Genomic DNA, 72,089 nt, shown 5'->3' on the forward strand with positions numbered 1-72,089 from the left:
TTATTAATATCACATTTATAAATTTCAGATTTACAGACATTTGTGATCCTTATCCCAGACTTTTTTTTTTTCATTTTTCTGAATGAAATTGATGTAAATCAATTTCCATGTTGAGCCAGGCGACGACAATGCAAAACTGTTTAACCTCCTCATGTTGACGTTGTACAGTGACATGCATTTTCCCTTTAAAAACGACAGGAATGTGCTTCAAAATTACTGTCAGTCTCGTAAATGTGATGGACAACCAACGTGTAGACACGAGATCAGTGCTCAACAGTAGGCAGTAGCGTAGCAACGTCCGGTGGCTGACAAATTAGCTTTCAAGCCACATGGATGCATCAGAAACCCTTGTTTTAGTTGTGCGTGCAGTGTGATAGCCAACGCGTGCTGAGACCGCACTGCTTCCCTGGGCGTTTCTCAGTGCTGCCCTGGCCTCAGATTCTCGCTCGCTGTGATTGTAATCTGTATTCAGAGCACCTGTAACGTTCTATGTTTCCTGAGCTGCCTGTAACCCTGTCACACTGGAGCCAGTGTATTCCCAGATTTTACTTATCTATGCAAATTACACAGCGCTTTTATACTGCTTACTGCACCCACGCTGCCACTGTAGGACCCAGTGTGCATTTTTGTGTGTTTACTTTTTGTTTTCCTCGTTATGCTTTTATCAGAATTTTTCATTTGAACTTAGAAGTATGACTTTGGTTTTACTTGAAATAAAAATTCTGAAACCATCCTGAAATTTTTGTGTCTTATTCATAAAAAAAAAACATCCTCAAGGAGTCTTTGAGAGTCATGTTCTGTTGGACGTTAAGTATGTGAGACAATCATCAGAGAGCTAATGAAGTTTATTTTGTTTTTCCGCCATGTGTGATAAGCACCTCTGCTGTTAAATATGCATGGTGTTATGGAGATAAGTTTGTTCCTGGGGGAGGACCGATGTGTCTTGCATTGCAGCCTCGTGTCAGTCGAGCGAGGTCGGACTGGGCAACTGATACTCAAGAGTCTGTCCAGCGGAACGGTGTGAGCGGGTGAGTCTTTATTTATTTTGCATAAAAAATAATCCTGTGAATTTTGAAGACAAATTGAAAGTACTGGGGTGTAAATATGGGGACTGAGGCATGACGTCTGCCGTTGGGGGTCAGAGTGGCGGCCAGATGAGTCACACGCATGATAGCAGGAGTTTCTCTTACCCGGCAAGTTGACGGGGGGTAATTTTATTGAAAAACTGACAAATGAACTTGTGTGCTGGATGCTTAGACGCTGTTGTGCGTGAATTAATTCGGCCAGCTGTTTCCTCAGTTGAGTGATTCCCCCCCCCCACCCCCCCACTTCACAGCGGCACAGCTTCTCAAACTCCACACTCCGACTGCTCTTGAGTAACCCAGGCAAACAATGAAAAGCAAACTAGAAGCAGAATTTCAGGTACGGGAATCAAAACAAATTCTCCTGTGTCTCAGATCAAACAACTACGTAAACCAAACTTTGTGACTATAGCCCTGGGCTATACTAGGATTTTAGCCCGGTTTTAGCCCTGGACTTTGGGGATCCCCGTGGCCTGATACTACAGTCGTGTTACTGGCGAATGCACACAAGGCTTATTTTTCCCAGCTCTTGGTAGTGAAATACATCATTTTACCACATCAATGAAATGTTACTTGCTGCTGTGGACTCCCATGAGGGACTTGATGGTAAACATGCTGTCAGATTCCCAAACATTTAGACCACAGATTAATGGGGGGGGGGGGGGGGAAATACCATTTAAAACTAATTCAGGCTAATTCCTGGCTGAAATAAGCATAAAAGTGTGATGCAGCTTTTCTCTGTGTTCTGTGGGATTTCAGAGGAATCAAATTCACACTCAAACCACGGTCCTTTTTGCTTGAAGTAATATACTTATAAATGTTACTTGATGCAACATTGTGGAATTTTTTTTACTGGCAGAAAAGTACTTATCTACGGAAAATCTCTCAGGAGATACAGAGCAAGGCCTGGATTGGCTTGTGTGCCTGTAGCGGATCTGCCATTTTACGGTGCCCTCGGAGGGGAGGGAAGAGGACAGGAGGGGAGGGGAGGGGAGAGGAATGGAGAGAAGTCATGAGGAGAGGAGGGGAGGGGAGATAAGAGAAGGGGTGAGGAGAAGAGGGGAGGGGAGAGAAGAGAAGGGGTGAGGAGGGTAGGGGAGAGAAGGGGTGAGGAGAGATGGGGAGGGGAGAGAAGGGGTGAGGAGAGGAGGGGTAAGGAGAGGAGACATTAAAAAACACACAGCTGCAGTTTTCACTTCAGAGCTCTCTGCTGCAGCTGGAATGCTCCGGAAGGGCAGAGGCTCGCTGGAGCAACAGCATGACATTTGTGCATTTTTAAAAGGCTCCGTTTCCTTCCCTTGGGAATAATATCAATATGCTAAAGGCTGCCAGTGTTGACCCACCGATTATAACCAGCAAAATCTGGTGAGCCGTCTCCCAAAGGCAGTAAAAAGTAAGGACACATTTTTACGCCCTAGTTTACAGAATAACCGATGTGTGGGTCCCTCAAGTTCTCACCAGCAATAAATATATCAACAGTGGAGGGCGAAATATATAAATATAACAAACAGCATCTCTGAACTCACTATGATGTTTAAAGAAAAGAACAAGTCCTCCATCCTGTCCATGTTTTCAAGGCACTGAAGAGATGAAGTTTTGGCTCTAGGTGGGACAGAGCAGCGAATATCCAAGTTCAGGATGTTGCCATTTTGTCGTTGTATTTATATTCACGTTTATAAAATCCTCCTGAGTTCCAGCAATTCATTTTTTCCTCCATCGAGGAAATTATGTTTTTGCTCATATCTCTCATACTTTACACTCTATTGTTGTTCCTTAAAGAGGACAGTTAGAGCTTTATGATGGCATCACATGTGACCTTGCCAAATTCCTCTTCCGGTCAAATCAAAATTTTAATCAATACTAAAGTGAACTTTGTTTCCATGAATCTCAGAAGGATAAACAGGAAACTGCTGGACCTCAAAGTCCAAACCCCACTGAAAAAAGGGGAAAAAAATATTAAAAACCACCTTCGGCTGACAGTGATGCCGGTGCTGCAATTTACACGCTAGCATACCGTCTATACAAATGTGCAGGCTCTAAGTAACTGGCAGCCAGCCAGTTACTTAGATTGGTTTAGTTTTACAACTAAACCAATCAGATGTCTTAGTCCCCACCTCCTCTAAAATCTGATTGGTTATTTCTCTGAACCATCATTTTTCGTTCTGCCCTCAGAACATTTTTGAGTAAATAATACTCCCACAAGCCCCGTTGGGGTAGTTAATGTAGTCTGAATTTCAAGTAAGCCGGAGCGGAGTAGTTGAACAGCAGGAAGTCCATTCTGTAGAGGCTGTAGAGCTTTCTCTGGTAGAGGGGGCCAATGTTGCGGAAGAAGCGGGCAGCCATGTCCTCCGAGGTCCTGGCGCTCTGGGCGGAGGCAGGGAAGCGCACCTCGTGCTCGACGCCGGCCAGCTGCAGCACGTAGCGCGAGTCCTGCTCCAGCGTCTCGTACTTTCCCACCACGTCATAGTGGATGAGGCACGGGTGGCAAAGTGAGTGCACGCGCTCCCAGTGCTCGTTCAGCGGCTCCTCCTGCTGCGTCCGCGGGTCTGCCAGGTAGCGCACAAACTCCTCGAAAGAGACGTCGTCGCCGCGCTCCAGCGCCTCAGGCCGGGGATCGGCGCGGTGCCGGCGGACGATCTTGGTACCGTAGCGCTTGTGGAAGGCCGTGTTATAGCTGCGCGTGAACTTGTTGCGGTAGGCAGAGACGAGGCGCTCGAAGGGCTCGCGCACGAATACGAACTTCAAGTAGCTGCGCAGCCGCTGGTTGATCTCGCCGGGGCTGTACTCTGACAGCGTGCGCAGGTTGCTGGGCACATGCGCCTCGTTGGCCGGGATCTGCAGCGGGTCACTGTAGCGGCCCCCACCCGTCAGCACCATCAGCACTCGCTTCCAGTTGGTGCAGGCAACCTTGGGCACATAGCAGTACAGCAGCCCGTGCTGGTCGTCCACAATCAAGTGCTTGAGGTCCTCCTGCACGAGGACGCGCCGTTTCCGGGTGTAGGAGCGGCATACCTCCTCCAGCAGCTCTCGCCGCGCCTGGTGGGTCATCTGAGGGATGGACAGCTCAGGCTATCGGGAGACGGAGAAGATAAACACGTCAGGCAAAATGCACAAAGATACACAACATACTAAGTCTAGCAGACTGCATGGGACAACTATACTGATTAGAATCAAAGTTTAGTTTAGATTTATTTTTCCCCAATGTGTCTTGATATCACTCTTACCTGCTTTTAATATTTATTCTGGGCTGCAGATTGATATTTCAGAATGATTTATCAGCCATCCATACCAGCTTGTCCTATGCAAGGTTGCGTGGCTCCAGAACCTATCCCAGAAGCTATGGGCACAAGGCAGGGAACAACCCAGGACGAGGTGTTTGGACTGTGAGGGGGAATGAGAGAACCTGGAGGAAACCACACCATGACATGGGGAGAACGTGCAAACTCCAATGTAGCGCTAGGCCAGAGGCATGAGTCCTGGTCCCAGGGGTAGTGCCAACCGCTGTGCCACCATGCCACCCCATTTCAACATAACCAAGAATGAAAATGTGAATGCTGTATATATTCATGCAGTGTTTCCACATGATGTGTTTCCTACATTCCTGTGGTTGGGAACCATAAGCTTGGTCTGTATCGAAAGCTGTCCCGGACTAGGCAGCCTCCACAACACTGCCACCCTATCATCTGCGCTTCCTTGCTTTTAATGATTATTTGCTTGAAGAACATAAGGTCACAAACATACAGAGAGCGTCAAGTCACCTGTGACTTTTAGAAACCTGCCTATGGGCTGAGAAAGCGGCTGTTCCTTCAGCCTCCCAGCAGGAGGAGCCAGCAGCTGTTCCATCACCCCCCCCCCCCCCCCCCCCCCCCCGGGCGATGAGGCAGTGCCTTGTCCATCACAGTCCCTTCTACCTCCTTTCCCTTACACGGTTACATGATCGTCTTTCATGTACAGCACAAATCAGAAAATACCCACAAGTGAAACAACCACTAATTTATGACTGGTATAAATTTCAAGTGAATCCTGGAAACCAACCACAAGCGCCATCTGCCGTTTCTGGTATTATCTTTCCCCAGAGATTTAACACTCCGGGAATCTTCCGGATACGGTACATTTAAGTCTTGTGTGGGGCTTGTGGTCTGCTGGCTGTTTATTAGTCGTTACATGGATATGACAGACACGCTTTGTTTCTCTTTTGGGAAGAGGGACTGGATGGAAAACACACTGTCAGATTTCCATACCTTTAAACCACAGATTAATGGATGAAGAAAAAACACCATTTAAAACTAATTCAGATGGCTTGGCTAAGGAACATAAGAGTGTAATGCAGTTTTTCTCTGTGCATAGTCAGAGCTCAGGGGAAATACACTAGTGGCCAGAATGGTTGAAACACTCCCAATTTTTAGACACTGTAGAACTTTATTCCAGTTACTTATTCAACCTTTCAGTGTGTGACATTTTTAACATTCTTTGTTTATAAACATTACCAGCAGTATTTGTGTAGTAATGAGAAAAATGCTCCGTGTTTTCACAATTTTGGCCACTAGTGTAAATTCGAACCATTGGTCCACCTTCTTTTTCTAACAGACTCCATACAGGCCCTCAGCTTTTCCTAAACACATTTCAGTATGATTTCATTCACAAACTCGCTTCCCCAATAGAGGAACTGCATGGAATTCATGCAGTCACCATATCCGAGCTGCGGCAGTAACCCTTACCGCTGCCTTGCTGGCTTCCCTGTTTTTTCCACACTTCATTGACCATTTCAGAGCTCGAAAAGGGAATGTCAGTGAGCCGTCTGATAAATGTCAATGAGCTGCCTGGTAAAAGCAGCCACACTATAGTGCTGGACTAACTGTGGGGCTTAACTGACTAGAATGTAAATAAGTCTTATTGATTATATACACTGATATTCTTACAGCTATACACCTACTTGGGGGGGCCCATGGTTTGTATTTTTCATACTTTGTGTTGTAACCATTTGCCGTCTATGTTCAGCGTTTCCATGTTTTATGGAAATTAAGCCAGACAAGCCGTGTAGCTTATGATGAATCACAGGTGAAGGGGGGGGGGGGGGACTTGCCTGATCACCGTGGTATAACATCTGGAGGGGGCTTCTCCCGGACTTCCAGTGCCAGCCAGCCCAACGGGTGCCCTGCTCTGCTGTGAACGAGACACACACATCAGACAGACAAACTTCATCTGGCGGCCACCCACAACTACCCCTCCACATCACACACACACACACACACACACACACACACACATATATTTGTCTTCATATCTTTGTGGGGACCGTCCATTAATTTCTATGGGAAAAACCCTAATCCCAACTACGACAACTTTAACCCCTACCCAGCCCTAACGTTAAACATTAGTAACCAAAAAAAATACATTTGGTCCTCACAATGTAATATACATGACACGCGCACACACACACACATATGCCCATGTCACACGCACATACACACACTCATAGATCAGAGCCTGTTTCCATAAGTTTAAATTTAAAACATAAAGACCAGTTTCCTCACTTCGATGTCTCATGTTTCCCAGTTATTAGAAGGTTATGGTTGCAGAGATGAATGGGTGATTGTGCATTTAGCTCTGGGCTCTGCCCATTAAAAAGAATGCATGATGTGATGCTGTAGTGCACTGCATGTTCTCCAGAAAAGGCCTGGGTTAGGGTAGGTTTGCATGGAGGGGGGAGCGATGTGCGGGTTAGTACTGTCCACCGTGCCTGCACTCGGTCTAGTGGGAACATTTTCCACGTAAACTTCCAAGTAAAGTTAATGTGGGAGTCAGAAGTGTTGGTGTGTCCCTATACTGGGAGGCGGTGTGTGTGTCTGTGTGAGATGTATATATCACATTGTGGGGTCCAAATGTCCCCACAATGTGATAAAAACCTATTATTTTGACATTTTGGGGACCATTCTTTTGGACCCCAAGGGGAAACTCAATTTTATTATAAAAAAAATGTGAATGCAATCAAAAAACGAAAAATGCCAAAAGTCTTGTATTTTGTTGCTTATGTTTAATTTTAAGCTTGTCATTGTTAGGGTCAAGGTTTTTCCCTGTAGAAATGGACAGGTTTGTGTAAATGGGCTCATTTTGGTTAAACTTTGGCAACTCTGCAGGAACCATAACCAAAAGGCTACATCTTAAAAGGAGGATGTCAATTAGGTTAACTTTAAAAAGACAAACTCTGTATTTTTAACGTTAAATGTAACACAACACTGTCTTCCATGTATATTCAAGTTCCCGGACTAGTGGGGGGTATTCCATGAAAGTAGCTAAAAAAAGGCAGACTTTCCCGAAAAAGTCAGACTCAACCTAGCTCCATCTCTAAACTTAGCCTCATGTCGTTCCACGAACGCAGTTCAGTTTTAATTAATCAAGGTTCATTCAAGACAGACTTTGCATAGTCTCACTTAGTGCGCACACCCGCGATATTTAAGAAGCCCAAATAAATGGATGAACGATAGATAGACCAAATGAGTCGGAAAGCCTGTAAAACGAGAGCAGTGTTTTTTTCTGCCGCAGAATAAACGCTGCTGATGGACCTGTATGAAAAATACAAAGATGTAATCATTAAAAAAAGGCAATACAGTGGAACCTCAGATTACGAGTAACGCGGTTTACGAGTGTTCTGAAAGACGAGCAAAGATTTTTAATAAATTTTGACTTTGAAACCGAGCAAGTCCTGGTTTACGAGCACCAAGTATCATCAAAAATCATATGGCACACATGCGCTCTTTGTTTTTCTTGTTTTTACGTGCGATCGGCTTCAAAACAGGAAGAGCATGCGTGCGCTTCTTGTTTTGACGCCGAGCGCACGTCATCACAACTGAACCAATGGTTATTCACTTTCTCACGCTGCGGAATTGTGGGTAATCGTCTCCCATGCTCGGTCTCAGTCGGCATGCCTCACTCGTATAGTCAAAATTTAGTAGAAAAGCACCACCTGAATAAGGGCGTAGCAGTGCGAGCGATGAATCTGTTTAACGACAATGCAATGTCCACATTTTTGCCAAATCGAAAAGGAGGCAAAAGAGGCTGTCATTGGATGGGTTCCTTGTTAAAGTCGCACAAACAGAAAAAGATTCCAGTGAGCCAACAGATAGCAGTGATTCCGTTAATTATAGTGAAAGTCCTCCTACAAAATAACCCTCCTCTTCTCCTCTCTCGTCTCCCTCACACCATCCACAATTCTTTTCAAAGGTAAAGCGCAGGTTAATTTGTTTTATGTATTTTTACTTTATATTTTGTATTTACTTTATATTTTGTATGAATATTTTTGAGTTGTGGATCGGATCATATGAGTTTCCATTATTTCTAATGGGAAAATTCGCTTTGATATACGAGTGCTTTGGATTACAAGCATGTTTCCGGAACGAATTATGCTCATAAACCGAGGTACCACTGCCGCAATGGAAACCATGGGCCTGTTTCACAAAGCAGGATTACTTGCTTAGCCAGACAACTTGCCAGATTTAAGGTAGTCTGGGCTAAATGTAAGTTGATGAAAATAAGGTCTATTTAGCCCAGACTACCTTAAATCTGGCAAGTTATCTGGCTAAGCAAGAAATCCTGCTTTGTGAAACAGACCCCATAGCTCCAAACCATAAGCACAGGCCACATGGGCAACCATAGCTTCAACCATAGGACAAAGGCAACAGGGGCAGTACTGTGTCCATAAACACAACCAGGGAGATGGCTTGGCAATGAATTGCAAAAAGAATAAATGCATAAGTTACGTATATGTTACAAGTCCTTAGTACAGTGCCATGGTGGTACAGTGGTTTACACTGTTGCCTTATAATGCTAAAGTTACTGGTTCGATCCCCACTTCTGGGTTGATTTCACCTGTCATTATTACTGTATAATATTTGATCTCCGTAAAATACTTTAAATCACATCCGTCTGAAATGTTCTGCACAAATAACCGTCTTTGCTATTTTAGTAGTAAACTTTCAAAGTAGACAGTGACTAAAAATATAAAGATATCTTTCTGTTCATATAATTTTAATGGATTTTTTTTCCAAGTACAGTCATTGCATTTCATGTTTCAAAAGCGTACGCTTTTATTTTACAGTAAAATACTGTTATAACGGACTTCAAGTGACCTGGCAAAACAGTCTGTTACATCCAGAGTTGCTGTATGCCCAGAACACAACTACAGGACACCATTTACTCATGCCACACCTCAGCAGACACACTTGTGGTATAGATTATTATATTGAACATCTAGTAATCCAACTTTACCTGACCAGATGCGTGACTATTAATATAACCCGACTACTCACGTATCTGCGCGCGCTGGATATCACCGGCACGCCACACGCCTTGTAGGCGGAACTGCATGTCCGTTATAGCCGAACAGAACTACAGCTAAAAGCGGCCCTGGGGACCAAATTGTTTTCCATTATAAGCGAAATTCCGTTATATGCGAGTCCGCTATATCCGATGCTTTTTCTGCATGTTCGTAAAGGACCAGCAGACCTCGTCCGTTATAGATGATATTCCGTTATAAACAAGTCCACTATAACTGGATTTTACTGTAATTATTTTGGAATTAATTGGAATGCTAAGACGTGATTTTATAGGCTTTATTATATTGATTATGTAGCAATCTCAGCTCTGTTCTCCATATTATGGAAGTATCACGCAGAGCTTTACTTCAGAAAAGATGGTTTTTATTCTCTGCTTTCTCGTCTTGCTTTTACTCACAGCACTGACTACAGGGTTCCATTTTTATATACGTATATACAAGACACATTCTCCCACTAACTCAAACAAAATCATGTCATTTTGGTACACCTTACAGATTAACAAAAAATCAATCAGATAATGTAAAATGTAATGTCAGATGAGGACATATAATTCAACAGATTACATGACATGAATAGTAAGATTGCGGAATTTCGTCCGACGGAACGATCTTTTGGGAATCTGTTCCCACACATTCCCACACGTTGGACGACCTTTGAGACAACACTAAACTAAGCGAGACAGTTAGCCTGTTCCAGACCAGCCTTGTTCGCAGGTCTAAATTACCATGGTAATTCAGCGGGGATTCATTTAAGACACGTTGATGGAACGGAACTCTCACTTAAGTAAGACTGACTTGTTTAAATAAGTCAGACTTTCCCTTAATCCTGCTTCATGGAATACCCCCCTGAAGTTCTAAGAGGAACTGTTTTTGTCTGTTGTGTAAGAGCCAGCGGGAAAGTGGACTTGTCATCTACAGGTCTTAAGATTATGACTGTGATTAAAGGTATGTGGGGTAATGTATTGTATTTTGGGTCATATTAAATATTTCAGATTTTATATTTTAATTCCAGCTGAAGCATTATGTAATCCATCTAATTAACTGTTACTTGATTAGGAACAAATAATATAGTATCATGCTATTACTTTTGTGTAAATTAACCACAAACTATGTTTTAGTTACATACTAATCTCATGTTAATTTGTCATTAATGAATCATTACGCATGTTTTCTCAAACAGTTGCTATATCTGCTAATTCTGTTAACCTTTGTAAACTACTGAATGAACTACTGAAGGAACAATTAATGAATAACACAAAAAGAAATACTGATCTCATGTTTGTTCATCATTAATGAATTGTGACATATTTTACCTCAAGTAGACTGTATTTGTTCATGATTTGTACTTTAGTAGTAACTAAGTTATTACTAAGTATTTGTGCCCCGTCTAGTATAGACCATTTTACTCATTTAACATTTAAACACATAAATAACTATGATACTGTTAAGGCCCCCAAGATTTCACAAAAATCAAGATATAACAAATTTACTGGAAACAGCAAGCAAAGCACCAGTATTTCATAAAAAGGAGTCCTGATTATGTAAATACCCATGTTGATTACAACAGAGGGACTGGAATTTCCCATTAGCCAACTCCTGTTTAAGTCTGACGTCATTTTTTTTTTGCCAGCAGAGGTGGAGCTAAGGAGCCCATTGATGGGAACGCTGCAAAAAAAGTGGCGCTTGAAAGGTCCAGCACCGTGAGAGAATATAGGTGGGGTACGCCTGCATGTAAACAGGTTCAGCCTCCACAGCACAGGGTACTACATAGAAAGCTCAACTGCCTCCTAGAGCAAGACCCCTGACCCCTGGAGACTCAAAACCACAGGGTCTGGCCTGGTCTGGTCTTGGTCTAGCTGTAAGCACTGTGGTGTTTTCTCAGCCTGTCTCACGCCATTAGGGAGTCTGTTCGGTGTGACACCTTTCTGTGGAAGACAGGGCTCTCTGCACAGATGCCACCTTCTGTAATAATGGTCATAGTCCTGGTGAAACCTGACACACATGAGAAACAGTGCGGGCATAAGCAGCAGTGATGCCATTAAAGTGCCATCTGTGTCCTGGCTTCAATCAAGTACTTAACCAAAAGGAGAGGGAAACACACACTACTTATCTGTAGAAATTTATCACTGCTGTCCAAAAGAAATATTTGTGCCGCAGACTCATGCTCAGGCTGGGACTCCCACAAGCCTTTCGACTTTCCTGTCATCGAGGAAACGTTCTTGTAAATACGCTGTCACAGACTCGTCCGAGTGGAAGCCCAGAGGGCAGAAAAATACGGGTGCTTTCTGCTGAAAAGTTCATCTTGTTAGATCAAGCCTAGCGAGGATATTCAGATGCATTTATATTCATGAAAATCACATTTTTCCCCTTGAATATTTGCACTGGTGCTCAGTCATCACCGACGGACACAAGTTACCAGGCGGTCCCTGAGATTCTGGGATACAGAACTTTGAGTGTTCATTCTGCATTGAAAAGCTTCTTCACGAGTTGCCAAGTCCCTAAGCATAGGATTCCCAATGTTACTCCTTCAGCGGTTTCACATAAATAGCTTGACTAACACCCAAGGTAGTTTTATATTAAGCTAACAAGAGCACCCTGTTAAAGCTTAGCCATCTACCCAGTTAGAGTACTTAATTAACCAGGTGTATAGTACAGGTCTGTACTATAGTAGTTTTAGACAGCACAGACATATTTGAGTCTGATATTATGTAATTATGTTGGGCCAAAGGTCTAATCTATCCCATGTATTAGTGGGTCTCTTTGGCCTCCAGGCCCTTGGAGTCTCCAGCGTCCTCAGCCTGAAACAGGACTGGCCTGGCACTTTGCCCGGCCTTAAAGACAGGAAGCTATAGCACAGCCTTGTGTTAGTCCCCAGTCCAGTGTCCTCAACTGCGTCCCAACCAGCTGAGAAACTAAACTCAGAAAGTGAAAGACTGTCTTCTATGTTTGTTCCCACTTCAGCTGCAGGTCTGGGCCTCAATAACACAGGAGTTATTCTCCACTTGTTATTAACTCCTTTCATTTTTAGAAAAACTTTTTTTCTCTTTTTCCAAATACACATTACTGACATCATAGATCTCCTTTACTAGCTTATTTTTCTGTCTCTAATCTCGCACTGGCAGAAGAAATTGTTTCTTTTTTGACATCTTCATCATTTTAAATCCATTCATCTTGCTATCCACTGAACCACTTGCATAGTGTTGAATCAGAAGCACCCTGGCGCCAAACCCTAGACAGGTCTCTCTTTAAATGATACCAGCAGCCCAGAGTTGGTCTCAAAGTTGGAAGTTTGAGTGTCTATAGTTTATTGTATGTGAAAATATCTTGAGCAGCAGGGTTGTAACGTACAGTATGGGGAGACCAATATCCCTTCTTCTAGATACCAAAAATAAGGTCCACTTCTCTTTTTGTTTTCTAAAGAAATGGAAATTATTTTTAATAGCTGTATGAAAGCAAAATGAATTCTGTAGTTACAGCTAAGGATGGTAAGTAATGTATCTCTGGACTTGCAAATAGGGGAGGGGGTGGTTCCTGTTTTTAAAGGGAGGACCAGAGGGGGCACCCAAATGGTCAGACCTAGGTTTCAGGAGGATCCATGCAGATTATAGCTTAGCTGTGGAACAGCAGACCCTCATCTCCCTAGCTTAGCCGTGAGAGGGTTTGTGGGAATCTGCCAAGTCTATTGGTGTTTCTTAATACCCTGAATGCAAAGATTTTACTTGTGGTCTTGGCAAGAGCAGTCTTGCTAACTTGCCTCCCAAGAATGAACTTGGGCCACAATGAATCATGGGATTGGTTTCATTTGGCGAGGATGCAACTAATGTATCCTTGGTGTTTGGGGCAGGGCAAGAAAGGTATCTGGGAATTTTACCATCCTCTGTACTTATGTTCTTAGTATTGGAACAGGTCTTTGGCAATGGAAGATGATGTAAAACGGGGAGACGAGTACAGTCAAGTATGAATATTGAGAAATACCCTACATGTGCTTTGTGGACTTGGAAAATATGTATGACTGTGTGCCTCAGGACATCCTTGGCAGATAAATTAAAGCTGTTTAAAGGGGAAATTGGCTTCCATTAAGGATGCATCTCCACTCGTGATTCTCTGTTGTTGGATATCAAGGGGCAGCCATGGCTGAAAGGAGGTTTGCTTTGAGGTGACATCTCAAAGGTGACATGCTATCTGTAGATGATGTCATGTTTCTGGCCTCATTTGACCTGCACCTCCAACACACGCCTGTGGGATTTGACACTGGGTGTGAAGCAGCAGGGATGTAAACCAGCACCTAGCGAATCGGAGGTTGAGGCACCCTTACACTCGAGTGCCTCACTCTATTCAGACAACAAGGGGAGTCTACCTTCAGAAAAGGAGTTTACTGTGCATTTGGAAAGTATTTATTTCAACATTTCGTTATGTAACAGCCATACTCTAATACTGATTATCAATGGAAAGCACTTAAAGATCCGTTCAGTGGAAATGGGATGCATCTGAAATTTAGTGTCACAGCAAAGGGTCTGAATGATAATATATTTTAGCTTTTATTTCCAATACATTAACCAAAAATTGTAAAAACGCTTTTTTGTTATAATGTATTATGGACAGATTTATGCTTTAATAATTTATGTAACCCATATTAAACAATAAAGAAAGGAAGTTGGTGCTGTGGCTTAGTTGGTTAAAGCGCCTGTCTAGTAAACAGGAGATCCTGGGTTCAAATCCCAGCAGTGCCTTGGGTTGACTTTGAAAGGTAGAGCCTTTAAAATATACATATATATATATCATCATATTACACTCTGTTTACTACAAAATGCAGAAAAAAGAAGCAGTCAGACACAATCTTGGTAAGAAAGAATGTGTGACTGACAGAAGAATTGGTCCAGTAACTTTTATGGGCAAAGAGGGAAGCTGAATCTTAAGACAAGGCTCGCAGTTTATCAGTCTACATCGCTCTTGCCCCCTACGGTCATAAGCTGGAGGGAATGACCAGAAGTAGAAGGTCATTAGTACAATTAGGTTTCTCCGCAGGGTTGCTTGACTCCCTCTCTGTGATTGGATGAGGTGTTCAAAGATCTGCAGGGACCTTGAAGGCCGCCATCTGGCTGGAGGCCCGGGGGCAGACCCAGGACACGCCAGCTTGAGAACATCTGGAGATCCCTCAGAATGAGCTAAAGTGTAACCGAGGTCTGGTCTAACTGGCTCTCCCTCAGCAGGAGGGGTGGTAGGAAAATGACGACGACGACGACGAGTTACAGCTGATTACAGTCATTTCTGGAAAGGCCTTTGAGTTTAGTCAGGAATCTAAGTGGAGATGAGGAACAGGACATTACCGTTCCTGGACATAATGGCACAGGACCCAGCTTCCAACATCTGGGTTCTGAAAGCCTGAATATGTGACTTCGTCACTGTGACCCCTGGCTCTGTAGCTATATGAATTACCACAAAAAATGAGAGGGGGGTTGGTTGGTTGGTAGAGATAGACATGTAGATATAGATATAGAGATAGACATATAGATATAGAGATAGATAAATATAGAGACAGACAGATAGATACAGCTCCAAAAATATGGGATTGCCGGAACTCTGCAAGACCATGAGACAAATAAGTGAAGTAATAATCTGCAGCATCATAAACGAGCTATCAAGGCACAAATGTGCTCTTGCTGAGAAGTGATATGGGGAGGGGGGTGGAGGAGGTGACCCGTAAACAGCCAGGGTGGTAGCTGTAGGATTACGGCGTCACGTTTCCAAATAAAGAGGGAGAGCAACGTGGATAGATTCCTAAAAATCCAGAGAAGCATTTCAATTCCTTTGTGTAATCAGATAATTCAGATTATCGTAATTTACTTTAAATACAATCTTATTTATTCTGGAGAAAAATAATAATGGAATAACATACAAGAGTTCACAGATGCTTTTTTAAATTAAAACAATCTATCATAGTTTTACCTGTATACATGCTTCACCCATTTTAATCATTAAGTTCTGTGCCTTGCCAGCAGGGGGCTTCCTGATATTTGAACCACGAGCTGCTGGGTTAAGGGTGTCTCACTGCAGCCATCAGACAGGGGAAGATAGTTTCATTCGTCATTTTGCCACCATGACCTTGGACTTTCCCCAGACAGGAGAACAGCCCTCTCTCATCCTAAAATAATTCACCAGCACCCTTTGTTAAATGGGACAGGCACCAAAATGTGTTGGAAAAATTATTTTAAGAAGGGTACTAATGTTTCCCTCTGTTAATCAGAGAGGTGCTTCCGGGACTCTGAAAGCACAGATCATCACGTGGTTACGTCTGGCTCACGGAATCTTCCAGGGTTCTTTTCAGAGCAGGTTCTGGGTAGCTGTTCTCATTTGGCACAGGATGCTGGAAATTTTACACAAAAAGGTGGAAATCGATTGACATTTAATGAAAATGAGAATAAACACAAACCTCAATATCACTGAGGATACTTAAGAAATGTAAAAACATTTTGAAAAAGGGAGTTAGGGCCCTGACCAACTAAACGACGACAAAGATGCAAAAGGTCACACAGACCTCCATAAAGGACGACCATAAAGAAGATTTCTGAGCTCAGTTGGTGACTTACGATTACGGCCAGGCGGGAGGAATGCGGTACCTGAGGGGATTAACAGGAAGACGCGAGGGCAGCTGCACGTCTCTGACGTGTTTGAGAGAACACAGCTGCTCGCAACAAAAATCACCAGAATCAGAATGTCGTACCAAAGCAAACGGCTCACGTCAGATCTCAGAAACCTGAGGGGGGGGAGGGTCAGGCAATACAGAGTAAAGACCGGAAAAAGAAAATATAGAGGAGGGGTAGAACTATAGAGACCACACAGATGTAAAGACAGCAGCAGATGAAAGCCTGCCTGTTCCTCTTCACTGCGTCTGAGATTTGAACCCATCTGCTTGTTAAGTCTGACGCAACACATGATGTAAAAACTGCGACCAGGGCCTGACTGTCCAGACAGACAAACCACAATTGTGTACTCGGTAACATTATTCACCATCATTTATTTCTTCGAGACAGCATCCTTAAGTATGAAAGGGGCTAAATTCCTTTAGTTCAAATAGAGTAACCAGTGTAGCTGTCCCCCCGGAGGAATTATCAGTACAGGTTCAGTATATTTTGAGTTTGGTGTGCACAATGAAATGAATGAAAGCATTTCTTGACACGGGCGGAACCCAAATTCACAGGTAAATGTTCGACATGGAAAACATTATGCTAATTGTGGATTTGAAATTGTTACGGCTAATGCTGGTGACAGTCAGTCATATTTGGTGGTTTGGGAAAATTTTGGTTTCCCAATAAATTACAGCAGCACTGGAGAGTTGATAAGATTCTGAAGTCTGTCTGCTCTGTTATACCAAACTCAGGTATGTTGCTGAAAACACATCCAATGTGCCGACTCATTTGAGACGACATCATCCGGATGTGTGTACGACTGGAGCGAGGCAGAGGCAGCCTCTGCAAGTCAGTCTCTCCGTGGCATTTAAGCAGTTTCAGCTACAGATAGATGGCCAGACTGATATTGATTTTTAATGTTATACATTTGTCACCATGTGCAAACAAGCATCTCTCCGGTTTTATTTAGACACCTAGACAAACGCATTCCCTTTGGTTTACGCTTCCTAATTGTGCTTGCGGTTGTAATAATAAATAATCTCAGGACAAAGTATGTTTTTGCTGCTGCACCGAAATTGCGCCAAAAAAAATCGTAAAAGCAAAACCAAGGTTTGTATCGAAGCATGAATTCTGTTGAATACCGTTAAACCCCAATACTAGATCTGAAAAAAACTGTTAAAATTGGCTAGTTTACACAGTCACTTCCTCTTATCTTTCTCGCTGCATTGAAAGCAGCAGAAGAAATTGTTTTTTGTTTTTGTTTCAGATCGATGGAAATGCTGAGGCACACAACACTGTGGCAAATGGGGTTGTACATTATTATCAGGTTTCAAACGTCATGACTTAAGTGGATTCAGTAGCCAGCAAATGGCTAAAAATAGATAATCTGCAGGATTCAAAACTCATAACTCATAGACGATGGCCAGTTCATGAAGGACATTTGATCATGTAGCTGCAATACACACAGCTTGCACACAGGATGAAGAGGTATTGTGCAGTCCAGTACTGGTGGATCTAGAACCTCAGAACCAGGCCTGGGATTTTTACACACTAACGATAATGATATAACCTTTATTTTCCATTTGCACAAGTACGTATGAGTACAGGTGCACTGAGATCCTTCTCTTCGCCTACCCCACCGGGCTTTGAGCTTGGAGGGTCCTAGTGCAGAAACAGCCAGCATGGCTGCTCAAGGGCCCTCGGGCATGACTGCTCTGCGGAGGGAGGGGCTCAAGCCGGCGATCTTCCAGTCACAGGTACAGAGACGGCACCTCCTACTGGGGTGTCCAGAGATTATAAAGAATGAAAACAGCCAGTCAGGGGAGGTCAGAGGAGAAAGGCCAGATTTGTTAAAAGTAACAGCTCAGTACAACACTGGTGTACAGAAAGATTTCTCAGAAAGCACAACTCATCCACCACTGAAATTGTACAAGAGACAATGTCTTTATCAACTAGGTGTATCTAGTAAAGTGGCCGGTGAGTGTATATTTATTGATACAATCCAAATAGTGAGCCCAACTCGGAGCCAAGAATTTAATGGGTTTCACAATATTACAATATTGAAGAATAACTGAAACACAATCACCCTCCAGCCCTGATTAATGATGGCAGGTACCAGGAAAAATTCAGATTAAAGCATAAATCCAAATACAAAACAGATCCTGGGCCTGAGTCACGAAGCTGGATTTTGGGGTTTACAAGATAACTTGTTGGATTTAAGGTAGTCTAAGCTAAATGTAAGCCCATTTAAACTGGAATACCTCAACAAGTAATCCAGCTACCCAACAAATCTCGACGCTGGATATAGGCGTCCTGCCTCATGAAATTATACCTTTTAATCTCTGTATCCTTCCTAACAGTGAAATAAAGTAGGAAAACACATGGGAGAGACAGCAAAGCGTCACGTTTAGCCTGCAAGCCGAACGCCGGGTAAAGAAGTAAAAGCAGGAAGGATTTGCCGGTGTTGGCTGAAGGCCTCTTGAGCGGCACTCTGTAAACACACAGGCTGTGTTAAGGGCTATTCACGGCCAGAGCGCTTTCTCAGCACCTCTGCTTAGAACAGACCTGTAGCTGTTCCCCATGTGGGGCGGCCAGGCATTGCTCAGGGGGGTATTTATAACTGCCCTGGTGCACTGAGACTCACAAAAGCCTCAGACATTTAAGCTTTTTTTGTAGGGGGGGGGGGGGGGTTCAATTAGCATCTGACACAAGCTATTTCAGAGCCAAGATTAACAGCCAAAAACAAAACACATCAGCAATCTCCCCCCTGTGAGCCCCCAGTGGGGGATTAAAAAAATGGATAGCTTTCAGCATGAAAGACCATGAAAATACTGGCTAAAGAATCCCTGGCACAGCAGCCTCACCTGAGCTCTGGTGCTGATTCAGACTGACCCTCCCCACTCCCAGCAGGGGGGAAAGCCCAGACTAATGAAGACTATGTGCAGGCAGAGCAGGGATCCCTGCACAAGGCCCCCACCAGGGCAGTGGGAGGGAAGAGCTAACATTTCTGTATCCTTGGCCTTTCGGTCCTAGTTGACTAGTTGATTCGCTAATGCGCCGAGATCCAAAGGGATTGCAGTTCCCGGCACGACCCGTGCCTATCTGCCATGTACAGCGAATCACGGCGGATTTTGTACGATACTTCAGCGAATCATTTTCGTGCTTCGACCATACATGCGTGTGGCTGCACTGCAGCGGGAGAGGAATTCCTCCACACCTCAGTGAGACTTGGCAGCTTCTTGCCGAACATAGTCCTGCCAGCAGGGGTGTGCAACAAAGGAGAGAGACACGTAGTGGGGGTGGGGGGACGGTCACCGTGGGGGATTAAGGATCTCATCTTTCATAACTCTCACTTTTAAGCCAGTGCACTCTTTGGGTTATCGCATTGCACAAAGCCAGTGGCTCTTTTCCTGTCTCCTTTGGACAAGTATGAAGGTCTTTGGGCATTTTAGTAAATGAGCTGCGGTCAGACTTTGGTAAAATGACCGTAACAACACGCTTTATCAATGAGAAAATGTGATTACTAGTAGAGCGCTGGGTTTATCCAGCCAACACACACACACACACACACGCGTTTGTATTCATATCTGTGGGAACTCTCCATTTCTATGGGAAAAACCCTAATCCTAACAATAATTTTTTGATTGCAGTCACAGAGTTTTATAAAACTGATTTTTCCCTTGTGAGGACTGAAAAGGTGGTCCCCACAATGTCAAAATAACAGGTTTTTATCACACTGTGGGGACATTTGGTACCTACAACGTAATATATATGCGACTTACACACACACAGGCATGCTGGTGCACACGCATTCTCACAGCAGGGCTTACTGACTGCCACAGCTGCTTCACCGGCCCCAGAGGCCCGGGAAACGGACGGTGCACTAAGCACAGGGTGCGCTTCCATTGTTGCCACGAGTGCTGCTAGATAAAGACACGCCAGGGGCCTCTCAGGAGGGACACGCCCCCTGGGTAGACACGCCCCCTGGAGAGACACGCCCACTGTAGGGACACGCCCCCCTGGATAGACACGCCCCCCTGGATAGACACGCCCCCTGGAGAGACATCAAAATACGGCATACTGTGGTAAAATGTCTGGACATGAAAAATGAAATGCTGTCCAAGCATAAATCACTGTCCCCCCTCACTATGAATGTCACCCTACATTCTGAGATTCTCCCCCCATCAGCATGGCTGCTTATCCACTATTCTGTGGCAATGGGGGCCCCGCTCTTTCCAGGTGACAGCCTCCACAGCCCAACTGCATCAGAACGCAAGTTTAAAAACATTAAGGGGTCCTGTAGCCTCAGAGCCCCAAGGCTGGGGGTTTGACTCCCACCCCCAGCTCTGAATGTCTGGAGTTTTCATACTTTCCACATGTTTGTACAGAGGTCCTATTGCAGCCCAAGAAGGTAAACTGATGTCTCTAAATTAACCATAGCCCTCTTCTCTCCAGACCCCTATCAATTCTGTACCAGATAACAGGTTAGAAGACGGATGGTTCAATCATCCTTCATAAATCTTTCTAACCATTAATATTACTTACAAATATCTCAGTGAGTCCTTCACACAAATCTCTCTGGTTATTAGTAGTGATGCTCCGATTGATCGGCCACCGATCATGATCGGCCGATATTGGCTAAAAATAGCTGGATCGGCGAACCCCAAAAGCGCCGATCAAAAAAGCCGATCACTTGACGTAAATTACTCGCGCGACTTTTTCACACGTGCATGCACGGCGCACAGGTAAACAACAGCAGAGCGGAGCTTACTAGTGGCAACATGAGTTCTCCCGTCTGGAAGTTTTTCAAAGTGTCCGATACAGACGTAAAGTTAGCCGTTTGCAATGTATGTCGTGATGAAATCCCTCGAGGTGGAAGCAAGCAACGGCATTTTAACACCACTAACATGATTAGGCATCTTAGAACACGCCATACAACTGAATATGCCGAGTATGAGAAACTAAACCACTCTGCTCTCGGGGAACATTTCATGTGTTGACCCTGGAGGTGTCAGACGACAGTGCTGACCAAAGTGTCACTGCCCCTCCTTCAGTGTGGGGCGCCAAGTGTCAAGCACTTGATTCTTCAAGATCTTGACTGTAGCCTATTTCTACAGTTTTTCAATATAGTTAATTTAGAGTTAGTTTCATTTCTACAAATGGTGCAAACTCTGCTAGATTATAGATAAAAGATTCCCATTCCCCTGCCATTCTGTGATCGGCAGTGATCGGCAATCGGCAGATCATGATCTTGGTGATCGGTAATCGGTGATCGGCCCCAAAAATGCTGATCGGAGCATCTCTAGTTATTAGTATCCCAGATCATCTCAGCCAGCCTGAGTATTACTCCATAACGCTGACCCCCCAAAACCATAAATGATCCTGATCTCCTCACATAGATGTCCATCCCAGCCTGTCTCACTATTGGTTGTCAGCCACGAGCACAGCCCGCCCCCCAGAAAGATATTCATGTTTCAATCTCCGCCACCTGTCCTGTATCACTTTTTAAACCCTAACTCCATTCTCTGGGTCATGCATAACCCCACCCCCCCTTTTCCCCCAGTCACTCCTCCTAATTAAAAAAAGCGGCATCCATTCTCATTAAACTTCATAATTTAGTTTCTGTGTACACGCAGCAGGAAGAGCCTGACGATCAGAGATAGGGGTGACTTCTGCAGTCTGTGTGTGTGCGTGTTTCAGTAATTAGTGTCTAACTTTCAGTTCCTAAGAGAAACACAGAAGGAAGCCAGAGAGCCGCCACAGCCGCGCGCCTGCGTGGGAGGGGATGGGGGCTCATGGCCCAGCTTTGGGAGGCCCTGTGTTTACACACTCAGACCGGCGACATGTGCCAATCAGGCCGCCACCAGTCTCCAAAACCAGCAGGGGACCAGCTCACCTTCAAGCGTAACACCTCACCCCCTCTCCCCCACCCTGGGAGGCCTCAATAGGAGGAATTGTGGTGTCAGTTTGCAGCCCTTCTGTGGTCCAAAGCAAAAGAGGAATTGGGATTTTGTTACCAAAAACAGGGACTGACACAATCCTGCTTTGCAGAGGGAAACAAATTCCACTGAAAGCCCAACAAGAGCCATGAAGGGGCATCGGTGTCACCTTTGAGGGTGATGAGGAAGCAGTTATGACAGCCACTGTAGTGTGTGACTGAGCCGGCTGAACACTGTGCTTGTGATTGGAAGGTTGTCGGTTCAAATCCCAAGATAGGCAGAGTGATTTCACCGTTGCAAGGCCCTGAAGCAACTGGGGGAGGGGGGGGGGGTGTGTGGTTATCTGACCCTACTGACTGCTAACTCCTGGGGGGGGGGGGGTTGCCAAATTCCCCCAGCCATACAGGAATGGACACAATACAGCCAAAGCTGCCTGCTTTTCTTTTATCTACTCTGCATGTCCAACTATATTTCAGAGACAGGGTGGAGTACAAAGCTCTTAGCATGGTGGGGGGGGGGGGCTTGGAAAACAGCTCCATACAAAATAACACAAGAAGGAAAAGAAATTAAAAAAATCTGCAACGGGGGCGTTTCCAATGGCTGGATGAAAGCTCAGGGAGGCGTCGGTGGATATGGGGGATGCATAGGACTTCAGGAGGGGGAGGGCCTTAAAACATAATGCAAGCATAACATTCCGCAGGCAGTTTTACACAATGCACACTCTCATCCCCCCCCCCCATCACGAAGCCTCTCGTGCCGCTATGCTGAGGCACATTCTCCAAACACTGGTCATCCTTCAAACCACAGAGAGTATTTCTGCTAACTGGATTGGAGATGAATGTGGCTATTTTAGCACGATGACCACAAAAATACCAATCATTTCACATCCTCATGCCTAAAATAATGAAAGTAGCATGCATAATAATATATCATTACCTTAGACTTTGACATGTTTCCTGGCCTGCAGATACATTCTTGACTAGGTGGATGAAACCAGTTAGGTCTGCAAAGATGCTGAGTATTATGGAGTAATGCAAGGGGAACAGAATGGGACCCCCCCTCCCCCCCCCATGTAAGCCTAGTAGTCAGCAGAGGCAAGGGCCTCGTTTAACAGAGATGGACGTCAAGCACACAAGTCAGATCCAAGATTTAATTCCAGCAGTAAAGATCAAAAAAGCTGCAACGGCAGCAAATGAGAAGAACAGCCAAATCTGTGCCGTTCTGCCCAAAAGCACAGCTGAGAGCATAAGAGTGGGAGAGTTTAGACAAACCAGTCATTTCCTGAACTATATTACAGTTTATGCGACTCAGATGTGCCGTAAGCAACAAAGTATCCACAGAGGGGAAGAAAAACAGCATAGGTTACAGCTCAGTAAATATTCACACAAATACATCCGAAAGGTTGAATCTTGGACGGATGGATAGATGGATGAATGGATGGATGGAATAAAGCATGATGCATCACTAACAGGTCACTGGAATATAGCTTATCAAAATTAACTGATCATTTCCTCAGAGGTAGGACAGTCCAGTAAGTGACTGTAAGAAGGTCTGATTTAAACCATTACACCACCACTGTATCAACCCAACAGTTAGACCCGACAAGGTCATCTGTGCTGAAGCTCAGTTCTGTGAAATGATGGTAAGACTAAATACAACTAAATGGAATAAAATCAGAACATCTATCTATCTATCTATATATATATATATATATATATATATATATATATATATATATATATATGTATATATATATATATATATATATATATATATATATATATATATATATATATATATATATATAAAGAAAAAAAACGACTTTATGTCGTTTATAAACTACGGAAGAGGATTAGGGCCACCATGAAAAGATTATTTAAATTCTTACTTTAATCTCAGAATTCTGACTTGATTCTCAGAATTTAGAAAGAAAGTCAGAATTCTGACATTAAAGTCAGAATTCAAATAATATTGTCATGGTGGCCCTGCTCCTCTTCCGTATTAAACTGCCCACAAGGACTAACTGCTGAAATGTGCTACAGGATCCTAGTGAAGGGTGTGCCCACCTCCATAGCGTCATATTAACACAATTATATTTACCGTTTTTACTTTGAACCAGAAAACCCAAAGACGTATGAATAACAGAGCGGGAAGTTTGATTTGAAATTTGTGGAATTTACCAGAGATTCCCTCTTCCTCTGCAAGGCCGTGCACTGAAAGCGGGGGTGACGTCTGACATACAGAGAGCTCGGTGTCCCCCCCCCCCTTCGGTGCCACGTCTGAACCCATGCCGCCTGGGGGCCGTGAAACAATTAGCATTACATCGGAAACTACCGGCAGCAAACACAGACCACCCACCCGCACACGGACACACACACAAACGTAGGTTTCAGTTTTGCATCATCAGTAAAACTGCATTAATATAGTGGATGGAATAGCTTTTATAAAACTCAGTGTAGAATACAAGATGCCCAGGCCAAAATCTGAAGTGTGCGGGAGGATCTGAATGCTCCTGCCTGATATACAGTGGATTCATCTGGAATGATGTTGGACTGCAAACCCCCCCCCCCCCCCCCCCATAAATAAGTAATCCAGCAGATCATTCATAAATGTAATTACATGCTACAGATAACTGCGCCAACGACTTCAGCTTTCCGATGAAGAATAACAATCCAGTGAGTGTATGTTGTATTTTAACTCGAAAATAATGCCATCCCTGCAGACTGGAGAGCTTTTCAGGAACTGGATATGATGGAATTATTGTCGAAGCTGCTACATTAACAGTACTAACCCCTCACCAGAGACTCTCCGTTTGCTCAACTCCAATCCAGCACCCCATACCTGGCAAAAAGCCACCCAGTCTCACAAAAGTACCTTTATGATCAAAGACCTCGCCAATCCCCGACAGCCATCATCGCCATCATTAATAACAGCGTGATAAATCGTTACGTTCGGGGGGGCGGTAAATAAAGACGGTCCGTGCTTCGGAAAAGACGAGCAAACGGCGAGGCAAACGCGCATCGTCCTCCCCGATTACCTGATTTCAAGTTGATCTGGAAGTAGAAGATCACGATGATAAAGGAACCCAGACATCCCCCCAGAACCAGCCGGTAAAGCTGGGGGTTTCTCATTCCGACGCCCCGAAACGGCCGAGGGGACCCGAACCGAACCTCTGTCCGGCAGCGGCTGGTACGAAGCGGGGATCGTCCTATTTGGCTTTTACGCCCGTCTGCGCGGGCGAGGCAGCGGGGAGCTGCATGACTGCCCTGAAACTTCGGCAGGCTACTCCAGGAAATCGCTCCTTTAAGTATAAAACTCCATGGATATGCCTCCGCAAGAAAGTCCACCTCGCTTCAGGCACAACAAAGAAAATGCGCGGTGCTCCTTAATTAGGGCGCAAGCAGAGCTGCGGGGGCTGATCCGCTGTGCTGCGAGCCTCCGCCAGCCCCGCCGATGCCCCCACTGGATCACAGCTCTTTCGGGTTGCTGAGGAGTTGCCGGTCGGCTACGTGGTGCGGTGGCGGCCGGCTGCCCTCTCCGGAGGGCTGCTTACGCGATGGGTGCCCCCCTACTTCTCAGTGTTAAAGATGCAGTCCCGTACAACCCCCGCGGTTCCGCTTACTGGGAAAAACCAGATCTGCATGTCTCCAATATTGTACATAATACATCGCAAAAAATAATTTAATTAATCTAATCTAAAACACTGGTAAAAAACACAAACTACGACCATGCCATAATATTTACTTAAAATATGTTCAGTTCCTTGTATGTTAACCATTAACCTAACCTTTAGTTATGTGTTAAGCATTCTTTTATAACAATCCAAAACTACTGCAAAACCAGATGTACTAATAAAATACGGGTCTAAGCAAATCACGAATATCCTCTGTCAATCATTTTAAGACACACTGTATTGGCTATTTGCAGTACAATCATAGTCCAATTTGATGTAGTAGTAGAACAAAATGGTAATTCAGCTGTTATTTATAATTTTGTATAATTTTATATACATTTAAACTGTGCTTAGTACTGATCTAATTATTGCTGCTATTGGTGAATTTCTGCTTATCTCCTCCCGATGGTTGACATCACGTGATTGTCCAGCTGGATCTAACTGGCTTAGTTCACAAAACAATTAATGGCACCATATCACCATCTACTATTGAGAAAAAGGTTATCCATCCATCCATATTAACATCTATTGTTTGGTACAGAAGACTTGGGCTTTCCCTTCCCTACCATTTATGATGTTTGTAAACATTTTTACTGGCACAAATCTTACTACTTCTCACATTTTGTTTCAAAACTAATTTATTCACACCCTTATGAATTATATACAGTACTAAGCGATATTTTTGATCAGTTATTAGTGGTGAGATTAAAAATCACTTACATAAATTTACTATGCATACTCCTGCAATCAGCTGTGTGAGACCCTGTGGGTTAGGGGTCTGCTATCTGGAAGGTGGTTTGTTCAAACTGTACACAAGCAGAGAAACCTTGTCACTTTTAGTTCCTTGATCAAGACCTATAACCCAAAAAACTGCTTAAGGGATGCCAGACTAATGTCTGATCCCAAGATTTGTTTTTTACCTGTTGATGTCTCATAGGAGAGCAAGATGAGATATGAAATGGATGAAATCTTGTTATACTACCTACCTGTACAATGACAACAAAAGCATTTCATAGTATTCTTTATCAGTTCAGCTAAAAAAAACTAGCTGAACTGATCTCTTCTCATCCCCTTTCTCTGTGCTTTGTCTTTTCATCCTGTGGATTAACGAAATGCTCAGTCATGCTCGGTAGGAGGCTGATTGAACTCTGTGGTGGGTTCATTCAAGGACATCACAAAATCTCCTAGGAGCAGGACAGGAGGAACATCATCCAAGGAGCTGTGAATTCACTCGCTGACCGGTGGCAAATCTTCCACTCTTACCTGGCTTGGTCTGGTGTTCAGAAATAACCATTTTAGCTAATTCCCACTATAGTACCACAGAAATTTCAATGTATTCAAGCAATAATATAGTTGTGCAGCAATATGGTTCTGTATTTTGCATGCAGGAGAAAGGCAAACATCACATTTTCATCCATCCATCCATCCATCCATCTTCCAGTCATTCATCCAGGACAGGGTTGCAGCTAGAGAACATGGAAGCAAGGGGCCCGAATAAGGGGAACATAATTGAAATACCAGTCCATCACAGGGCTCACACTCAGACAATGTAGAAATGCCAATTCACTTCCATATCTTACAGAACTGCAGGAGAAAACCAGTGGATTACCGCTTTAAACACCATGACCTCAAACATGAAAAGTCAAATGGCAGACGTGATTGCCAAGAAATTCCACAGTCACTATTCTTCCCAGAATTGCAATTAAATATCAGTTTCTTTAACTGAATAAACTAAAACAAGGATTCACGTAGTTGTGCATAAATATGAACCAGAATGTTTAAAGTGTGGATCAGAGTATCTCAATGACAAAGGGTAAGGAAAATATATCAATAACAATAAGAAGAGGGTAACAGGTTTTAAACACATACATCAAAAGTATTCATACTCTTTTTTTATAAATTATAATTACAAATGGATCTTCATCAGAGTCCTTTTATTTACCATGTAGAAAAAGTAGAAGCAAGTTGTGTAGGTGATGGCATGGGGATACAATTCAAATATTGTCAAAAAATACTAAGAGATAGTCACACAAATAAAGAGGTAAGGAATAACAAAATGTTCGATTAATAAATATGTCAGCATATGTCAGCATATAAATAAGGGTGAGACAACAGGATGTGGGGAACAAGCAGTTAGAGGACTTGCTGATAAAGTTAGAATAAAATACAGGGAGTGACTTAGTGTGGGAGGGTCTCAACGGGAACCATGTTTAGGAGGGGAGTGGCCTGGGGAAGAAGCTGCTCAGATGCCGAGTCGTCCTTCTACTTTGTCTCTTGCTTTCAGCGCTCACCAGTCCCATTAGCTTGCACACTGGGAGACACTGGGAGAGCAGGTCACCATGGTGTGACATTATTTTCATTGTTTTGTATCTTGTAACCTTTTGTGATGGATTAATTATGCAGAATTCTTGGTGTTAAACTGGTTCACAGTGGCACTTACAGTAGATGTTTAGTAAATGTGTTAGTGTCAAAATAATTGGTGTATTGAAAAAAAAATCTGCATAGCTGAGCAAGATCTCTTGCTACTAAGGTTATTTAATTCTGTTCCCTTTTCAAGTTATGCAACTTTTGGCTAAATAAAGAGTTTTAGTACCTCGTCTGAGGGTACAGTAGAAAAAATTCTTGGGACCTGAACAAACCTTAAAAAAATACATTTTCTTCCTTTGGGAACACATCCTTTTCTTAACTCCCCTAATCATCAATGAAACCTCACATAAAACAATTGGACAATGGCAGCTGTACCATCCATCCATCCATCCATCCAAATTTCTACATGTTAAACTTATTTTACAGAGAAGTATGCAGTACTGTGAATTGTCTATTTTTGACTATTTTTTTTGTGTGGCGTACTGTGCAGTCAGTAATCACAAAAAAAAAAAATAATTGCTCCAGGATTATAAAGGTTGTCTGATTCTGATTCATCCACCCACTGCTTATCCTGGACAGGGCTGTGGAGGGTCAAGGAGTGTCACAAAGCAGTTGTATATACTGGATAAGATGCTTGTCCCTCAAAGGACACATTACTCATCCTAATGGTACAGGCAATTTAGATACATCACCTAGCCTAAATGCATGTCTTTGGACTGCAGGAGGGAATGAGAGTACAGAGAGGAACCCTTCTCACACGCGGAGTACATGTAAACCTCACATAAACAGGGCAGAGATATGTAATATGAACACAAGGTGTGAAACAACAGCGGTACCAGCCAGTCACCATGAAATTCAGCAGTATTATTATACAAGAATATTTTTAAATCAGGCAAAAGTAAATATGGTGTATATAGTACTCTTAAGTCATTTCTCTTCAGGTCTAAGTTTAGCTTTAATCTGATAAAGGATTTAATGTGTGTGTGTGAGTTTGTAATAAAATCCCTGGCCTTCTGAGAGGGGTGAATGCAGTCAAATAAATAGTAACACAAGGACCAACTGACTCTGGTTCTAACAGCTAGTTAATATTTCTTTTTGGAGGGGTCAGAATTGTCCCAGCTGAATTTAGACTTGGCTACAATGATTCCAGCAGAACTGTACTGTTTTCCTGAAATATTACTTTAGCATCACACCTTTCATATCATGTGATACACATTTTCAGGTGCAGCTTTTCATTATTTAACTCCGGTGTCCGATAAAAATTGTCTTGTTTTTAAAAAGCCGTTGTTAGGGTGGATTACTATCTCAATACTGCCCTCTGCTGGAAGAGGAAAAAATACAAAACCATTTTCCTTCTTCTTCACTCCTACAGAAGTTAAAAGATAATTATTTATTAAACCCTGAAGACAGTGCCACAGTTGTAGGGAAAAACGCGACTTATGAATCACAAATCTGAGTCAATAAGAAAATACAGGACTGTTTATCAATTTAGACTTTACTCAGTGAGTTGTTTGGATGTGTAGTGTGTTCAGAAAGGGATCTGTGAAGCAGGTGTAATCTTCAGAGGACAACAAATAGAAAAAAACATGCAATTCCCAAACATGAAAATCATTTACAGATGGAGAGTGAATGCGGTTCTCTATTCCACCCCTGAATGTGTAAATTTTGGGTGTTTTAAGTTTTTTGTGCCAATTTTCTTTGAATTACTTAATGCAAAAGAAAACATTCATTTTTTTTTCTGCATGACAAAGTTAATGACTCAGAACCCCCCTCTCAAAAATAAAAATCAAAAGCCAACAATCCAATTAAAATAGTGTATCGGTTTCTTGGCGAATTCTCAGGGCAGATGAGCTCTTATTCTGAAGGTTTCTTTGACTTCCGGTCAGAGTTTTTTGGTATCTCAGCATCAACCGGATCTACTTTTCTTCTCTTCCTGTTTATTAATAAAGTAGTTTCATCCCTTTCACGGGCTAAGCAACTGCCTCCTGTCTCTTCTCTCACCACAATAGCATTTTTAAATTTGCAAAAATTGATCTGACAGGACTTATTTTTACTGCAGCGGAAACTGTCCAACTGCAAGATGAGACAAAGCACAGTACTAATCCAATAAAATTTGTCTTCTCATTCATCCATATGGTTTAACAGTAGTTCTCAATCCTTTTCCTGCTGGCAGAATGTTTTCATTCCAACCTATACTGCTTTTAACCTGCCACATTCATTATTACCCTATTAAGGACCATATGAGTCTGATTAACACAGAGTTAGAATGAAAACATTCTGGAACAGGATTGAGAACCACTGGTTTAACATGACATTTCAGCCAATACCAACAGGGGGCAGATGTGTATATCTTATGGGACAAGACACACTATGGATGAATGTACTCTATTTAGGTCACCACAATCCCAGGAACAATGACGTCCCAAACTAGAATCACAGGAAGTAATTCTAGTAAATACCTAATTTCCAACAAAAGCCTTCCGGGAGATCTGATAACATTTACTCGGTGGTCTGAAACCAAAGCTCAACAAATATTTTCAACCCATCACACTAATATCTAGGTGTTGGTATCTGTTTTTACGGTTTTATTCATTCATTTATTTGATGTATTCCTTTGACTGGCTGTAACTTAGATTTCCTGGGTGGGAAAATAAATTTGACTTGACTATTTCTAATTTTTTAACATACTGCCATTTTAACACACACAGACTGGCAGAAAACCTTTTGCTTTACCATTTGGATGTATAACAATTTCTGTTTTGTCTGACACATGTAAAAGCCTAGCAAATAGTTTCACAATTATTTGTCACAAGTGTGTCTGCATTGAACTGATTTCCTGTTAAGTTTTTATTGACTTGAATTATGTCCAAAGTTTACTTTAGTGTTTCACATATAATTATTAGTCCAGGTATAATTATTGCTGAAAAATTCTCTGAATAAAGGGTGAAGTTTCTCTAAGTCATCACATAAGACTCTTTGCTTAACCATAAACTCACAGGCATATCTAAAGTAGTGAAGTAATACTGCCAAATTATTTACAAAAGCAGCTGCTGTTATGTCTGTTCGTTTTTGTTGAACTGAATCTGACCCACCTGCTCCATTGATTTCTTTTGGTTGTGTCTGTAATACTTCTAATTCTTGTAAATACAGTAGCAATTTGTTTCATTTAAATGTCACAAATGAAATTCTTTGATAGGATCTACAGATTGTCACCTTTCATAGGTATGACATTTAAATCAGCGTTTTGCAGCCACCCCAATTAATTTAAAGGTTAGATGGGGAAAAAAGCCTAATACTATGCACTGTTGGCCACAGAGTCTGGGTGCTCAGAGAGTGAAAATGTGGAGGAAGGACCAGCTATGCTCACTTTATGATTAATCATAGACAAGGTATCATTAACCAAAGGGGTGATGTACTTATTAGCTTGGAGCTACAAGGGCAAATGACACAAATCAATGTGTGCAGCCAGTTAAGCCCAGACAAAGGAAGCCCTTCCGCTGGAATGTTTCAGAAAACATACCATTCCCTGTTATGACAAATGCGACAAGAACCTGCTCTTCTTGCCACAAGACTTTCAAACTGGCAAATGAAATGTGAGCTGAGCTCCATCTCAAAACCTCATTTGAGTTCCTTGCGTTCCTGCCAGGACTTTTGTGTGTGGGACAGAGTTCCTCAAAATTCCCAGCAAAACACATTTCTGAATTTACAACCTGAAAATTTCTTATCTGACCTAGTAATTGTTACAAACCACTTTAAGAATTTGGCAATTTCTTATATAGTCCTGCTCATATTATGTAGGCTTCAGACTAGCCAAGAGACACTTATAAGTGTTACCAATATTCTGAAATTAACCAACCCCTTTGGCAAAAGGGGTTGGTTAATTTCGTTCAGCGAAACAAAATTAATTTCAGCGGCCCGATGAAATACTGGCCACGGACCGGGGCTGGACACTCCTAACTTAGAACATGCTCAGGCCACACTTTTATCCCACACATATTTATTCAGCAGAATGTTTCAAAGGGGTTTAATTTTATTGGTGATCCCTGCAATTAAGCATAATGCCACCTGCTGCCCTCATGCCATATTTATATGGGAGATCAGTATGGGGCTGCGCACCTCCCATGGGCAGAACCCTGAAGACAGTTCGGATCCTACTCCTGTAACTAATGGCGGGTGAGATTATAGCGGCGGCTTGTACAGTGTAACGCGAGAGCCTAGGAGCTGTGCCTTTCCACTCTGAAGGACAGCTTTACACAGCGGCAGAAAACAGGAGACGACATAATACAGAGGGGCTGGGGCGCTGGCGCTCCAAAGCCTGCTCGGTTTCATTTGCATCGCTAATGCGTTGAAATTTACCTACTGGTTTCCTGTATCACAGATACTGCCCTGGCTGTAGCACGCAGCATCGGCACTTAATTCTGGGACAGAATAACGGCACATTGTTCGTAAATAAGGTTAACTAACTACGCATATTCATGTTTAACACTGGATGCACATCAAAGCAGCGGGATTCGTTTTTATGTCTGCCCCTGCCACCCCCCCGGCTTTGTCTATATTGCTCCTGTTGCAGATTTGTGGTGTTGCTATGGGAACGGCAGAGCCCACTGCAAGTTTTGCTTCCTGGAAATCAATGGTAGTTCAAGAATTATGACCCAGAGTTACGTCTCATCTGTTAATATTAATGTAAGTTTTTATAGGATTTTGATTCTATATTCTTTTGAGAGCAAGCTGTAAACCCCGTGCCAATGAAGCTTTGAAGTCTACCCCCATTCTCCTGCATATTAAGGACTATGATCACCCTCAAAACAATAAGATGGTACAGTCATGCACTCACCAGAGATTGAAGAGAGACTTAAATCTGCTTCAGTTTCAGCACGTAGTTATCAGATCATGAACTAGACATACCTTCCACCATGAGCAGACCAAGAACAGATTGTCCTCTGAATGGTAGACAAGTGAGCGGACACAAGAAAGCATAAAAGAAGAACAAGAACACGTGCAGGCCTTCCACAGTAGAACAATATGAAGGAAAAATAGTGACTTAGGCCTGGTTCTGCCATTTAAATCTAAGCCAAGACTTACTAGCGCACGAAAAACAGTAGCAGACATTGTATTGTGGTTATTTCTCTACAAAAAGCAAGATGCCAGCCAGTGTTCTTCTTTAATAGGCTTAAGTTGCTAAGTAAGAGCATATTGAAATACAGACTTCCCCCAGAAATACTGTTTATACAATTAATAGTGGTATAAGACAAATGGACACACACACTTCAAAAGGCGACATCGTATGCAAACCCAGTCGATACAAAGAGGCATTAACTTAATCAAATGTAATGAAACGTTTCAAAATTAAATCAGATACGACAAAGGTGACAATCCAAACTTTAGTATCTCCATTTGATGTCAAAAGCAGACATGTTCCTCACCTGTACTTGCCTCCTCTGTTCTGGTAAGCATGTGGGCTATTTCAGATCTCGATTCAAGCCCAGTCCATAAAAAAGTGTGAAAGACCCAAAATACATTACCTAAGTTATTTTACACAGCCTGCAGAGTGAATGAAGTGGGGTGGAACAGTGATGGACGACAAACCAACGTGGTATACTGTGTGTGTATGTGCGTGCATATGGAGGGGGGGGGGACTCGGCTCCCTTCCCCAGCTGTCACTGTGATTAACAGATTTCGTCACATGACACATGACAAACTCCCACCTCGATGGGAATAATGAGAGTTCCACGTAGAAACAACAGGCTAACATACAGCTCACACAGAAGTGGGGCCATCTTGGAGTTGGAACGAAGAGGTTCCCCTGGTTCTGTTCAGAAAAAAACATCAGTCCTGGCCCACCACAAGTGACCGGGTTAAGGGCCAAGACGTCAAGCGGCAAACGCCTTTTCAGAGCAGATTCCTCAGGGGCTTTTCAGGCTCAGCAGAGTAACCCCGCCGTTTAACAGGCTGTCCTTGAGGCTACGCGTCTCCACACTCTCAGACCTCAGGGCCTGGCGTGGATGATGGAGGAGCGCGTACTCAGGGTGGTGTGGACAGCGAGTTAAAACAGCAGGGTTTAACCTCAGCAGCCAGCCTGGCTGATGTCTTTCCCAGACTGCTTGGTCACCTCCAAAGTAGTGAAGATCTACAATAGAAAGTAAGACAATGTGCTCCTTCACCTGTACGTATGTTCGATTCCACTGGCTAGTAGCAGTAAGCTCTCCTGAGCTGTGAATGAACAACCAAGCAGGTCATTTCTTTCTGCTGTACCTCATAAACACTAGGATGCGTTTCTTGGTTTTTTTCTGTCACCGCTGAGGGCAGAACTCACCTCAGCACAGGTGGGGTGGATGCCAATGGTACTGTCCAACTGTTCCTTAGTCAGACCACACTTCATGGCCACTCCAAAGCCCTGGGTGACCTCCCCTGCATTGGGGCCCAAGTAATGGAACCCCACCACACGTTCCTGGGAAGGGGGTAGACCTTGGCATCACAAACACAAACAAAGAGGAGCATGCAGAGGAAGGGGGCTGAGGAGAAACTCACATTGTCCAGTTTATTGCACAGGATCTTTGCGTAACACTTGTTGTTGTCCCTGTTTGGAACTGTATACTCTAGAGGCCACAACAGGCTATGATAGACCTATAGAGGACACAAAGAACAAACATTTACACAGAGAGCCCATGGAGATATGGTCTGTACACATTCATCCAGTTATCCACACAAAGATATCATCTCTTTACCTCGACATTGTCATCGCCATAGAGCTGCAGGGCCTTCTCCTCTGACAGCCCGCAACATCCATACTCAAGCGGCGTGAACACCGTGGTGGGCACGTTGATGTAGTCACACTACGCGCGGAGCGGAGAGAGGTTAGGTGTCAGTACCCGTGTTGGACGCCCCCTGCCCCGCGCGTCCGCCCCTCCGTGGACCTGCCCCGTGCCGCACCTGGATGGTGGAGCCCGCAAAAAGGCGGCGGGCCAAGAGCTTCCCGGCCTGGATCGCCACAGGCGTCAGCTCCCACTTGCCCTCCAGGATGTCACCGATGGCGTATATGTGTGGCACATTCGTCTGCTCCTTGTCGTTCACTGGGACCTTCCCGTTCCTGGATTGCCAGAGAAGCTTACGTTAGGAGTTTGACCCTCACTCAGCAGCAGGTATTTCTCTGGGCCTCACAATCCCACCATATCCACAAATACTCAGTGTCCCTACTTCCTGCTAATAAGTCAGGGACTAACCACACTAATACCGTTACACTGGGGCCACCACAGTGCCACACAGAGCATCACCAGCCTATATCTACAGCACAAGATTAATTTTTTTTCTTAAATATGAATTTTAAAATAACCTGTACTGGAATCAGCCGCAATTGCTAAGAGTGCAGCGATGCCTTTAAGTTTCAGGTTTTTATCAGCATGCCTAGCTGAGCAGTTACAAGCATTTCCAGTAACTGCTCAGCTAGGCATACAGAAATGCCTTCATGATCTTTACTAAAACATTCCTGCTGCACGTCATCCCCAACGCTGCACTGCACTGCCGGCAAGCCATTGCACGGCATACCAGATTGAGCAGTTCCTCCCCCCTTCCCCGCCCCTCCCTTCCTCCCTGCCCCTCCCCTTCCCAGGTTGTGCTGAATCATGGTGACTGCGGGAGTCTTTAAAGGCACAGTCACACGGCAAGAAAAGGAACCTACTTCTCGTTGACTTTGACCCCGGCTTTATCTAGGCCAATCCCCCCGGTGCAGGCATCACGACCCACTGCTATCAACACCTGCGGATGTACAGAAGGGACTCACGCTGTCATCTTAGCCACACAATGACAAACAGACTGACTGACAGGTTAACTGAAGACAAGCGATCTGGACTGAACTCAAAGCTCTATCAAGATCTGTGCTTCACAGAGAAATAAAGGCAGTGATTATTACATAGCATTGCTGCTTTTTGCTTTCAATTTCATGTGTATAAAGATGAAATTAAGCCTTGTCCATACAGTGTTGTACTCCCCCTCGATGATGTCATCTGTCTCAGTGGACTTGGCCGTCACCTTCAGCCTCCCTGGCTCACCTTTCTCCAACTCTTCCACCTGAAGGAGGAGAGATACAGGAAATGGGCACTACAGTTCAGCAAAGGCATGACCGCCGGGGCGTGAGGAGTGTGACTTGTGGGTGTAAGTTGAGGGCTTATGCGGAGGCAGGCCCCTAAACAAATGAACTTGCACATGCCTTTTTAGGCAGACTGCAGACACAATAAGCCGAAATTTAGGGAAATCCACAAAGGCAGCTGTGGACATTTATTTAATATCCTTAGAAGTTCCAAGAGAAACAGACTTTGTATTTTGTGCAAAGATTCTCTTCTGATAAATATGAATTTACACTCAGAGTTCTAGTGCATAGGTTATTAAAGTCTAGATTTTTAACGAAACGCTGCAGTGAAATGCCTGTGCTCAAGGGACCCGTAACATGCGTGCCGCCCTTCTGGATAACCATTTGAGGTATATGTTCAGCCCTGTGGGGCTTTCGCACCTTGATGGGCACAAACTTGCGGATGAACTTGACGCCGTGCTCTTCCATATGCTGCCCGGCACGTTCGGCCATGTCCTGGTCGAAACCGCGTAGCAGGATGGACCGCACCATGACGGTGACGTCCAGGCCCAGCCCCGCCAGGAAGCCCGCGCACTCCAGGGCCACGTAGGAGGCACCGATCACCAGTGTCTTGCCAGGGCAGTAGGGCAGTGAGAAAAGATCATCGCTGTGGGTGACAGAGCAAGTGTGAACTCATGTAAGCAGCAGCAAATCCCTGGAATCATCATGTCAGCACCTCACTGCCAGTCACTATATAGTGGCTGTTTACTTGCCCCGAAATATTTCTTCATATGTATGATGTTCTTTGCCTGAACAGTGCAGTGAAGGTGGAAGTGAGACACCGTAAGTGAGGGGGTGTCATACATACTGCTGTCACTGCCCCGTTTAGCAGGAAGTGAGCTTCTGCTAACAGACAGATAGCTGATACTGCAGCAAAGGGACAATCAGAGTAAATCATTAGCCAAGTAATACATTATGGAGGCCGGCCAACAGGACTAAGCTGAACTCATGAATGCCATGGTCCCCCCCCAGTATAGCTCCTTTAAACATAAACCTTCAGAAGAGATAGGAGGACCAATGGGCCTCTCTTTGGGTTTTTTGGTTTGCATGCCTGGGAAAGCAAAGCTTGTGGCAAAAGGGTGTAAGTGTGTGTGTGTGTGTGTGTGTGTGTGTGTGTGGTCGTCATATGGCTCACCTGGTGACGCAGTACTCCTTGTCCCCTGGAATACCCAGGTAGCGTGGACGCTCTCCTGTTGCCAGCACAAATGTAGCAGCAGTGTAGAAAGTCTCCTTGCCTCTCTTGTTTGTAGCCTGCATGGAGACATTGCACCAAGCTTTTGAGAGCCAATCCCATCATACATCCAAGAGCTCCTTCCTCTTCATTAGCTTAGACAACAATGTTAATTCTAAATCTTAATCGTGATGAACAGAAACTCAGGGTAAGTCATTGCTTTGATTTACACACAGGCGTAGAATTGGAAATTCAAAGCAAAAGACACTGGTTGTTATTTGTGCAAGTATATATAAAGTTTTGAATGCGTGCGCGACCTTGATTTTGTGTGGATCAACAAACTCCGCATACGAGTTGACATAGTTGACACTCTTGTCACGCAGAGCGACCCGGTAGCCCCAGTTGAGGGAGCCAATGTAGTTAGCCACTGATGTCTTCATTGTGTCCCAGTTGTGCTTCACTGCAAACACAAATGCATGACCTATGAGGGCTCGAAAATGAAGACGTTAGGACCTAAAATTCGAACCAAAGTTTTTTTTCGGAAATATAAATCTTCTCGTTTTGCCAAAACAAAGATTTATAGATTGTAGCACATCAAAGGACACCTGTCACATCCATCCTTCCTGAACTACACACCATTTTCCTCAAATTCCCAGCCAAAACTGCGGGAATCCTGGAGCGCTGTTCCCAGCAAGGCAGTCTGGTGCATCAGTTTCTTGGGGATGCAGCCTACATTGACGCAGGTGCCACCTAGACCTGTGGACACACAGAGAAATGCCAAACCCTCTAGGATCAATATTGGAGGGTGAAGGAAGAGCAAGACATCTGAGAAGAGGCTCTTACCCCACGTGGTGCCCATGGGTGTGGGGACAACATAGTCTAGGACCATGACTTTCTTACCCAGGCTTGCTGCTTCCTGTTGACAAAAACCAAACCCTTTATAGCACACAACCCTCATTAGGCTGAGGAAATGGTCATCGTTTTCAAGATAATTTTAACTTTGAACAAACATGACTGTCAGCAGCGGCCTGTCTATACTGTCCACAATATTAAACTTAGAGGCAGTAGAAATCTGGAATTCTTCTTCATAGTCTCATAAAAGCCACGTCTTGATCTTACAACTAGGGTTGCAAAGAGACTAAGAATCTCCAGAGACATTCCATTCCATGGGAAGTAGGGGAATTCAGGAAATGTTCCAAGTTGGAGGGGAATATATGGGAATTAATGGGAAAATTCCAAGAATTTTGCAACGTTACTCATAACCAGTAAGGACCTTGAGGACCACAATATTTGTTGTCCATAAATCATTAAATCAAAAGGTCATTGTCTTGCTAAACATACAACTACAAACATACCCAATCATTTAAAGAAGATGGTCTGTTTAGTTTACATTGCATAAAGTCACTGATGAAAACAAAGTCTAACTGCACCCTGAAGGAATAAATGATGAGCAACCATGTCCAGTATTAGGGTGTTATGGAGGGCAGACTGCATTTATCTAAAACTCACCTTCGAGCAGGCCAGCCCCCCAGAACCACCACCAATTACAATGAGGTCATACTCATAAAGCTCCTCGCCACTTAAAAGCTTCTGTAGGAGGCCATCCTTGTGAGCCTTTTGGGGGTGGGGGAGAGAAAATGACAGAAAACGGACAGGTTATTTGAGATGAGACAAGGCGAGATGTGACCACAAAACGGTATTTCAGAAAAGTATTAAGCACAACTAAAATGGGGGCTGCAAGGCAGCCTGCATGCTTCCACTGTGCCAAGGGCTGGTCACCATGGTGAAAAATGAGACAACAAAGATGCTAATTCATTCTAAAGGAAGATTGATTTTTGATTACCGAAAGGAAATACAAAATATGCTTTTTAACACCACAATCTGGTAAGCATCTTATCTGTAAGCCAGAGCTCACGTTGGGCAAATAAAATTAAAGCAAAAAGCTTCAACCTTCCATGCGTAAGTGAACAAAATGGCCTTTTTCTACAGATAAAAAGACAAGTTCATGCTACAAATTGCTTCAAAGCCATACAAAGCAGGGGGAAAAAATACCAAAAACTGTATAGTTTACTGTAGACATGGCAATTTCCCCTTAAGAGCTGGAATAACACATTATGATGACTAACTTAAAAATAAACCTCCAGGATTCAGCCACAAGTTTTACACTTTATCACACCACTAAGGTTTTTTAAAATCTGTAGTAAACAGAGACTGAATTCAGCGACTTGTATAAGGAACCCTGACAATCTTAAACCACCAAGACCACCACATGGTCAGCAGCCTCCTTAATCCATTGGAAAACTAACATATGAGCAAACTAATATATAATAAAATAAAACTCTTCTAACATATGACCTAATAATCTCAAATGACCTTTTTAGCAAGACACTGAAAGCTTTCCATTACTGATAATGGAACTTTATAGAGTTACCTCATCAAGTCATTTAAGTAATTAAGTGAACTGGTGGTATTTAATGGATACATGGAACGGCTGAGATGCTCGTGGGGATCGGTTTGGGAAGCTGCAACAATATACCAGTAACTTTTTGGAGAATATATTCAATTTTTGTTGGGTTGTTATAGTGTGAATGTGTACTTTTCATGTCCATATATTCTAATGTCAAATTATTTTAATGAGCAAATACACAATTTCCAAATAAATAGCTTTAAACATTTTCTTTTCTTTGGCCTAAGACTTTTGCATAGTACTGTAGAAGTGTAGAACTTCTGCTACAATGCAAAATAAGCACAATTATTGCAATTCTACTTGAATGTGACACTAGTCAGCATAATAGCCATTAAAAGTTTTTAACTTACCTGCAATGTCTTGTCAGACCCACCGATGTGGGTCTTGTTGACAAAGACATTTGGGACTGTCTTCTGTCCAGTCAATTCAAGCAGCATTTCTTGGTAGTCAGAGCCATCATCTGAGAAGACGTTAATATATTAAAATAATGACCACTTCTATGAAATGGATAATTAGCATTCCATATTTTGAACAATCAAGTGGTCAAATATCCCATTAATCTCATCATAATCTGATTCATTTTTGATCAAAATGGAGGAAATCATTTGCAAGGATATACTTTATGAATCTAGTTTTTGCAAGCCTTTATACATTCTACAGGAAGTAAGATATGACCAGCAAAGTGCAGCAGTAAAAACCGCTACAGTCAAAAGATAAATGTTATGCAAGTGTAAGCCTTTCCTTACAGAAATTGCTTAATTACCGTTCTGGTCAATTTCATTAAAGCTATAACACAACAAGCTGACTCATACTATCCTGAATGCCACATACGAAGTAGAGGAAGTTTGGGAACAATATTCAATATTAACAAAAACATTTAACATTAATTCTAGAAACTGTTTCCTTAAAGAAAGTACAACTTGTAAAAGAGAAAAGATTCAGCATAACAACCAATGTTTCGGGATTATTTTGACACACCCTGAATCAAGTGTAAATCCTTCAAAATAAGGACTAAAGTTAGCAGAGCTGCTGACAAGCAGGATTTAAAAATGCCATCAGATAACAGGCACCTCAACTTCAAGATATGAAGCAGGAAGTACATACTAGAGTGATGTGGAGAGAATGAAGTGTATCATGAACTTAAGATTTTTACTGAATGTGACACAGCAAGATTTGTGGCTCCACATTGCTAAGACTGCAATAGCACTCTGAATTGCAAAATGTTGTAAGCCAAGTTTCACAATGTGAGATGTGCATATCTTAATTGTACAACATAATTTGCTTAACCAATAAAAAGACACCTTATAACTAAGACGATTATCAAAGATTAACAGCAATTAGAGAAGCAAAAGCAGATACCACTGTACCCTTAAGAGCCTTCTGGAAAATAAATTGCTGAATTATGATGTCTGCTTCCTTTTTAGGGGAACTCAATTTCGCACCCTGCCACATTTATTTCGTCACCCTCAATAACCCATAAATCTGGGGCAACGTTCTTGGAATAGGAGAATGACAAAGCAAAAATGACATTTCGACCCACAAGCAACCTTATAGGGTCATGAATGAATAATAGCATTCTGGAGAAGGGCTTGCAACATCCACAGCCAATATTTTGAAAAGTTTCAAAACCAGACACTTCTTGTATTGCTTAGATCACATAGATGCTTTGTGATGAGGGTAATATGATACACCTGCCTTGGGAGAAGTTAATCCACATACATAACCCTTTATTAGACCATGTACTTAGGACTCAAACAGTAAGCTCCGTTTTGATCCAAGTTACAGATTAGAAAACTTCTGAAAGCAGTGAGGATGACATAATTCGATGGGAACATGATACACAATCCTGGGCAGGGGGTCAGAAACATCCAGTCTGCTCATCTTCCCAGTAGCAAATATTGTCCCTGTCTGCGTCAGCCATTACATCCATCCATTTTCTGTAACCACTTGCCCTATTTAGGGTCACAGGAGGTCCAGAGCCTATCCCAGAGGCTACGGACACAAGGCAGGGAACAACACAGGTTGGGGTGCCAACCCATCGCCGGCCAACTCACATATCACTCACACACACAGACACACCCCTATAAACAATTTGATAACTCCAATTAACCCAGGCATATTTTTTGGACTGTGGGGGGGGGGGGGGGAATAAGACCACTTGGAGGAAACCCCAAGATGATATGGGAAGAACATGCGAACTCCACACACATGGAGCCACGGCAGAGACCAGGTCCCAGAGGTGGGAGGAAACACTGCTAACCACTGCACCACCATGCCACCCCAAGCCTGCCACTCACCACCTAAAAATGGTACAGACTACACCATGTCCACAGGCTAGACTGCAGCAATAAAATGAACAGGGCCATGCAAAACATAGGCAGGTAACAAGATCTGGCAAATGAATTCCCCTGCTAAAGGGTTAGGGTTGGTAAAATGGATGGATGAAAAGCTAAATCCATAAACTGACAAACAGTAACGGGAAAAGGAAAAGTTCAGGATTACAGATTTGTGCCTTTTGGATTTCCTCTAGAAAGGGATTAGCACAGCAACCTGGTCACCCATCTCTCTCTCCCAAAAGTTCCCTGCACCCCACTTTAGACAATTTGTTTGCGGATGTGAAAGTATATTTTAACCAGCCAATAATCCCCAACAAATCAGTAAATTCACTTTCCTTAACACTAAATTAGTGGGTTTCTGCTCAAGTTAAAAAGGAACCACTTTCAAATTATGAACTCTTCTGTAATGAATAAAATACATAGTTATACATGCCTTGGGCTGGCCACTTACCCATTAAGTCCAGCTCCAACGCACTGTATTTTACATTCAGTTCACTGAACAGATCCTTCACCTTACACAGAAAAACAGGCAATTAATACATTCATACTCCTTGAACTGAAAAACTTAACACAGATAACGTCCTGAAGTAAGCAGTGTAAAACCTTTTTTGAAAAGATGAAATGAAGGATTACAACTTAAATCCATGGAATGAAATAAAAGGAAATGTTAAAATCCATTTCATTTTAACAAAGTCTGCGGCACACTACATTCTCCTGAAATCAAAGGCCAGGATCCAGGAGTCTGACATTCTTTGGTTATGATTAAAAAGAGGTGATGATAACATTAGCACGGTGTGGAGGGAGGCAGACAAGGAGATACTTTAGGGCAGGGGTCTCCAACTCCGGTCCTGGAGAGCTACCGTCCAGCAGGTTTTCTATCCTACCTGGCTTCTGATGAGCCATATCTGTTCTCAGCTAAATTACAGGAACATGTGTGGCTCATCAGAAGCCATGTGGGACAGAAAACCGACTGGATAGTAGCTCTCCAGGACCGGAGTTGGAGACCCCTGCTTTACGGTAACTCAGTACAGACGTCTCTGTGGAAGAGAACACTGCAAATGGACTGCAGGGTGCTCCCATTGTCTCCGTGCCCGCCACTGAATATATAATAAGTTATTTTTAGCCCGCCACTGAAATATGATTGGCAGATAATAAGATGCAAGAATGCGGACGTTTAGCTAGCAAGCAGGTACAGTATTTATAATTACAAGGCATGAAGTAATTATTTAGTGTTCAGACTCACGGATAGGCAATATAGGCGCGAAGAGTTACTCAGTATAACCCTTGAGTAGTGTTACCTACTCTTCCAGACAAAAATATGATTGTAACGACAATTAAAGATTAATGAGCACCAATTAAAGCGTTACTGGATACTTCTTAACTAAAAGCATAGAACACCACCTAAGCTCAAAGCAACTTTCTAGTAAACTTTTTAGCCACGAACATATCTTTTTACCTTCTTGCAGTACGGGCAGTAACTTTTACTGAAGATGAGGACCTGGTTCGTGTCGATGAGCTCTTTGATTCGGGCTTTGAGGTTGCCCCGCTCGCAGGCGCCGGTTGGAGGCATACCCGGCTAACTAACAGACGGCGTCAAGTGACGAATCGTGTTCAGCAATGTTCTCTCTCTCCCTTTGTCTCTCTGCCCACCTTCATAAAACACCGGCAGCGTAATGACAGGTGTCCGCACTTCGACCCTTGAAGACAACTGTTAAAGGTGGTGGCCTTTGAAATGAACGGACAACCCACACAATCGCCCCGCAGCAAAACCCGCTAGAAATTTAGCAGGGCGGCCGGATGCCTCCCTCAGCCACCAAGCGACGTTCTCGCGCTACGACTCGCGAGACAGTGTCGTGTAGCCGGAAGTGGGAAATAGAGGGCTGTCCGGGTACTTGCCTGATCTGATGAACACAAATACTAAGGAATTGTCGTTTATAGTGTTGAGTTAAAATTATGCTGCCGACAGGGTACATTCAGTGATCAGTTTCTTAGGTGAATCGCTTACAATAAACAATCAGGAGGTCGTGACTTGCAATAGTGCATAAGTAGATAGCTCGACCGGCTCCGGGGGATCGCGTACTGTCTCCGCCGGGGCTCCCTGTGCGTGGTGTTTGCATGTTCTCCCCGTGTCGTCGTGGGGTTTCCTCCACAGTCCAAAAACATGCTGAGGTTAATTGGAGTTGCCAAATTGCCCATAGGTGTGAATATGTAAGTGAATGGTGTATGAGTGTAATCTGGGTTGGTGACCCATTCTTGGTTGTCTCCTGCCTTGCGCCCGTATCCGTGTATTATGTGATTATTACTGAATGGTGTCCTTGAGTGCTCTGATAGGTGCATATAAATTAAATGCATTATTATTATTATTTTGTTGTTATTATTATTATTATTATTTATTATTATTATTAGCCTCCGAGATAGGGTCTGGACCCCCCGAGAAGCTGGTTAGGACAAGCGGTTACAGAAAATGGACGAAGGAAACACCTGGTAGAGTCCATACTCTAAACGATCTAGAGCAGTGGTGGTTTTTAACTTAACAATGGCGGCTAATCTAGGGATACGTAGCCGTGACGGTGTATTTTAACGACCAGGGGAGGTGGCGCAGAAGGTGTCGCGTTCGACTAGGAAAGTCTTGCAGACCGATGCATTCAACAACCTCCCACGACAAAGAAATACACGACGACAATGTGACAACTCACTGGACAATCTATAACAAGATTAAGAGTATACTTTCAAGGGATGTTTGTAGTCCACTTCCCATTTATCTTCTTCCAGCTTTCTCCATGTTGTAGAAAGCTTTTTATGCCATAAGTAAAAGGCCATTTCTTTCTTTCTGATGGCTAAATAAAAATGAAAGGACTGAAAGGGACATGGTCATCACAACCATCACCACCGACGGTACCACATGTGGAGAAAAAATACTTGTCGTAAGCATATTCATGAGCGATTGACAAGTCATCTGTTTTAGCATATGCAGAAGATAACTACTTCGTTCTAAAAGGATACCACAGGATTTAGGTGTCGACCAAATGAATCCTAAGTGGACATTGCATTCCCTCTACAGTACCATAACATTTATTTACCCTTTTTTCTACTGATGAGTCCCCTCTATTATTTTAGCGTGATTTCTCCTTCTTCTTTAAGAAAAACGACGACTCTAGGACTGCCTCGTGATGATGAATAGATGCCTGAGATTGTTCCATGATCCTGTTGTGTATAGTTACAGTACAGGAGCCCTGGCCATTCTAGGGCAGGTATAGTGTGCAGCATTTTAAAGGAACCCGTTACTTTTCCTTAATTTGAAGTTAAAGGAATATTAATAATCCAACTGGAAGTCATGACACGAAGCTAGACATGAGGCATGAAATAAATCCTTAGATCCTATATAGAGGAGGTATAATGAGAGAAAGGGTTTCACGGGATATAAAATTTACCTGACATTTGCAATCCTAAAATATTTAAGTTACACAATATTGCCTGATAAAATGTGGACGTACTTTAAAGACAGTGTCACGTTTCTCCACTAGAGGGTACTCTTGCACAACCTGTGAAGAAGATACGTTTCGACGTTTTAGATTTTGTCAAGTCTTGTGTCCACACGTTTGCCCCTGAATCCTCCTTGGCATGTTTTGTACTTGCGTTTTTGTAAATAAGGTAAAAAGCGACGTGTTAACTTTCAGCGGAACAACCTGAGTGTGAAGGTCTTCTAATGGCGGTACAATTCCTTGTTTCCTAATGGGACTCAAACGGTGTGCTGCAGAAACCGAGAGTTTAAAAATCAGCAACAAAGCCTAACTCCCAACAGACCCGTGCCCAAAGGAAAACAATGAAACATTTGACAAGATAATCTAATTTCATAGTTTCCTTTTTCACCACGGGGGGAAAAACATGAAGCTGAAAAGGTTTCTGAGATGCCTGTGTGTTTAAAACGCCCATTGAACGGGAGGGACATAAATTCCTGGAGCCTTTCAGTTCAGTCGGGTGTCCTTGTCTTGTGTGTAAGGTACGCTTGCAACAGTTAATGGTACATAACATATTTTCCTTATTTAACGTACAATATGAATGACGTCATTTAAACTTTTTTAAAGCTGAATTGCTATTTGCTGAACGGATGTCTCAGATTGTTTCTTGATCTAGCTGTTGTGTAGTTAGTAGACAGCAGCTTAAAGGAACCCATTACTTTTAAAATACTCTTTAATCTGAAGTTAACGTAATATTAATAATACAACTAGAAGTTAGGACAAGAGGCTTTTCCAAAGCAACATACTGTCGCGTTTCACTTCTTTAACCAATCACAGTTTTAATCGTATGACATCACCACATTCATTTAAACCAGTGTTTTCTGTTAAGCAGCAAAGTGCACAGATTTCTGTAATACCTGATGTGTTGTGTATGCTGTGGGATTCAATAGAATTATAAAGAACATACAATGAATAGAGGAAAAGGAGAATATAGCTTAAAGCAGGGCATGATGAAAAGGGGGGGGGTTAATTCTAAAAAATGCAGTTAACTGAAACGAGAACTGACTGGCACCGGCAAGGCAAAGTTACCTAATCGGGACCGATAGAGGGAGCGACAGAGAACATCAGCGGCCCTTACGTATCTGTAGCCTTCCACAAGGACAAGTACTAACCGACTAACTAGAGTAAATGTCAAACATGTGGTTGTCACGTAGACGGAAGGTACCGAGAGAGGGGGGGAGATGCCCAAAGGGCTTTAAAAGGGATACAGCTGATACATATGGCAGAGCCTCCTTCTGTACATGCTGAATGTATGTCAGATGGTCGCTCCCTGATTATAATCAGTCAAGAGAATAAACCGGTGATTTGCAACTTCTCCCCGTGTCAGCTGTGAATCTCTTCTCATCCACGGACCCGGTGGAGACGGCGTACTCCAACAATGCCTCTTGTTAAAGGACATTTCATAAATAAACATAGACAAAACATAGGGATATGCAAATCTGCAAAGGCTGTACAGAGCAATGAAAGAGTGCGTCTTTATTTCACGATGATAACAGTAATATTAATAACAACAACAATAGTAACAAGGCTTGAACCAGCAACCTTGTGATCACAAGCTTAGATGAGCCACACACTAGAGACTTGCGCGGGACGGATTTTTCAGTCCAGCTCCCGCAAGATTCTGTCCCGCTCCCGCAAAAAATATATATTATTTTCTCCCGCCCGCAGTATTCAAGTTTTATCCCGCTCCCGCCCGCAAAATCCCGCAGGTAAACATATTAGTTTTATTTTTACCGCTTCTTCCCGCTACTCTGTTATTTGTTTCACTTGCTTCCCTTTTGAGTATATATAAAAAGGAAACGGGAAATAAACAAATATTTCGTTTTATTTGAGTTTAATTAAATGGAATGATGAACATGGACACGAACGAGGAGCTTTTCAGAACATGCCATCCCATCCAAGCACCAGGCTGATTCCTTCTTGGGGTGTCCGGTTACGTCCCCCGGCACTCAGAGCGCGGCAATTGTAGTTTCTGTAAATTGTTATTATTTTAATTAAGTCGTTCTTGTTGTTTTTGTGCAGTAGATAAATAATAGAGTATTTGTTTTTAATAAATTAATTTTAAGATAATTCCATTTTGCGGGAGTCCCGCGATTAATTCTATTCTCCCGCAACCCGCACGTACATGAGGACCTTACCGCCCGCACCCGCATCCACCCATCAAATCGGGTCGGTGCAGGTCTCTACCACACACTACCCTTGCCCTGCATAGCTGGAAGCCTTGAGTTTGAAAATTAGAAAAAACAGACCAATGCAGTGATGTCATAGGATGACGACTATAATTGGTTTAGTTGGTTAAAGAAGTGAAATGCAAGCCCCTCCCATGTTGACCGATGAGGATAACACTTGCTTTTCAGAAGGAGCTGGAAATCTAACCGTGCTTGATTTCTCCTACCCCAGATGGTCATTGAGCCTTGGCTGTGAAGTGTCAGATGAAGAAAGACTTTTCCTTGAAACGCATGCCAATCAACAATCACAATAAAGGCAGCCATAGGCCCAATTTCCCCTGACTTGATGAGTTAAAGACTGATGGGCCCAGAGGTAAAGAGCTACATGGATGAGTCATTAAAGATTATGCCATTAATGACAGTGGCAGGGACGTGAACTTTACGATAACTGGCAGGACATTTCCTGTGGTGGCTGTGTCAGAGAGCTTGCAAGTCAACGCTTCATGTGAGCTTTTTTTTATCTACTTTTTGGCATTGTCCTACATCTGAGTTCTCTCAGGAACATGCCAGTAGGATCCTCGTTATCTAAAAGTGACAGGCAAAGGGCTTACCTAATTTTAAGTAAACATGATGCATTTTCTCGTCAGTTATAAAGGAGATGTTGCCTAAAAGCCTACAGCTAATGTTTTTTTTAGGAATCATTACAGATGGAAATGGGACCAACAGACTGGGAAACAAACTAATTAAACTAAGTAAGCTAATTGAAGTCTATCTCTAAAAGGGGGAATAGAAGGAACCCTTAACTCAGCCCTCATCAACTGTAGGCTAATTAGTCCTGCTTCCGTAACAGTACAGTTAGACTTAGCTTGACAAAGCTTTGGATATTTCCACAGATGCCCTATAATCTTCACAACACTGCAACCCAACAGACAAAAATGAAAACAAGGTATTCATCTGGAGACATGTGTAAGAGAAGCCACTACAGCGAGGACAAACATCGCATTCTTAAGATCTCAGCTAGAATCGCCCTTCAAGGAGGATGTGGCCTCTTTATAGCAAGGTTACAGAAGAGCAGTGAGAATTAACTCTGGTTCTGAAGACTTGCCACACTTGGATTGGTGATGTAAAGTGGAACATACCGAATTTTGTTCGGAAATGGCCTCAAGGAACATGAGACACTTGAGGAAGGAAAATGTCATGGAACTCTACCCCAAGTTTTCAGATGAAGGCAAGAACTGTTTGCCTGAACCAGAAGCCATACTGGGACTGGAAGCAATTTCACCCAGACATGGTCAGATGTACACTGGGAAATGGGGTACCTGTCTGTAAAATGCATTGATCCATCTCCCAAAACTACTTATCCAGTATAGAGGCTGGAGTCCATCTTACGAAGCACATGGCAGGGAGACAATCTGTACAGGATGCCCATCCACACACAGCTCACAGACAGCCACATACTTGGAGACGGCAAGTTACCTGAGTGCATGTGGAAGGAACCTAACAAACAAACAAAGAAAAACCCAAACAAAGTCGACACACAGACAGCAAGAATAAAACACACCTCCAGGCAGAAATAGGACCACAGTACATCCCACTGAACCAGCATGCTACCCTGTAGAATTTAAATTAATAATTTAATAGGAAACGCAACAGGTGAGAAAGGATTCATCTAATCTTCCAATGTGACATTCAATAGAAGACGAGGTAAGATAACTCACTGTTATCTTACTTTTTATTCTATCCTGTTCTAGCTTAGCAAATACATAGATATTTCCCCCCCTGAGAAAAGCCATGTATTACAGGCAGGAAATTCCAAGATTCCAACTTTAGAGATGATGCAGATGATCTTTATTCGGCTTCCTGCTGCAAGCTAATGGCAGCCCTCAGTGACACAGGCCATGAGTCTTGGGGCGGGTAGACTCTGCTGCTGCTGAAAGTCAGCCGCTAAACAGTTGTATCTCCAGTGACCGGGATCGTATTGACCACCCGAGACTCACAGGTTTACATGTCACTGGGTCATAGAGACTCTGCCAGTTCTGTGAAGCCACTGCAGGACTTCAGGCTTGTCGCTGTTTGCTGTATCTCACTGCAAGTCGGCCAGAGCCATCTTCTTCGAAGCTGAAACAGGAACTTTGTCACGGCACCAGAACACACAGAAAAAGACAAAGGGCCTTATTGGTAAAATGGGGGGGTAGCTAAAGAGTCTGGGGAAAAAAACAAAGCAAAATGTCACGCTTCGAACCTGCGCTGAGGGAGTAGTTTCCGGAGAGGGTGCGACGAAGCTGCAGTGTCGCCACAACAAGTCAGAGCATTCAGATCCCGAGCAGTGACATCTATTTATATTAATTATTAACATAATCATTCACGCCAAGGCTTCTAAAGCCTGTTTTCTTTTGCCCCCAAGGCTTTAAAATTAACATAAGAAGATTGTAAAACTAAATTGAAGAAAGGCACCTGCGGTAAAGCCTTCCACTGTTATGTAAACAGCTCTGATTTCTCCGCATCCACAGGTAAAGTTAAATCCGTCTTATAAGAGTTCAGGGCAATTATAAAAGTTATTATTTATTTATTTCCTGCAATTACAATTGAGACTTGTATGCAAATGCGAGCCGCGGTAATTTGGTTCCTCACATTGCGTTCCCAGTTTGAATCCCAATGAGTGCAATTATGTAGTGGTTAGTGCAGGCCGCGGTTTGGGAGTTACAGCAGGCCAGACCAGTATTTAACGTTTTCTTATATACTTAGCAGTCCCTGCGGAATGATGCATGTCGCAGAAAAAATTACACAGGTATAATCAATCTGGGAGTAAATTGGTCTTTTTATTGTGTCTATTGTCAATGCTATACAAACAATTAATAATTAAAACATTCAAGAAATCCCTTCTTCTGTTATTTCCCCATGTAGCTAATGTTGTTACCCAAACCAACAGCACATTTTTAAAATACAGCTGAAATTTTGAATAGATCAGTTCAGGCAGAGTATACGTGCTTAACTGAAGGACACAACTGAAAGGTCTTTCTAAGGATGTGAACCAGAAAGCAGGCTGGAAATACATAACCTCTAACCATCACCCTACATTTTTCTGATTCTTTTCTTGTAAAACCTTTTAATTCTTATGGTTATCAAAACATTTGTGTTGTGCATAAGCACTGAGCATGTGTGAACAGGATATAAATTGCTGTCCTTGTAGAGACATTACTTTTTATTTCTGAAAAGGCCTCAAATTATAAAATACAACATAAACTTATTAGTTTGGTTTGTTGTGCAAATTTTAATTACTGATCATTGTTCAATAGTCTGATCAGATGAATAGATATTCATTAATTGTTCCTTTAAGGCAAGTAGACACAAATATCACACAGCACAAAACGACACAAAAGATACAAATTGTACATAAGTTTTCCTAAAGCTAAATATGACTGTGAAGGACAAAAAAAGGAAGCATTTTTAAAAACTTGTTTTAAAAAATAGACATTTTCACTCAATAAGGTACAAGGACATGCAGTTAGGGTAACAGTTGTCTGTATTGCCAATAGTGTATGATAGTGTCTAATGTATGTGTGTTTGCAATGGGCCAGCATCCCACTTACAGTGTCACTGCGCTTTGTGTCCAGTGATGTTCGGGATCAGCTTTAAGACCCCCTGTTCCCCCGAACAGGAAGCCGAATGACTTTTTCACTGAGCCGATAATAATAATTTTTTCTCCCCAACACACAATATCAATGACACCTTTAACACTTTCCACCAACCTTTTCATAAGACTTAATTGGACTCTCAAAAGTAAGATTGTGAGGATTTTGCTTATTTCGAAATGCATGGACCAAAATGAACACCTGTTTCTTTCATTGTGACTCACCAACTGTTAGTGCTGTTAAATTAGATAGAAAACACCCCCCCCCCCCCCACAAAAAAAACTATTATTTAAAACAGCAAATGGCAAGTCATAAGCTAAGGCCTAATCTCAGGTTTCTTCCCCATATGACATACAGTTATTTTATATACACAGTTTTCATACAGTTTACAGTCTACATATTTTCCTACAGTTTATTGAGAAAATCTTTTATCAGCACATTTCTTGGGGGCTTCAATTTCCTGCTCTCTTGAACATGTTAAACATGTTACTGCACATGAACACCCAACAACAGCGAAAACAACAGAGATAAGCCCCAAAAGCTCTCAGCTGTGTAGAATCACAGTGTATTAATTGATAGTTTTTGCCAACAAAAAAGTTCTGAATGTTGTTGACATATTTAATAAAACATCAAGAAGTGATGTTTATCTCTGTAAATCCCCACAATGACTGTGTGTTTAAAGGCAGAGAACAGAACCATACAGGGGATCAGGAGGGACACAGTCACAGCCCCTAACCTTTTTTAAGATGAGACTGGCAAGCTTCCCACCCCCAAAAACAATTGGATTAATTCTTATTATTATGAACCAAAAAAGGAATTAAAAAGAGTTAAGCAAAATGGTTGTCATTTGCATGGTTACATTTTGAAGATGTGTGATTTTCTTTAATTAGTTGGTGTTTTAAAAACCTTTTCATATATAGTTCATCACAGACACATATTGTATCAGAGCCTGTGTACTTGGGTTGTAGCTTGTGGATAAATTATTCTGTAATGTCTGCTCTTTGTGCGTTAAGCTTTACTGAATGAATTCCCTAGTAAAGTATGAGTTATTTTTCCTCATTACTATTTTTTCTGTCTTTAATTTAATTCTTGCTTAAAACACCCTTTGTTGATTCAAATTAATAATAATTTAGTGCTGGTTGCTGACTGATAACTTTATCTTGAATTGAGGAACACAATAACAGGTTAAATTCAATCAAATAACCATTGTTTTTTTCTTAAACGTCAATAAAGGAGAGTAAGAATATAATAACAGTTTTAAGCCAATGTTGTCCATGAAAAATTAACACAGATAATTAACTCATTTCCTTTGTGCCAATACAATGTTGAATGGGCCCTTAGGAGAAAATGGCTGACAGGTGTTTGGATTAACAGCCTCACACAGTGATCATCTGTCACTCCCATAATGGCAAAGCCATCTCACAAAGTGTTAATGCACTGCAGTTGCTGGAGACATAAAATTAAAATGATATTTTGTGACCAGCCTCCCTCTCTGTGTCTTCCATCTCATCTTCATTATGATAGAAAAGCAAAAGTAATGTTTTGACTATTACTAATGGATCAATCTGTTAGCAACAGGCTGATAAAACTACAAAATCCAGTAAAATGATAGACTGCCCACGGATAATTCACACTGAATGCACACAATACTTTGAAAAAAAAAACATTTTAAACAAACATTCCACTTTCCATGCATTTTCACAGTATGGATAATAATGTCATTCCTTTATAATAAATTACAAGGCCAGTGCTAAAGTATTGACTTCTCTTTCTTTTGAATCGAAAGTCTCATCTTTGCAGAATCTTTCATTCGGTCGATACCTTGTTACCACTGAGAAATCAATTATCTCAATAAAATGGGTGGTGGTGGGGGGGGGGCAGCGTACTTAATGAAAAAGAGTAACTCCCTCCCCAGTGATACACCAGCAGCTATTAAAGATGAATTCATCACTCTGCTAAGCCCTCTCTCCGGTTTGTACTGGTTGAAATGGCAGCTTGACTGGAGCTGTGGGGAGGTCCCAATGGGGGGAATCAGGTGACTGAGCTTGTTGGTTGTTTGTGTTTAGAATCAGAATTAGAAACTGCGACTGAATGTGCACTGTGAAGCAGGTGAGCAGCATTATCTGCATTTACCTGACAAACACACACACACACACACACACACACACTGTATACCTTGATTCCTCCTGCTCATTCTCTCTGCCAGTACACCTGTCCAGATTCTGCTGCCAGTCCTGGATTCCCATTCCATGTACCCTTCTCCTCCCCCCAAGTTTGCCTGCAATCCTGCCCCTGTGCAGTATCCCAGTGAACCCTGAAGAAAAAGGAAACACTGTCCTCCAATCCAGTGAACCCCTCGCTTTCTCCCGTGCCCCATCTCACGTGGTTCAGTTCACACAGCAGTTCTCGCACAAATGCATGCATCAGGACAAAGTGTTTCATAACACTGAAAGCACAATCCTATGCACATGTTAGCCAAAATAAAGAGAAAACAACATTTTCATTTCCAAAGTATGACAGCTTCTCGTATGAGGAATGATACAGTTCGAATTCTGCAGCATTTCAGTTAGCAATCTTACTTCTTCAGGTGTATTTCCTCCTTCAGACAGACCTTTGATCAAACTTAATGACAAGCTCTGACTCATGTCTATCCCCCCCCCCCACTCATGTTATCAGCTGACCTTCTCTTGTCCATTCATTCACTTGCCTCAGGGTGTAATGAATTAAACGTAACCGCCACATGCAGATCGTGAATCGATGGCTTGATTTTCTCATTTCCCGACCATTTGCAGATCAGGCACTCTCGTTTTATTAGCCTCTTCCTTATTTCAGACGCAGACTCAGGTACCTGTTTCACAATCGACGAATTTGAAACCAGCTGAATCGGGATGCTGTGCCTTCGAAGCTTGACACTGAAGCTGAAATCATCAAAAGTGACCTTTTCTCCGAATTGTCTTTGCAGGAACATTGACGTTATGTCAACACCTAGATGCCAGCCCTGGGAAGTTACATGAGCAGATATAAGTCTGAAATTATATACCCTGTCATGATTGTTAGAGGAGAGAAGAAGAATTTTGAGAGCAGAAAACAAATTAGAAAGGAGAGTTTACTGATGGGCCAGATGGGGATGTTAATAGCTGTCACATCACATCAAGGTCTTGAGGAGAAGATCAACTCCACATTTTTTTTTCCAAATTTTGTGGGCAATTTGCTCTAGCAATTTCCACCATCTGGGAGTGTGAAGAGGAAATACTGTTCAGTCAGCTCTATTTTTTATTTCCAACTGCCCAGATCATCAGTTGATGAGCTATGGAGCGAATCCAGTGAAAGGGAGAGGAAGTTACCGAGTCAGACATGGAAAGGCGTCACGTTGCATTCAAAGCTAGCGGTGAGATCCAGCGGAAATAGTTTTTGGGCAGCTTCTAAAGTCAGATGCTTTGAATCTCCGGAACAGCGATGACACGTTTCACATGACGTACGGCAAACGTTTGGGCTGAATCTCAGTGGCAGTTCTAAATAAAGAAGGAGGGGAAAAAAACTCGACGAAAACGCGACATGATGTTCCCGTTAGCGGCCACGCTGTGGTGGCGCGTTATCGCTTTATGCCACCGACACATTAAACTGAGTCTGTCCTTATCCGTAGAGGAAAACCAAGACACACCTAATAGCAGGTGGCAGGTGTAGCTCTCACGTCACCTGCCCATTCACCGTGAATCAGACTACTTTTCAAAGCTGGTGAAACCTGGCAATAACCGCAAACCGGCTGGCGTTTTAGGAACCATGGAACAAAAACACACCTCAAGAACACATTTCAGAATTCAATGGCAGGCCTAGCCGGGCTCCCCCTCCCGCTAGTTGAAGGGCACAGCCCGGAGGGCAATCGCAAAAGTGTCATGGCTGTTTGCTTTCGCCTGCCTGGCTCCCTTTTATCTCACCACAAGGCCCACACCGGGTCATACCAAGTCGCCCTAGGGGGAATCGCATCATCAGCTGTGAATCAGCCACCCACGTCGGCATATAAATCATTATACTGACCCTCTTACAAGCATGGCCAGACGCAGGATTTCTTGAGGCGTGCGAAACAGATAAACCCAGAGTGGAAATGGTAAACTATCTTGCGTGCACCTGACTGGTTTATTGGTTACAGAAATGGCAGAGGTGAAGCCAGCTGTGATTTTAATAAAGGAACCACTGGCGTCTGGTCCCAGAGACTGGCTGTTTCAGATGGCGTCCCATCCGGCATAGAAGCTGCTGCCAAGATTCCTAGTGGATAGGTACAAATTCGAGGTCTGAGGTTCGAGGATCTTTTCTGATAGGGTGCTGGGAAATGAATGAGAGTCGGGGGGGGATGTGGTAAGATCCATAATGAATGGGAGGGGGGCGGGGGGGGGGGGGGGTATTGAAAGCACAAAGCTGGCAGAGATGCTCAGATGACACCTTGAAGCCGCGGAAAGTGCAGGAATCAAAAGTTACTTAGGCATTCAGGCTGTTGCTCTCTGTGCCAAATTGTGCAGAATATAAACAGATTTGCTTCGCAGCAGAATTATAATTTATAATGTGGCAAGAATATAAATCCATCTAAGTCAGTGTTTTCCCTGTGGAGATCTTTTGAGTTAGCCTCCAATGGTCAATTCACTTGCATAATTTAAAATCTATACTTTCAAATTTTTCTTCAAGGCCTGTCAGTGGGGCTTAGCTATTTAAATTTAAAGTAATCCAGTTGTGGTATGGTCAAATAATTTGAAAATAAGCAAACTTTATTTTTTTTTTAAGGTCTGAGGCATTATGGGTGAACTGACTGTAATACGGATCCATTTGCAAATAACCCATCAAAAAAAAGTTAGATTCTGATTTTATATTCTGTGTCGCCTGGGTCCTGCAGATGGACAGACCTGTATTGCATAAGCCAGGCCATTAAAAATACATTTTTGGTAGCATCGCCCAAGGCTGGAAATGAGACACCGTACTGCAAGACCCGAAAAGGAAAACAGAAAGGAACGCCCTGATTCAGCTGGGTCACCACCTGTTTTTTTTTAACTGCCAAAGTTAAAGAAAAAAGGGTCAAGCTTTACATTAACTGCATTTTCACAATGCCTTTATAATGCATCCATAGAACGATATACGATTATATGAAAATGTTTTTATTATCATATTATGTGTGTTATTAATGCAAATTAAAGCTATTAAGGTTTGTTAGCATGTTAAGGTGTACTTACATGCTGCTTATGAATGTTCTATGAATGCATTATGAAGGTGCACTGAATGTTCTATGAATGCATTATGAAGGTGCACTGAATGTTCTATGAATGCATTATGAAGGTGCACTGAATGTTCTATGAATGCACAATGAATGCATTATGAAGGTGCAGTTAATGTAAAGTGTGACCAAAAAAAGTTAACACATCCTCAAGACTGACATGAAAACAGGAAAGATGATGGATTCAGGTTGGTTGCCATGGTGCTAACCTCTGATCTAGTGGACGAAGTGCTGAATAGAAAGCTCTTTTCCTTGTCTTCTTCTGCTCTTTAAACAACAATAGTCACTGTTACTTTTGATAGTCTGTCCATCCGTCTATCTGTTCAACCACCCGTGCATCAATCCACCACCTAAAACTCAATCCATCCACTGTAATTAACCCACGCATGACCAGTTTCATAATCCAGCAATCACTGACCATAAGCCATTTGCTCTGTAAGCAGGACACCAGTCTGTAGCAGCACCAGCAGCAGTAATAACAATAACAAATTGCTTTCATTTTTCACAATAAATGACTTTGTGCAAGAAACACTGTTGTGCTTGTATTTTAGGCTAAATGACTGCTGCAAACAGAAGAATATGATTTTATGACTGTCGTTGGATCACTTTAAATACATTGCAACACAAAGGATAACTGCTGTTAGAAGGGAATGAAAACAAATTTAGCCTGTCTGATTTGGTTTGTCCCAGCCGCCTGTGCTTCGCTGACCGCCCTGTTAAGCAGACGCCCCTCCTGAGCACTTCCTGTGACTGGTCCTTATGTAGTGACACGCCAGGCAATCGAAGGGAACAGAGGCGTCCAACCCGATATCTCGCAGCGCCGTTCCTATTACAATGTAGTTCTTACGCCGGCCATCTGTCTGAGACACAGGTGTTGTTTATCAGAAAATCGTTCTTTTCCCATGAAACACTGGAACGTGTGTTAACAGCATGTTTATCTGTGTTCCTGACATGACCTTCCAGCAGGGACACTTTAAGGCACAGGTTTACCCAGGCTGAAACCCAGGGGCCTCTGCTAAAAATGGGTCTCAACTAACCTTGTTTAATAAAACTTTAACCCTCCCCCCAAAAACAACTTTTCCAGTCCCTGCCGCCGCCCTCCTCCCCCCCCCCCCCCCCCCCGGTCGACAACTTCACCATTGTACAAAATAGCAGGGGAACTTAAATAGCCAAGGGGCCTCAGACAATGTTAATGTGCTTCTGCCTTCCAGCCAAAACAAACACCTTTTGGGTCAAAACCTCCTGTGGTTTTCTCTTCTGTATCAGTACGTGCAGTGCCATATTCCAGTGGCCTCTTTCTACCTGTTTATTTGCTGCATGTCCAAAGGCCCAACATACTCAATGATTCAGCAGCACAGTTGCAGTACAATATGGTATGTGGAATAAGTATTTTATCAAAAATACAATAAAATGAGTTAGATGAGAGAAGAAACAAGAAATAAGTTTCTTAGCATTGCAGCATTACAGAAGTTTAAAAATGTGCAAATGGTACAGTGTGACATGCAGTGAATCAGCAGTCTACCACATTGCAGGAACTGGGCTGGAGAGTTCATTGAAACTGCACTGTTCTAATTAACAAAGACTTCCTTTATAAAACAATGAAAATAAAATGTGGTTGTGGCTCCTTTAAATAGCTAATGAACACATAAGGCTCACAGGCACGTTGCTGTGGTATTGGTGTCATGGTCAAGATGAACAAGTTCAAAAGAACCCAGTCTGTTCACAGCTTTGCATTTATTGTAAGGGCATTCCAATAGTATAAATTTGTTGAAGCTATACAGTGTGCAAAGCTACCATCAGCTTGTCTCTATAAACAGGCAACGGAAACATGGAAAAAACTTTAAGGCAGTGTTTCTCAAGCTAGTCCTCAGGGACCCCCAGACAGTCCACATTTTTGCTCCCTCCCAGCTCCCTGCGCACCTGTACCAGGTATTCTGTGTATTTGATTGGCTGGGAGCTGGGAGGGAGCAAAAATGTGGACTGTCTGGGGGTCCCTGAGGACTGGGTTGAGAAACCCTGCTCTAAGGTGTTCAGATATGTGGACAAACTGCACCTCACCAAGAACAGGCCTTAAACTCTCCGGCAGTCTCTTGAATGTGCCCGGTTGAGTCTGTTTAACTCTTATAAATTACTTAATCAGACTAGTCAGTTGGACTTCAGAACCTGAGGACACAAAAATGTCGGTTGGTCCTGCCTTCTCTCTCTAGTTGCTTGGACCCACCTCCTCTACAATCTGATTGGTTATCTCTCTGACCCAATCATTTTTCATTCTGCAATCAGAACATTTTAGTGTAAGTAGAACTCCCATGAGCACATTTTGGCGGGGGCCTGATGATCAATGGGAATGTGACACGGTAGCACGAGATCGTTCCAGATGATCCAGGCATTGTTCTGCCTGCTGCCGGCTCACAATATCACATTTTAAATCATCCATCCATCCATTGTCCAACCCGCTTATCCTACTGGGTCGCGGGGCATTTTATATCAAACATTTCAAAACCAGGATATTCAGTGAAACCCATGAGGTGGTGCACAGAACCAGAGGTCTGAAGCAACTGTCCAAAAAGCAGACAGTAGCACTCTGCGTCTTATTACTGTAATGGTTACATCCGCAAAAAATAAAATAAAAATGTACTCCCCACTTTTGATATAAAAACATCAGTAATCACACTGGTGAATCCCCCACAGTCCTTCAGGGGTTTCTGATACAATATCACCATCTGCTACAATGCAATTCAAAAAAAAAGCACATGCCCAAATTTGCTACCCAATTTGCAGTACTTGTTGCCTGAGTGCTCTCACAGTGTAAGCACAATCCCCCTAATTTTTCTTTTCCTGCGCTTTTACCCAGCGATTAAGGAAAACACCGACAGCGCGATCACCAGAGGTCGAGACGAGACCAGTGAAATAAATGACGCAGGCGTTGGCACCCCCACGTCCCTCAGTGATTCTGACCATCTCCTTTAAAGGACGCTAACGAAGGCAGCGGGACAGACAAGGCCGCAGCGATGCAGTGATTAGCCGTACTTCAGTAAGAAATGCTCAGTGTTTTTGCTCTTTCAAGAATGAAGCATCAGCGGCAGAGGACGGGGAGGGCAGGAAGGGGCGTGGCCTTAGCGACTGACGAATAGTGTCGCTTCTGTGCTGAAGCACCGGGTCCTGCCTGATAAATCTTCTACCCCATTAAACCCGCATGCCGAAAAGCCTTATTAATTGCCTGGGTACGGTGAACGGCTGCATTAATTTCTCCCCCCTTTTTATATGGATCTCTCCATTCCAGTTTGGAAAATCATCTGCATTTGCTTAACCTCTCACCTACCCATATGTCTACCTCAGTTTTCTCCTCCTCCCCCACCTCTCGCTACTTTGATATGCTGCACACATGTTCACTCTTCTGGAAACATTACTCAAAATCGTTTTGATTTCACGGAAGCAAGCGGTCAAACTCTGAGTTCAAGGAGATCTGCATTTTGGGGAAGGGTGCTCTCTGCTCAATAAGGCAGCTGCTGCTGTATCGCTATAGCAGCACTATGTTACTGTACCCAGCAGATCATGTGCAAGTGGATGGAGAGAGAAAATGGCCACCAACTACCAGTTTACAAGGTTACAACAATCCCCCCCCCCCCCCCCCCCCCCCCACCCCAGCTCAGCTCAGGAATTTCAGCACAGAGTCTGATATTCATAGAGCCCAATCATTAGAAGGATGTGGACAAAACATAACCATTTATAAACATGGTGCCACACTCGGGAAGTCTGATCTTAATGATCTTCATATAGCAAAGTGTTTCTCCGGAATGATGAAGCCTTCTTACATTACAGTGGATTGTGTGAGTGGTACTTCATTTTTTCTGGGTCATTGATCCTTTTACTATGATTAGTAATGGACACATTTTTCTAGAATACATTTTTTCTCTAGAATGTAAAGGCTTTTTAAAATGGGTATGATATGATGCATCTATCATCACCTCTGACAACTCAGTTATGCAACATTTTTGTAAATGGAATTAATTCATTTATCTTTCTTAACTTCCAATATCCGATGCAGGTTTGAGGTGCGCTTGGAGACTCTCCGAGAAATAAAGGGCACAGAGCAAAGGACATTCCGGATGGGATTCCAGAGCTACCCAGTCACATAACCAGCATATCGTTGTTCCTGGGAGGGACCCAATGGGGCATTTGTGAACTCCTCTTGCATAGAACCAAACAGTGAGAATCAAACCCGCAGCCTGAGGGTATGAGGTCGCAACCCAGCCCACTGGGCCTCTGCACCAGCCTCTGTTGTTAATATGATTAATTATTAATATCATGGTCTCTCTTTTGGCAGTGTTTCGCAATGAGGCACCGGGGCTCAGCTAATTCTCTGCACTGTATCACAGCTGCTCTGAATGATATGGGAACTTTAATGATCGCCCATTATTCCCGGCAGCCCACCGATCTGCTGGAAACATTCCAGGCCTTTGAACTAAGAGATAGATTCAGGTGTTTCAAGATGGTAATATAAAGGGTGCTCTACGAACTAATGTGCTGGTTAATGCGTTTACTGATTTCCTGCTGAAGGGTTGAGCATGGATTAATAAAGTCAGATGATAATAAATATATATATATATATATTTAAAAAAAAAAAAGCTGTTTAGATGTTTAGCAGAAGTCAATTATTTTTATGATGATTCATTTCGCCCAGTATCCTAGCATCGTACATCCGACCATAACTAATATTCTCCATCCTGCGCGCTCAATAATTATTTATAACTTTGGTAATAAAAGGTTAATGTAAAAATTCAAATGATAATCATCGCTGTAGCAATTAAAATTTATTAAAAATTATGAATTTCAGGAACAAAAAAAAATCACTTTTTCCCAGTCACTGTTCCAGCAGAATATATATGTGTGATAGCATGCACTGATGTGATAGGATGCCAACGCTGCTCAGAGCTACACAAAAACCTAGTGCATTACAAGCCTTTCGGCTTGTAGGCCAGGGTCCCTAACAATATTAACCATCATTACATTTGAATAGACTCAATGCTAACAGTAAGTTGCGACCTGCAGTTCACTGCCTAACCAGACTGGTAATTTCAGGAGCTTAACTGGAGTAACTGTGGTGTGCATAGTTTCCTGACAATTACCTTGAAATAATCATGTCAGAAGCAAATAATCAGCTACAGCACTATTGCCATGGCATAAGAAGCGGGAATTCTGATGGGCACGTTAATTGTGTGACAATCGAAGCGGTTTTGTTTTGAATCCACAGCCATAGTGTTCCTGGTGTCTGAATATGGCTAAGGGGATGTAGGTGTGATCACAACAGAAACTGTGATGCTACAGTTTGCGGCAGGCACTCGATTTTTCACTTGAGAGACACGCTGAGCGAAGCCTGTCATCTGTGATGAAATATCAGCCACTGAATGATGGCGGAATGCTCAGTCTGGCTTCCGGCCAGTCGGCGCTCCATCTCCACGGCGACGTGCTACACGGTGCCGCTTCCTCAGTCATCTCCCATGGGCCTTGACGTTCTTATTTTCTCAACTCTGACTCTCCGTTCAGCGGGCTCTCGTCCTTATAAAGGGGCAGAGCTGCTTCATTGGATAGAGTGAAAGCTGCTCTGAATCCTCCAGCAGCTCGTTAAGGAAACACACCGGTGCCTGATAGACGGCTTCTGCTCCCGGAGGCACGAAAGTGATACTTGGGCCCAATGTTCTCCGACGTCCAGCTGGAGGAGGAGATAAGCCGCTCGGACGAGCACGCTCCGTCGCTGGCCTGCGACATGACAGCCTCGGGTGGGAATCTGCAGCTCATTTTTGCCGGGATGCGCCAAGGGCCAGTGGATAGGGGACAACATGTCAGACCTGGAGCTGAGAGGCCAGCTCCCTCTATCAGGGCACCAGTCTCCCACCCCTCTAAAGACACCCAATGGAAACTCTCCAAGACAGGATGCATAGAACTTCTTCCATCATGCTCCCATTCACTTTCTTGGCCTCTAGCTTCAAGAGCCACAATCACATGTCAGACGTGTCAAGTTGATGCCATTTTAATTCTGTGTATACATGATAGTGCTATACTGCAGTTAGCTTTGGCCTAAAAACAAAATTGATGAAGATCAATGATAATCTTCACAAACACACACACACACAGGCACACACACACAGTCGTGCAATCATACCCTTATGGGGACCGATCATTCATTTCTACGGGAAAAATGCTAATGCTAACAATGACAACCTTAACCCCTACCCAGCCCTAACCATAACCATAAGAAACCAAACAAAATACAAGACTTTTTGCATCTTTAGTTTTTTCATTTCAGTCACGGATTTTTGAAAAATAGAATTTTCCCATATGGCGAGCAGTAACCTGGTCCCCATAAGGTAAAAAAAAAAAAAAGCGGGTATTCATTACATTGTGGGGACATTTGGTCCCCACAAGGTAAGGTATACCTGGACCACACACACACACACATATCATTTCTACAGGGAAAACTCTAATCCCAACATGCCGACCTTAACCACTACCCAGCCCTAACCTTAACCATAAGTAACCCAACAAAATATGTTTTTTGGCATTTTTAAGTTTTTGATTGGTCAGATTTTTATAGAATTGAGGTTCTCCAAATGAATACAGGTCTCTATGTGTGCGTGCTCGTATGTGTTTGTGTGTGTTTTAATTTAACCAATATATAATCACTTAATTTTATTTTAAAAGCCTAAACAGAAACTTGTACTATCCTGACTGTTCTCAAAGTTAATGTGAAGAGTTTGAAAATAGTCAATTTTAGATGCCACTCCTTGTTTATTTTAAATCAAGACGTAAATGATTATGGCAAAACAAAAATACATCTGTAATTAACAGGTTTTAATTCCACCTGATAGGTGTGTGTGTGTTAATTGCCTCTTATGCTGCCATCGACACATAACAACCATGTAAACAGAACACAAAACAGTAACAGATGGCGTTAATAACGACTGTCTCAATATTAAGTTGAAAAAGTAAACAGCAGGAGCTGGGCCTGCACTTTGAGACTTGGGGGGGGTATCCAGCCACAAGTCCTGGCTGTAATGCAGGCGTGACAACAGGTCCCAAAAGCACAGACACCCAAACTGGGCAAGAATGTTCGAAAAAGGAATCTGCACATCAGGGAAGGAGTCGACAGTGAAGTATCCATGCATCTGTTGACTTTGCAGACCACATATCCAGTGCAGGGTGACGGTGAACCTGGAGCTCAGCACTGGAAGCCAGGGCACAAGGCAGGGGATATCCCAGACAGAATAGTAAATTAGAAATTAATAAATTAGGAAATTAATACCCTGATTAAAAAATGTAATTTATTAATCGATCAATTGATTTTAATTGATCTCTTAGGGAGATTGTATTTAACTGATGCATACATTTTAAATAGGACTGTCTGAATGAGGCAGTGCTGGGACGAGCAGTGGGATTCATGACGGCGGTAAAACTGCATTAATGGGTGAGATCCAATCTGCTGAGAGATGCTAATAATGTCCAGTGCTGTAGGTGTGGGGCATTACCTCTGACAGCACTCCCACTGCGGCTCTATGTATCGATGCCGTGGTTTGGATCTAGTCTGTCGCCATTTGCGACCTCATTTCTTAGAACGTGCCGAATTAATTTCTTATGTCATTCAGCTGATGCTGTTCCTACAACAGGTCAGCAAGAGCAGTGATGAACGGGACGACAGAGAACTCAGCAGGGCGATAGAAAGTCAAGCCACTGTTTACCTCAGCACCTGCTACTGGCTCCTATGCCGGGCAACAAACACAATAAGCAGTTCAACATGATTCATTTACGATTCCATCCATCCGTGTTGAAAAATCTGCTTATCTAACCATAGGAGCACAGTATTTTGGACTGACAGCCTATGGTACACAAGTACCACGTCCCGCAAGGAATGGGATGCCAGTTAACTGCAGGACAGATATACACACACCGCCACACATCCACACACTGAGAGCAAGTAATCTCAACTTCTGTGGGACTGTGGGAGGAACCAGCTACGGACAATTCAAAGGGCCATCCAATTATTTACTCTATTAATTCTGTTTTTACCATATCAAGTTAGCTTGATTAGCTTGTTATGTAATTTAATGGTAAAATGAATATATACATTTACCCTTCCTTGATATAAAAGTTTGAAAATCGTCCATGCTGCACTTTAAATTAGATTTTTAACTTGCCAGTATAACCACAGATTGCTGACTCCATCAGAGCTGAACTGAGCTGGAAAAGAAATACAAAAAATGAACTACAATAACAAAATAAGAACCAAACTAACCAATCTGAGAAAATGACAGTCTGAATAGCTTATATCTCCCATATTCTTTAGTCTTTATTAGCTGGTATTGTTAAATTTTAGTGGTTATTTGAACTATATTGTTTTTTTTTCAATCTATATTGTACTATGTTGTTTATTTTTTTTGTTATTTGTTTTTTTTGCCTTAGTGGTCTGTATTGTTGCATCGTATGGACCATGTTTTTCGCATATATTGTTTGTTGGTCTATTGTTTGGAATATATTGTGTATTGGATTATATTGTGTGGTGTATATTGTTTAATTTCCTTTGTTTGTTCTCCAGTTAACCACCCTTTTATACTTGCCTTTTTAAAATACATTTTTAATTAGTTTTCCTTTCTGCAGTTGTTTTGCTTTTCTCTTCAAACCACTCTTAATGTTTCGAGTTGTCCTCTGTTCAATCACTCGAAAGTGAAGTCGGCCTTCCCGGGAAGGGCCTATAAGCATGTCTTGACTTTGAGGGTTAAAGTGTGTATTTACAGTAACTAATTACATTTTACAGAAGTGTCTACCCCACTTTTGGCCATCTCCTTTTTCAATGACATTCCTTGATTTCCATTTATTTACTACTTTACTTTCCAGCGTATTTAATCAGCATATTTGTATTTTACTCTGTCAAAGTATATGATCTACAGACTGATCTACAGAATAAAGTTAGAGATCAGGGAGGGAATTTGACACAGTAGGATGAAAATGGAATTTCAATGAGATTTTTTCTCTTTCAGATTTTTTAAAGTGTTGTTTTATTCCTCACTGTTTCCTTTTAAAATTCAGACTCTTGCTGAATATTTAATGGCATGGAGAGAACAGCAAGGTCTAAGGATCATGACTTTGTTTCTACATTCAACAGACGGGCAGGAACAGACACACTCACACGCGCACACACACACACGCATGCATGCACGCACACACACACACACACACACACGCACACACACACGCACATGTAGGGTAAACATATCCTTATGGGGACCGCTCATTCATTTCAATGGGAAAAATGCTAACGCTAACTATGACAACCTTAACCCCTACCCTGCCCTAACCATAACCATAAGTAACCTAACAAAATACAATAGTTTTTGTTTTTCAGTTTTTAGTTTTTTCATAGCAGTCACCGATTTTTATAAAATAGAGTTTTCCCTTATGGGGACCAGGAAATCGGTCCCCATAAGGGAAAAAAAACGGATATTTATCACTTTATGGGTACATTGTGTCCCCATAAGGATACGCTCGCACGCACACACATACATGCATGCAGACACAGACACACACACACACACACACACACAAGTTTGAATTTATATCATTGTTGTGAGTCTCCATTCATTTTTATGGGTAAAACTCTAATCCCAACATGACGACCTTAACCCCCACCCAGCCCTAACCCTAACCACAAGTAACCAAGCAAAATATGAGACTTTTGGCACTTTTAGTTTTTTGATTGCAGTCACACATTTTTGTGAGGACAGGTTCTTATTACATTGTGTGGAACATTTGGTCCCCACAAAGTAATATAAACCTTATCCACACACACACACACACACACACACACTGTATACCTTGATTCCTTCTGCTCATTCTCTCTGCCAGTACACACACACACACACAGCTGACCTATATACAGATCACATATATTCAGTGTAAAAGTAACAGTAACAGACTAATGGTGATCAGTGACATAAGCAGATATCCCCTCCTGTGTGCTTTTGACTCTAACATTCATGAACCACTTCCTCTGACATACAGGGAATGTTTCTCCTGTCTGCCCATTTGAGGAAGAAGCTGAGGTCCCCACCGGATATCGATAGAGCCAGATCGATGTAGTCCTCAAGAAACCCGTCAGCTTAACCCAAACAAAGGCTGCTTCATTAATTGCGAACTTATTATCATAACCTAAATAATTCTGTGCCAGAAATATCCTCCACAGTAAACTGCACAGGATAACTAAGAGAGGATGGGACAATGCCTAACAATCAATGCTAGCTCAATTCATTTTTATGGAGTGACCTTCCCAACGTAGTTGCCCAAGAGCACTTTACATATACATATATAAACACACACAGTACACAACAAACAAAGAAAGCACCCGGGAGAGAGTGGAGGACAGGCATAAAACCCCTTAGGGTTTAGACTGGTGGGGGAAAAAAAACACTTTGGGGTCCAAAAAACATTTTGGGGACCGCCCACCTCCAGACATGCTGGCCATACAAATTCAATTGAATCTCCAAGTATGAGCAGGTACTGTAGATAGGTAACGCTCTGCTGTCCTTGTGCTGGTCGAACGGCAACACAAGTTAGCCGTCATTTAGGGTTTTAAAATGTACTCTGAGCATTATCTGTTTCTGGGAGCTGTTAAGCTGACTCGCCCTGGTGCTATTATCAGGGAGGTGTTCAATTTGAACGGCAGCACTCCAAGAGCATGGAATGGCTGAGGGCTGGCCTGCAAGATTGAAGGCCTTCACCATTATGCCGTGGACAGAGTGGAGTTATGAAGCAGCAATGCGATGGGATGAGGGCAAATTGATTATGAAGGACGGCTGCCTTCAGGTGGTGAGATATCAGAATTGATTTGTATCTCCCTTTACATTGGCTACGTGCTCTTATACAAGGTTGAGTCAGATTCAGGCAGCCTCATCTGTCTTGCTACAGACTCAGGGAAATATTTTCCAATACGCAGCAGTGGTGTTTCTGATTGCTTCCTCTCCACCCCTTCTAGAGGCTGGAAAAACAGCGTTAAAATCTCGTATATCTTTACACTACGCTGAGCAATTCATTAAAAGGTCTCGGCTCAGAATCCATCTGAGCTTGTATTGCAGGTCAGGGCCACAAGACAAGCAAGAAGAGTTTCTAAATTTTGTTTTGCTGATACTTTGACCTAATTCCATGCATGCATCTTCCATAACTGCTTGTGCAATACAGGGAGCTCACCCCAGAAAACACAGAGCACAAGGCAGGGGGCACCCTGACTGTCAGTCCAACAGACGGTGCAGACACACTAAAGGCTGCTTAGAGACACAGGGCTGCCAGCTCACACTCACGCATTCAGACTCTCGCACAAGAAATGTTACAGCAAATCTATATTATTCGATTATAAGCTAAATCAAAAGTGTTGGGACAGTTTGCAAACTCTACAGACTATTTACGAGGTAATAAAACTGTTACATGCATATAAATGCGTGTGCATGTGTGTGCAGACTTGTCTTGAGCTGAAAATCTCACACCAACCAGCTGAACAAAGTTGAGTTTGGTCACGTAACCCACTTAAGAACATAAGAACATAAGAACTATACAAATTCAGCTTGCATTATGTTATCAGGAAGACTATTCCATACTCTGACTACACGCTGTGTAAAGAAGTGCTTCCTTAAATCCATTTTGAAATGTTCTCCCGCTAATTTCCACCTATGGCCACGAGTTCTTGTATTTGAACTAATGCTGAAGTAACTATTTGGTTGAACAGCATCCAAACCTGTTAGAATCTTATAGACCTGGATCATGTCCCCCCTCAGTCTCCTTTGCTTGAGGCTGAACAGATTTAGCTCAACTAACCTTTCCTCGTATGACATTCCTCTAAGACCAGGAATCATTCTTGTGGCCCTACGCTGCACCTTTTCTAAGGCCGCAATGTCCTTTTTAAGATATGGTGACCAAACCTGCACACAATATTCTAGGTGAGGTCTCACCAAGGAATTGTATAATCTTAGCATTACCTCCCTTGACTTAAACTCCACAAACCTGGAGATGTACCCCAACATCCTATTGGCCTTTTTTATTGCTTCCCCGCACTGGCGAGAATGAGACATGGAAGCATCAACATACACACCAAGGTCTTTCTCATAATCAGCTACCTTTAATTCAGTAGGTCCCATAAAATACCTGTACTTTATATTTCTGCTCCCTACATGGAGTACCTTACATTTGTCTATGTTAAATAGACAGGGTAGCGTCTGTAAATAGATAATTAAATGTGACAATTTAATGTCACTTAATGGTGTGTTTTTATACTGTAAGACACCACATGCCAAAGGGATTCGATCCCACAACCCATTAGACACCTAACCCACTTATTGGCATGTTTTTAGACTGTAAGATACCACATGCCAAAGGGATTCGATCCCACAACCCATTAGACACCTAACCCACTTATTGGCATGTTTTTAGACTGTAAGATACCACATGCCAAAGGGATTCGATCCCACAACCCAGTAGACACCTAACCCACTTATTGGCATGTTTTAGACTGTAAGATACCACATGCCAAAGGGATTCGATCCCACAACCCAGTAGACACCTAACCCACTTATTGGCATGTTTTTAGACTGTAGGATGCCACACACAAAAGGGATTCAATTCCACAACCCTGGAGGTGTCCCTCTACACAAGGCCAACAGTGGCATCATGGCACTTTTGTACACAATAAAGAAAATTTATGCTTCATTGATTTATTTTAATGACTCTGTATATTTTCTTATCCATTAATATGAAATTGCGGCAAAAAACCCTTTTTCCCTTTGTAGTGCCAGGAATGTTCTTGAGTGCCGTATCTTGCTAAATCTGCGGGTTCTGAATAATGAGGAGTGCAGGCCCTGGTTGTACCCACTTTGAACACTGAGCTGGGGTAAGTGAGGAAACCACCCTGAAGTTTTATGTCGGGTTTTAGCATCTTTTTAACGGCTACGCAACCTGTTCATTACCGAATGGGCACAAAGGGGGTTTTTCTGAAAAATGACACTCACTATGTTTACTATGCAAGCTTGAAATGCATATTGAATAGGTGGTGAGCATCCACAGTCCGTGAGAACTGCTTTGTAATGCATCCTCTTTTGTGAAACAATGCAGTTTATAACAATATCGACATAACTGAACAGTTGATTATGCCGCCTTAAACCTGCACTGAATGATTTGGCTTTGCAGCACTCAGCTTTTTTAATTTGGTCCACCTTAAATGTGACAAAACATTCCCGTCTCTCTGTGTGAACTGCTTATATAAATGGCTAAAAATTGTTTTTTTAAGGTGAATTAACTCCTCATGCGTGGGTTAAGAATATTCAGCTTTATAAAAATGCCAATATGGCATCTTAAAATATCACGGCCAGCACTTAATAAATGTGTTTGTCTTCAGCCTGCTAGTGTGATGCACAATTTTGACATTAGAGGTTGCTGTTGTTCCCCAAATACACCTGAAAAGAAAAATAAGGGCAATGTACTCTGGTCTTTCATCATTTAATGAAAACAAAGTATTGTTTTTCCGTTTCAGTTTCCAATTGCATATCAAACTTGTCGAAGCCACATCGCCTGCCAGGACACGTGAGAAGCAGGGGGGATGTGCGTGTCTGACCTGTATCCCTGTCCCCCTGTCAGCCTCACTGCTGTCTTTGCACACTGGTTACACACTTCTATCCAGCTGCAGTCTAGCTCTGGCCGGTACTTAGAGTCACCATTTGCAGATGCTGAGATATACCTACAGTATATACAGACGCTACCCTGGTTACGATGGTCCCTGTTACGGCATTTCGACTTTATGATGGGTAAATGTTACTTCAGTACATTATTCAATAAATAACATGAGATGTTCAACACTTTTTAATAAAATAGGCTTTGTATTAATGATTTTGGCCAACTGTAGGCTAATGTAAGTGTTCTAAGCTTGTTTAAGGTAGGCTAGGCTATGATGTTTGTTAGGTTAGGTGTACTGTATGCAAATGCATGTTCACCTTATGATATTTTTGCCTTACGATATGTTTATCGGAACACAACCCCATTGTAATCTGGGGAGATGCTAAAATAAATCAGCATATTTGTACTAAAATAAATCCCATTTTCTACTGCTGCTTCACTGTCATTATGCATTTTATCCATGATCCGCCCTACTTATCCAGGGTGATAGTGGAGCCTTTACAAGCAAGTGTGAGGCAGAAGACACCTGGATAGAAAGCCAGGACACCGCAGAGCACATACTGACACGAGGGCACATCAGAGGAGCTGGAGGAAATACAAAGAGAGCATGGAAACTCTGCGCACAAAGGAACGGGGCTAGGTATCAAACGCACAGACCTGGAGGCTGGAGGTGTGAGGTTACAGTGCTGCCCACTACAGCACAGGGCTGGAGGTGTGAGGTTACAGTGCTGCCCACTACAGCACAGTCCTTGAGGTTTGAGGTTACAGTGCTGCCCGCTACAGCACAGGGCTGGAGGTGTGAGGTTACAGTGCTGCCCGCTACAGCACAGGGCTGGAGGTGTGAGGTTACAGTGCTGCCCACTACAGCACAGTCCTGGAGGTGTGAGGTTACAGTGCTGCCCGCTACAGCACAGGGCTGGAGGTGTGAGGTTACAGTGCTGCCCACTACAGCACAGTCCTTGAGGTTTGAGGTTACAGTGCTGCCCACTACAGCACAGGGCTGGAGGTGTGAGGTTACAGTGCTGCCCACTACAGCACAGTCCTTGAGGTTTGAGGTTACAGTGCTGCCCACTACAGCACAGGGCTGGAGGTGTGAGATTACAGTGCTGCCCGCTACAGCACAGGGCTGGAGGTGTGAGATTACAGTGCTGCCCGCTACAGCACAGGGCTGGAGGTGTGAGGTTACAGTGCTGCCGCTACAGCACAGGGCTGGAGGTGTGAGGTTACAGTGCTGCTCACTACAGCACAGGGCTGGAGGTGTGAGGTTACAGTGCTGCCCACTACAGCACAGTCCTTGAGGTTTGAGGTTACAGTGCTGCCCGCTACAGCACAGGGCTGGAGGTGTGAGGTTACAGTGCTGCCCGCTACAGCACAGGGCTGGAGGTGTGAGGTTACAGTGCTGCCCACTACAGCACAGGGCTGGAGGTGTGAGGTTACAGTGCTGCCCACTACAGCACAGTCCTTGAGGTTTGAGGTTACAGTGCTGCCCGCTATAGCACAGGGCTGGAGGTGTGAGGTTACAGTGCTGCCCACTATAGCACAGGGCTGGAGGTGTGAGGTTACAGTGCTGCTGCTACAGCACAGTCCTGGAGGTGTGAGATTACAGTGCTGCCTGCTACAGCACAGTCCTGGAGGTGTGAGGTTACAGTTCTGCCCGCTACAGCACAGGGCTGGAGGTGTGAGGTTACAGTTCTGCCC

At 43.0% G+C, this 72,089-nt stretch overlaps 2 protein-coding genes, 1 long non-coding RNA gene and 1 other non-coding gene across 5 annotated transcripts; 2 read left to right on the plus strand and 2 right to left on the minus strand.

The window, feature by feature from the left end:
- Positions 1-356: 356 nt before the first annotated feature.
- Positions 357-27,076, minus strand: LOC111851677 (carbohydrate sulfotransferase 11-like). 2 transcript variants are annotated; one of them, XM_072715429.1, is made up of 3 exons: positions 25,017-27,076; positions 6,166-6,242; positions 357-4,151 (listed from the first exon to the last, which is right to left on the minus strand). In XM_072715429.1, exons 1-3 carry the CDS (start codon positions 25,108-25,110, stop codon positions 3,300-3,302), a joined length of 1,023 nt encoding a protein of 340 aa, XP_072571530.1. In that variant the 5' UTR covers positions 25,111-27,076; the 3' UTR covers positions 357-3,299. The 2 variants fall into 2 exon arrangements, with proteins under 2 accessions (XP_072571530.1, XP_072571529.1); XM_072715428.1 differs by having other exon boundaries at positions 6,166-6,245.
- trnat-agu (transfer RNA threonine (anticodon AGU)) lies at positions 14,071-14,144 on the plus strand. Its single transcript has one exon. It is a non-coding gene; the product is annotated as a tRNA-Thr (tRNA).
- Positions 27,077-33,161: 6,085 nt separating the features above from the next.
- txnrd3 (thioredoxin reductase 3) lies at positions 33,162-43,963 on the minus strand. The gene is made up of 16 exons (XM_023826856.2): positions 43,572-43,963; positions 42,567-42,627; positions 40,130-40,239; positions 38,822-38,926; positions 38,156-38,228; positions 37,949-38,068; positions 37,630-37,772; positions 37,277-37,392; positions 36,523-36,748; positions 35,991-36,083; positions 35,695-35,771; positions 34,950-35,106; positions 34,745-34,852; positions 34,548-34,643; positions 34,333-34,467; positions 33,162-34,146 (listed from the first exon to the last, which is right to left on the minus strand). The coding sequence occupies exons 1-16, from the start codon at positions 43,683-43,685 to the stop codon at positions 34,084-34,086; spliced, it is 1,797 nt and encodes a 598-aa protein (XP_023682624.1). The 5' UTR covers positions 43,686-43,963; the 3' UTR covers positions 33,162-34,083.
- Positions 43,964-45,916: 1,953 nt separating this feature from the next.
- On the plus strand, positions 45,917-48,967 carry LOC140592282 (uncharacterized). The gene is made up of 3 exons (XR_011992625.1): positions 45,917-46,115; positions 48,034-48,174; positions 48,695-48,967. It is a non-coding gene; the product is annotated as an uncharacterized lncRNA (long non-coding RNA).
- The last annotated feature ends 23,122 nt before the right edge of the window (positions 48,968-72,089 follow it).

The sequence above is a fragment of the Paramormyrops kingsleyae genome, chromosome 8, assembly GCF_048594095.1.
Source record: "Paramormyrops kingsleyae isolate MSU_618 chromosome 8, PKINGS_0.4, whole genome shotgun sequence".
Taxonomy (NCBI): Eukaryota; Metazoa; Chordata; class Actinopteri; order Osteoglossiformes; family Mormyridae; genus Paramormyrops; species Paramormyrops kingsleyae.

Excerpts from the sequence above, each read along its gene's own strand:
- txnrd3 (XM_023826856.2), bottom strand. The coding sequence starts at position 43,685 with ATGCCTCCAACCGGCGCCTGCGAGCGGGGCAACCTCAAAGCCCGAATC. Across the intron at positions 40,240-42,566 it reads GTTGGAGCTGGACTTAATGG|ATGATGGCTCTGACTACCAA; the intron begins GTAAGTGGCCAG and ends ACGTCTTCTCAG. Across the intron at positions 38,927-40,129 it reads GGTCTGACAAGACATTGCAG|GCTCACAAGGATGGCCTCCT; the intron begins GTAAGTTAAAAA and ends CACCCCCAAAAG.
- LOC111851677 (XM_072715428.1), bottom strand. The coding sequence starts at position 25,110 with ATGAGAAACCCCCAGCTTTACCGGCTGGTTCTGGGGGGATGTCTGGGT. Across the intron at positions 6,246-25,016 it reads CCAGATCAACTTGAAATCAG|CAGAGCAGGGCACCCGTTGG; the intron begins GTAATCGGGGAG and ends TCTCGTTCACAG. Across the intron at positions 4,152-6,165 it reads TGTTATACCACGGTGATCAG|CCTGAGCTGTCCATCCCTCA; the intron begins GCAAGTCCCCCC and ends GTCTCCCGATAG.